Source organism: Brachypodium distachyon, chromosome 5 (genome assembly GCF_000005505.3).
Source record: "Brachypodium distachyon strain Bd21 chromosome 5, Brachypodium_distachyon_v3.0, whole genome shotgun sequence".
Classification (NCBI taxonomy): domain Eukaryota; kingdom Viridiplantae; phylum Streptophyta; class Magnoliopsida; order Poales; family Poaceae; genus Brachypodium; species Brachypodium distachyon.
In genome coordinates, this window is record NC_016135.3 from 14,329,380 (window position 1) to 14,401,174 (window position 71,795).

General features: G+C 48.9%; 2 protein-coding genes, 2 long non-coding RNA genes and 1 pseudogene across 4 annotated transcripts; 3 read left to right on the top strand and 2 right to left on the bottom strand.

Moving 5' to 3' along the window:
* Nucleotides 1–2,979: 2,979 nt before the first annotated feature.
* LOC104581371 lies at nt 2,980–21,441 on the top strand (the record flags this gene model as incomplete). Its single annotated transcript, XM_010228844.2, has 9 exons — nt 2,980–3,024; nt 3,112–3,285; nt 3,375–3,548; nt 3,624–3,701; nt 17,905–18,024; nt 18,121–18,691; nt 19,553–20,469; nt 20,764–20,984; nt 21,396–21,441. Coding segments are annotated over exons 1-9 (2,346 nt in total), but the record flags the coding sequence as incomplete, so codon positions are not given.
* A 3,730-nt stretch (nt 21,442–25,171) lies between these two features.
* On the bottom strand, nt 25,172–26,350 carry LOC112269448. Its single transcript, XR_002961294.1, has 2 exons — nt 26,093–26,350; nt 25,172–25,975 (listed from the first exon to the last, which is right to left on the bottom strand). It is a non-coding gene; the product is annotated as an uncharacterized LOC112269448 (long non-coding RNA).
* Nucleotides 26,351–28,858: 2,508 nt separating this feature from the next.
* LOC100845447 (dehydrin COR410) lies at nt 28,859–30,123 on the top strand. Its single transcript, XM_003579762.4, has 2 exons — nt 28,859–29,241; nt 29,345–30,123. Exons 1-2 carry the CDS (start codon nt 28,987–28,989, stop codon nt 29,846–29,848), a joined length of 759 nt encoding a protein of 252 aa, XP_003579810.1. The 5' UTR covers nt 28,859–28,986; the 3' UTR covers nt 29,849–30,123.
* A 6,650-nt stretch (nt 30,124–36,773) lies between these two features.
* LOC104585340 lies at nt 36,774–39,068 on the top strand. The gene is made up of 2 exons (XR_733040.2): nt 36,774–37,377; nt 37,927–39,068. It is a non-coding gene; the product is annotated as an uncharacterized LOC104585340 (long non-coding RNA).
* Nucleotides 39,069–49,065: 9,997 nt separating this feature from the next.
* Nucleotides 49,066–50,477, bottom strand: LOC100824879 (annotated as a pseudogene).
* Between the last annotated feature and the right edge of the window lie 21,318 nt (nt 50,478–71,795).

Consider the following 71,795-nt stretch of genomic DNA (forward strand, 5'->3'; position numbering starts at 1 on the left):
GCCCGCGTGGCCCTCAACTCCCGGTTCTTCTGGTCCTTCTCCGAGAGAGGCTTCTTGGGAGCCCTCTCGCCTTTGTCGGCTGCAGAACTCTTGGAGCCTTTCCCTCTCTTGGGGGCTGTAGGCGCCATGGGGAATGTGGGCGGAGACTAGCAGGATTCAGGGGTGCAAGGAAGAATGGGGATGAGGAAGAAGGGCTGGGGGCTAAGTGTTTGCTCCTCAGCACATCGGTGGGGTTTTATAGTACCCCGGCGCTGAGCAACGGTCGCATCCGCACCCTACGGGTGCGCTGGGGATAACTACGCTTAAAGAGGGGGAATGCGGGACGTGGCCTTAACCACTCGCGATTAAGGGGAGGTTAGGGCGGAAATCTCGCCCCCACCACTCTGCCTGTAACGGCGGAGTCCTTGGAGTAATGCATAAACGGGAACCTGAAGCGACTCGGGACCCACGCGTCGGATAAGGGCGTAGCCGGGCAACCGACCACGAGTGATTTCGCCCGGGAACAGGCGTTGCCGGCCCACGCCCGGGGGTACTGTCGCACCCGTGGCACCCAGGGTACCACCGCTGCTTGACGCATGGGTCGCCTGACCTGCTCCCCGCAAGGATAGCACCCGGGGCAGCACCGCACAATCTACCCGGCGAGTCACCAGCCCCGCAGGGCTAGCCGGGCTGCAGGGCTTACCCAGGAAAGCGACGAGAGAATTCCCGCCTGGGCGCCCCTTGGGAAGGTCACTTGCCGGGGAGGGCGTTCCCGGGCGCAGGCACCTACAACAGGGACGGTACCCAGCAGACAGAGCATTGACGCCACGTGGCCGCCCGGCAGGCTCCCCGTATGCAGGGTTGGTCAGGGCGAGGAGTGTGGCACAAGCAAGCATTTAATGTTCTAACAGAAAGGTGATTCCCTGTCCAGTCTGCCCACAGCGACTGGCCCGTAGTGAATCTAGGGCACGTACCACCCTAGTTGCAGCGTTACGTACCGAGCATGCAAGCCAGCGCAACAAGGGCAAGCTGCCTAGGGTCTTTGCTCAACACTTGTCACCCGTGCACCAAATCACATGTGGCATCCCCTTGAGTATAAAAGGAGGACCATCGCCAACGGTCAAAGGGTTCGGTACTTACTAGCTTTAGCCCAGAAATAGCAAGTAGCACTTAGCAGGAAAGGAGAGAGCACCCAGGGACTCCCCCGGCAACTTGTAAATCCTAGTTAATTGGCTAATACAAGCTCAGAAGCAGGACGTCGGGTTTTACACCTCAGGGTGGCCCGAACCTGGGTAAAACGGTCTCGTGCATCTTCACGCTTGACATTGGCCTCGCCGGCAATCGCCGGAGCGATCCCCAACGCCCACTGCCGAACCAAAAAGGGGGTGCCTCACATCCCCGGTGTCTAAGCCCCAGGCTACGACATCGTGCTTGGCTGTCGGGGCAAGGATGTGGCCGACAACATATATAACAAATGCGATTTGGAATGCATCGACCTCGATAGTGGGTGACTCTTCGGTGAGAGGCCGTAACAAATAAACCTTAGCAGCTTTCAAGGTATGTATACCTTTCTGCCCATGGCTATTAGCGGCCTCCGTGTAGAATGCCATCAGTTCGGAGAATGCTGTTGAACCTTGGGACACGGGTTTGGCACCGATAGGCAGAGGAAAAATGTTCTTGACCGACGTCTCTGTCAAATCCAGCGTTAATGTATCCGGTACAACCAAGCGCATGGAATCAGCATCTAACTTCTGCATGAGCCAGGCGCTGAAACGGAGGCTAATTTTGGGGAGCATGTGAATTTGTTTCATACCCTGGAACCCCATCTGATCGACTAGACTCCGTTTATAATCATTGAACTGACCAACAACGGCACATACTTTTTGGATTGAGATTCTAGATGAAAATGTCAATCCCCCCATTGCACCAGTCTGAACAGCGGATTCCATGACATCACTCTCAGACCTGGGCATGCGATCCATCGTGTTTGTAGCTGATGTTGAACCTGGTCTAATTTGGAAAATAGAGTAACGTAAATAACTGAATACATTCAGGTGGGGGGTGTCGGACGGGGGTATCAGCTTTAATACAGAGAAAATACAGTAACGCGAACTGTGACAGTGCGGCACAGCGGAAAACAATATGGTTCATAGACAACATGGTTCCATTGAACAAAAATAACTTGGTAATCAGGAATGGGTATGAGCTTTCATACTGATAAAATGATACACTTGGGATTCAGTCACACAGGAGGGATTCTTCCATATATATAAACTGTAAGATCATGAATCCATCAAGTAGATATAGAAAGGAATCCTAAAATCTAAAAAACAGAAGACGAGGTAAGGTATTGGATCTATCTTCAGTAACGTACCTTTGGTTTGTGCGATGAGCTGTCTGCTGGTGAATTCAAAAACTCCCTGCCGGAAAAATATAAAGGCGACCCTGCTCGATTTTGCTGCTGGAACCTCATGTAAGATGGATGGATCAAGGGTTTTGTGAAGGTCTCGAGACTGTAGTGGAGATTATTCGGGTGGGGGAATTTGGGGTGGGGGGGGGGGGTGATGCGCCGACTGGGGAGAGAACCAGAGGGCATTGAAGTGCAGGATGTAGCGTCGGATGTGAAAAACCCCTGAGCAAGCAAATGGATGTAGTAACTCCTGGAGGTAAAGGAAATTCAAACTAATTGAGTAAACGTGGTACAATAAGAGTACGGACTGTGTCAGCTATGGCAAAAAAAGGAGAGACAACTTGGTTTGCGGTGTTCGTGTGTGTATGTGAACACGGTTCGGTTTTTTTTGGACCAGCGATGACTAGTCCAGGATAGGGGTCTGAAAAAAGGACAGGCCGTCCTCTTGGTACAGCATTAAATGGGCGCCATGAGTAAACGCGTGTGAACACAGCGAGTGAGCTTCCAGTTGTTGCGCGGCATCGAGTTAGGTTGAACTCGATCTACGCAATCCGATGACACCGCCGACAGATTTGAGAACGAGAGGCAAGATGGTGTCCTGGCCCAACAACTCAATCGACCCGGGCTCCATGCAGGTGAGTTCTACTCGTTAAAACTCGAATCGCGATAGCGGGAGTGAGATTGATATCGCAGGACATAAAATCCATGTTCATACTTCGCAGCTTGATGGGATTGAGCGACCACCGCCTAGACCAAAGGTGTTGGATGACCCCGAATTCAAGGGATTCGGTATAACAGAGGATGTTGGGTGCCACCATGGCCTGTTCGCCCGGCGAACGGTTTCTTACGAAGGAACTAACATAGGGAGGAGATTCTTCGCATGCGGTGCCCCTGAGGTGAGTTGTAATGTTAGTATTCGTATGTATGCGATGTTGGGTGCCACCGCCTGGCTGGATCTAATTAGCAAGTGGATGTTGCTTTTCAGGAACAAGGAGGGGATTGCGGATTCCGTGAATGGGTGGACCCTGAATGGCCTCCGATTATGAAAAGATCTTTGGCGCAGTTGTGGGGGGAGGTAGAAAGCCTGGAAGATTCATTCGAATCAAAGCAGATGAAGCTTTCTATAGATCTTGATAACCTGCATGCAGAGAATAGAGAAGTATAGGTTGATAAGGCTCTGGTCGAAGCGGAGAACTTGTGTCTGATGAAAGAAAGGAAACAACTGGCGGAATAGGAGAAGAAGATGATGCGGACTTTAGCTGAGAACACCGCTCTGAAGGAGAAAGCGATGGCGGAGAACGAGAGGAAGACGGTTGTTCTAGGTTTGGCATGTGCTGTTTCTGCTACCCTGGCGTGTGTGCTCGCTTTCGTTCTAAATCTCACTATCCAAAAATAGATGTTACGAAAGAAGTTGTCGTATTTTAGATTCAAGTTTTAGCAATTTGGTGACTGTGGTGTCTGTTCTATTATTCAAACCATGTGCGTGTGCATTTCTGAGTGTAATATCATCGCCACTTAATGTCATCAAATAGTTTTCAGGATTGGAGTTAATGAAACGGATTGAGCTTGCATGATGATAATGTAATCGTTGGCATGGTTGAATCCAGGTTTGTCGTACCAGCGGCCCACGGGGTCCCACTGATACGGGACGCGTGGGTCGCCAGTGACAGAGCCCCATCAGGAAGGCCTCCCGGGAAGCCATGAGTCCGGGAAGCCTGCTTCAAGGAAACGGCCCTTGGTGAAGGTGGAGCTAAGGGCCCGCATATAAGAAGCCCCGAGAACCCCGGTCCCGGGAAGCTGAAGAAACGCCTCCCGACAGGTAGCCGGGTGCGCTAGCAGGGAAGGGGCACCCCGGCAACCCACGCACGGGCATGCAGGCAGGGCCCGTGAAACAGTGAAGACAGGACAAGACGGCGGCACAGTGCATTTAATTCACCGACAGGAGTCTTATCAGCAGGCCTAGCCTTGCTTAGCAAGCCTAGGACGACTACCCTACGAACCATTTTTTCTACCGTGTATAGTGGACCGGGCGCTGCGTGGCATCCAACATGGATGAGCAGAATTGTATTTCATGTGGGTGTGACACGCGTCTAGGAAACATGTCACACTGCATGCAATGGCACTTGTGGTATCCCCTTGTCCACACAAGAAGGACCGATGCCACTGGTCAAAGGGTTCCGATCAGTCTTAGTTTGAGCCCTGGTTAGAGCCATCGCCCAGTAGCTCCTCGAGAACTCCCGGGACACCTGGTAAGCAACATATACAACCTTCAATACAACAAAGAGAAGGATGTAGGGTGTTACACCTCCGGGTGGCCCGAACCTGGATAAATTCGCGTGTACACACTTCGTGTCTATCGTCACACCGGTGATCGCCGGAGCGATCACCTCGCCCTCCACCGAACCAAAAAGGGGTGCTTGGCATCCCCGGTGCCGGAGACCCGTGCTCCGACATCTGGCGCGCAGAGAACTTCGAGTGACCGTCTAGGCGGCAGGTAGGGGGGGCGTGCAGAGAACTTCGAGTGACCGTCGGCATTATCGTCTTTAATCTCGCTATGTCGCCCAAGAAGGCAGACGAGCCCCGGGTCGACTTGCGCGACACCCTCGCCATGGCACTCGATCCCATGATGCCGCGTGCGCGTCGCAAGCATAGGGGGACCAGAGGTCCCATCCACGGCAGCAGCAGCAGTCGCCGCTGCCCCCTCCGCCTCCTCGGCCGTCAGCGGACAACAGGCTGCGGGGCCCAGCGTCGCCTAGCGTCGGAGCCAGCCGCGCGAGCGACCACAACGTCGCGCGTGCCAGCGAGCGGGTCCACTCGCGGGCTGAAGACGCACAGTGACAGCTGCGCCATGACCACGGCTCGTCGCGTGCGACGCCAACGAAGTCTCGCCCTACAATCCGAGGGCACCAGGTGACAGGGTGTAGGGCAGCCGATCGGAGAACCGGCAGCCTCCCGCCCAGACCCCGGCGGAAGCTATCATTGCCGCGCGTGTCCTGGTGCGCTACGAGCCACCGCAACGCATGCCGGTGCATGACGCGTGGAGCGCAGAGCTGGACGCGCTCCTCGCGCTCGCTGCTCAGCAGCCGCAAGGCGAGGGCGGCCCGGCTGGTTCAGGCTGGGGACAGAACCCGGGATGTGGAGACGCGCTCCGCATCTCGGGGCCAGGAAAACACCCTCCCCCGCCAGGAGGGCAAGGAGGCGGGGATCCCGTGGGGTCCTCGGACTCGTCACCAACCATCACGCAGGGTGATGCGTGAGGCGTCCTGAATGCCCGCCAGCAGGAAGACCTCCGCCCGCGCTTGGAGCACCGGCGCCGGCGTGAAGCAGAACGCCCGCACCCAAAGGAGCAGGAAGATGCTCCCTTGGGCGCCGATGACGGCTGCGCCGCGTTCACTCGCGAGCTGCCCCGGGTGACATGGCCCCACAAGTTCCGAGCACCAGCGCTCGGGACGTACGACGGGACCGTGAATCCCAAGGACTGCCTCCTGACCTACACGTTGGGCATGCACGCTATCGGTGCCGACGACAAGGTCAGGGCCAACTGGTTTCCGATTGTCCTCAAAGGATCAGCGATGACTTGGTTGCTCAACCTGCCCGCCGGGTCCATAGCCTCCTGAGCTGACCTGCACGAGCAATTCGTGAACGCGTTCCATGGCGGCTACAAGCGCCCGGGAACCATGGCGGAGCTGCACACGGTAGTGCAGAAACCGGGGGAGACGTTGCGGGACTTCTCTAACAGGTTCTCCAACCTCTCCTACTCCATCCCTGAGGCGGAAGCGGCCGCCATCATCAACATTTCAGCATGCCTTGCGTGAGTGTCTGGGACCCCAGATAGGCCGAAATATCGAGGCCTACATGGACGATATCGTCGTCAAGTCACGGCGTAGGGACTCGCTCGTCGGCGACCTGCAGGAGACGTTCAACAACTTCCGCAGGATCAAGTTCAAGCTTAACCCCGAGAAGTGCATGTTTGGTGTGGACTCGAGGCACTTGCTGGGCTTCCTGGTCTCTCACAGGGGAATTGAAGCCACCCACATAAGATCGAAGTGATTGAAAAGATGGAGGCACCCCACAAGGTTAGAGACGTCGAGCGCCTCAACGGGTGTGTTGCGGCGCTCGGGCGTTTCATCTCAAGGCTAGGCGAGCGAGCCCTGCCTTTCTTCAAGGTGATGAAGAAGAAGGGTCCAATCAATTGGACTCCCGAGGCGGAAGCGGCGTTCCAGGACTTGAAGCGATACCTGAAATCGCCGCCGGTCCTCGTCGCCACCAAGCCGGGCGAGCCGTTGCTGCCATACCTGGCAGCGACGGACCAGGTAGTGAGCTCCGTGCTCATTGCCGAGAGGGAAGAGCAAGTCCCAGGGGCTGAGACGGAAGGGCCGGGGGCTCCCGACGAGCTGAAGGAACCCCCAGCTACCACCTCTGCCCCTGGATCCGAGGGACAGCCCATGCAGGCTGCCCCCCGCAAGCGGCTAGTGTAGCATCCCGTGTACTTCGTTAGCATGGTGCTGCGTGATGCCTGGGTACGCTACCCGCAAGTCCAGAAGCTTCTGCTTGGGATCGTCAAGGAAGCTGCGCCATTACTTTCAGGCGCACAGCATCACAGTGGTGTCGGGGTTCTGCCTAGAGCGAGCCCTCACCAACCATGAAGCCACCGGGAGGGTGGCCGAGTGGAGGATGGAGCTAGCGGAGTTCGGGCAGCGTTTCGCAAACACCAAGAGCATCAAGAGCACCGATCTTGCCGACTTCGTCGCAGATTGGATATCGACGGGCATAGAAGAAGAAGAGCCGGAAGCGAGCCTTCCGGGCAGATTAGATGAGGGGTACTGGGTCATGTACTTCGATGGCGCCTTTTGCTTGCAGGGCGCCGGTGCCGAAGTGGTGATCGAGTTGCCCACTGGAGATCAGCTCAAGTTCATAATACAGCTCGACTTCGCCAACTCCACCAACAACACAGCAGAGTACGAGGGACTGCTTGCCAGGCTGCGCGCAGCGATCGCCCTCGACATCAGCCGCTTGGTTGTTCACGGGGACTCCCAACTCGTGATCAACCAGGTGAATAAGGACTACGACTGCCCCCAGATGGCAGCGTACGTGAAGGAAGTGCGAAAATGGGAGTCCAAGTTCAAGGGACTTCGATTTGAGGACGTGAAGTGCAAGGACAACTTTGTTGCGGATGAACTGTCCAAATGGGCAGCAGAACGCAGCAAGGTGCCTCCTGGGGTGTTCGTGCAGAGGCAGTCAAAGCCCTCTGTCGACCCCAAGGCAGTCGCCGGGGAAGACCCTCCGGCAACTCGAGGTGACACTGCAGCTGCGGGGGACCATGCAGCCAAGTTGGTGGCATACACTAGCCGAGAGCCACCACCCTGGGGGACGGATATCAATCATTACCTCAGGGACGGGACCCTCCCGGAGGAAGACATTGCCGCGGAGCGAGTAGCCCGGCAAGCTAAGATGTGTGCCTTGGTGGACGGGGAACTCTACCGGAGGCGTTCTAATGGAGTCATGCTCCTCTGCGTGCCCCGGGAAGAAGGGTGCACGCTATTGGTGGATATACATCGAGGCACATGCTCGCACCATGTGGCCTCCAGGGCACTAGCTGGGAAAGCGTTCCGGCACAAATTTTCTGGCCGACAGCACTAGCCGATGCCGAACAATTAGTCAAAACCTATGAAGCGTGCAAGTTTCACGCCAAGAAGAGCAACCAGCCAACGCAAGCCCTACAAGTCATCCCGTCCTCGTGGCCATTCGCGGTCTGGGGGCTGGACATTGTTGGCAAGTTGCCGAGAGCAGTTGTCGGCTACGAGTACTTGCTCGTGGCCATCGACAAAAGTTCTCGAAGTGGATCAAGGTGGAGCCTGTCCGAGCCGTCATGGCGTAGGCAGCCATCAAGTTTTTCAAAGGCATTGTGTGCCGGTTTGGTGTGCCTGACGGCATCATCACCGACAACGGCACGCAATTCACTAGTGCGGTGTTCCAAGCTTACTGCGAGGACATGGGCACTGAGATTCACTTTGCCTCTGTTGCTCATCTGAGGAGCAATTGGCAAGTTCAGCGATCCAACGCATAAGTGTTGTGGGGGCTCAAGACGAGAACCTTTGACAAGCTCAAGGGCCACGGGAAACACTGGGTTGAAGAACTCCAGCCCGTGCTGTGGTCGCTGCGGACCACACCAAGTCGGGCGACGGGCCAAATTCCGTTTGCCCTCGTCCACGGGGCAGAAGCTGTGCTCCCCCTAGAGCTCAAGTATGGGTCACCTCGGGTACGTGCGTACGGCGACAAGAGCCAACACACGGAGACGATTGATGACCTTACCTTCATCGAGGAGATTCGATGCCTGGCTGCTGTGCGAGCTGCAGGCTACCAGCAGGGGCTCCGTCTTTATCACGACAGGAGAGTCCGTCCCCAGGGGCTTGAGGTTGGAGACCTCAGCCTGCGCTGAATACAAGGAATGAAGATGGAAACAAGTTGACTCCAATCTGGGAAGGCCCTTTCCGGGTAGTGCAGGTGACCAGACCGGGGGCTGTCCGGCTGGAAACTGAAGAAGGCTTGCCGCTGCCCAATAGTTGGAAGATTGAGCACCTGCGCAAGTTCTTCTCGTGAAATGGTGTTGCCTTACCCATGGGTGACGCTGCGGCAGCGTGCCACTTTAAGCTAGTGTAGCCGGACAAGGCCCGATTGTAATCCGCTAGCACAAAGTTGAATAACGATAAGTGTTGCTTCAATGAATGTTGTGATTTGATGTTTAATGAGTGCTTCTGTCTCCTGCCCTAGGTGCACAGAATTGTCTCCTCATCCTTGGCTGTGAGCAGGGGGCTCCCGGAACCCCGAAAACCAAGCTCGTTGCCGGGATGTCTCGGAACGAGGCCTAGCAGTTGCCGAACCTGTCCGCAACGTGCTAGCAGTGCACCGTGGGAATATAAAGATGCTCTCACCCAAGTCTGAGGTTGACTCTTCTGTGCCCGGGGGCTGGGAGGCAGGAAGTTACCCAGTTTGAACTATTTTTTGTGCATTTCGAAATTTTTTACTATGCACCTTGGGCACTGCAGGAATCTGACATGCAGGGTAAAGATGAGGCGAAGGCACACTGTGATGCTCATGGGATTGTCACGGGTGTCATCGTCTTGCAAGTAAGTTGCACATATATGGCAATTACTTCGAGGCTTGATGCAGGAAACTGAGACACGGCCAATCCCTCCACGCGGTGACTGGTGGCCCCGCGCGTGTGAAGGCAAGGGCAGCGCTTCGGCTATTTAAAGAGACCGGGGCAAGGGCAACACTAGCAACGGGCAAGAAAGCAAGAGATGTCGCTGAGGGTGTTCCCACCATCGCGGCCCTGACACATCTCTTATGGAAGGACACCAGAAATGGCGGTGAAGTGGGCGAGGGGCGTCGCGAAGATGCTGTGGTGGTGCATGCCTCCGCGCATGCCGCTAGAGGGTGCACTGCCATAGCGTCCTTGTTACAGCCCTCAACGAGGTGTTTTAAGACCAAAGAGAGCGAAAAGCTAAGTACTTTGTTTTGGGTCTTTAGCTCTTCCTTTAGTGACACTGGTTTGCTGAGGTAAGCTTGGTCCTCGTCTTGCCGGAGCGTAGGAAGGACGCTTGCGGGGTGATGATGCCCCCCACACGTGGCTCGCGGGTCCATCCCGGAGGCGTGGGTGCTGGGGTTGTTAACTCGCAGGCGGAGTGACTAGCCGCTGCTACCTGGTCCTAGGTCGGCATCGCGGGTCCGTCCCGGGTCCCTAGTCTAGCCAAGCACGTGGTTGGCGAGTCACCGGATACGCAAGGCTAAAGCACGAGAAGGACAGAGCCCCTCCCCGGCAAGCTAGTCTTAGACAAAGAAGCAAGTAAAAGTAGCATTCGATATATTGAAGCATGAGCAAACGAGTTAACAAGTAGCACTTGTGATGATAAGGGAAAGCTAACATAAAAAGTTCTAAGGCGCCATGCGCCACTTGCAGCAAATAAAAACAACTACAGGCAATTATGCAGGAGGTGCTCCTGGGGCGGCTGCGTCGGTGTAAGGTGCATCCTTGGCATCGGGGGCTTCTCCGGCAACCTCCTCAGCAGTGATTTCGTCTTCTTCGACCTTGCCCTGCATCCGTGCCACCATCCCATCCACAACGCCGTGCACCGCTTCCCGCTGGGTCTTGGCCTCCTCCTCGTCCGACCAGGCATCGAAGACCAAGTCGAACGGGAAGTCGGGGTGGGCGGAGTGGACCTGAGTGAGGATCTGCCCGGCGATGCTCGGCTGCAACGCCGACTTGCCGGTCCCCGAAGGCCGTAACACAGCTTTGCAGGCCGCTCAGCCGGCCGACGAAGTCTGCGAAGAAAGAAGTGAAGCTGCCAATGTCCGCCCCGTCGAAGGAAGCTACAGGGATGTCGAATCCCTGCAGCGCCTCCACCGCCGAGTCAGCCAGCTTCTTCAGCCTGGCCACCTCTCCTGTCCTGCGGGCCCGCAGCTCGGTGCACGCACCGTGGGCCTCCTAGGCCTGTTGTTTGTGCTCCCGGCACTCAGACATCAGCCTTCTGATCTCGTACGCCTTCTTGGTGTTGTTGTCGTCGACTAGCCGGAGTTCCTACCGCACCATGTCGATGTTGCCCTCAAGGGACGATCTGGCATCTTGGGCGGCCTTGAGCTGCCCCGCAAGCTCAAGTTCCTGGGAGCGAGCCTGGTCTGCAGCTCCTTCTCCCGGCACGCTGAGGCTTCAGCTGCTGTTGCAGCCGCTGTCTCCAGCTCTCCGACCTCGCGGCGGAGGCGCTAGATCTCCAGGGAGTAGTTGGACAGTAAGTCCGTCTTCTCCCGAAGACGCCCCTGGAACGAGTTCAGAGCCGCTTGGTGCTCCTCCTCACTCTTGGCGTGTGTGGCCTTCACCAGCTCGAGCTCCCACCGGTGCTCTTGCTGGAGAAACCACAGCTGCTGGAGGACCTGCGCATCCGGCACCCCTTGCACAGCAGGCGTTGCCCCGGCTTGCCGCGCTTGCTGGAGCTCCTCCCGGAGCCGCTGCAGAGCTGCTCCTCTGACTCCCGTCGCGCTGCGCCCAGTTCCGCCACTACGAGGGCGTGGTGCTGCTACGCGTCGTTGAAGAAATCGATGAACATCCGCTGCTGCTACTGGATGTTGTCGATCACTCTGTGTCCCTACTGGAACACGCTCGGGTCGAAAGTGATCCGACCCCATGTCCGCCCGACGACCTCCCCTGCACCCGGGCTGAAGGATGCTTCGGCGGAGGAGGAGGACCCTGCCACAACCGTCTGTGATCCTGAGGGCGCGTCGGGATTGGACGACGCGCCCCCGGCCTGGCCAAGCCTTGCTGCTCCTTGCCCGTCCAAAGAGGCGGGCTGGGGGCTTCTCCAGAGTGCCACCGCCTGCTCTGGCTGGCGGAGGCTGCTCCGCGTCACCTGCCACAGATGGTGCCCCCTGCGTGGCGTCACCTGCGCGCAGCAATCGTGGCCCCGGCAGGCGCCGTGGCTGATTGCTGAAGGGCTCCGACGGAGGTAATCTCCGTCGGAGCATCGTCGTCGACCTCGCCGGTGAGGTCGATTACCCGCCCCTCGGTGGGCGCGGGCGCTGCCGGAACACCCCTGGCAACTGCATGAAGAGCACCTACGTCAAGTATGGGAGATGGCACGCATGGGTAAAAGAAATGTTGGAACTCACACGTACCCTCGGGTCCCCAGCGGTTGCTGCCACCGTCACAATAGCCGCGACAGTGGCATCTCGGTCGCCACCGTCTGATGCCGGGCGAGGCTTTTTGGTCGGGGCTGCTGGCGACGTGCTGGTTTGCCCCCTCTTCCTCGACGAACTTGGAAGCGCAAAAACAAATTAGTCAGGTACTCGAAAAATTTACGAAATCGCAAGTGTTCTGGACAATGTTGTACTCACCCTGCCGGCTTGAGCTTGAGCACCCTGTCCGCTAGGATGCTCCTCGCCGGAGGGCCGCTCCGCGCAGGTAAGACTGGAGGAGCCGCCGGGGTAGTCGGGGTGGCTGTTGCAGCCGCGTCGCTGCCGCCGGAGGCCCCAGCCCCCATGTCGCCGTGAGGCTCCTGAGGCTGCGGGCTGGCCTCCTGCCTGCTCGCCCGCTCCGCCGCAGACCACCTCACCAGGGGAACATTGTCTTCCTTGTCCTCCTCCTCCGGCACGACCCCTCCAGCTGCCGGGGGAGCGTCGCCATCATCGTCGTCGTTGTCGCTGAGGTCTCCTCCGACGCCCACTGAGAAGTCGTCGAAATCTGAGCCCTCTGGCCTGGCGGAGGTCTGGCCTTGGCCCCCCTTCCCCGGGTCGGCGGCCGGCTCCTTGCCCCTGCGGAGCCTAGGCTGCGGGGGGGGGGGGGAGGGTTGCGCCGAGGGGTCCTCCATGATCCCCCACTCATCGCAGAGTGGGAGATCCCGGGCTCCCTGGTTCGGGATCCCGGCATGGAGCGGGTGCGCTCCAAGCGGGATCAGTCGGTAGGGTTTGTCCTCGCCAGTGATGCCCTTCACCCAGAACTGCACTTCCTCCGGGAGGAAGTCTGTGCGCTGCAGCCGGGTCCGGTCGCCGGACCCGGTGTACTCCACGCCGGATGTGAGCGCCGCTGCAGGGGAGCCACACGCCTCCCAATGAAGTGGCGTGCCACATCCGTGTCCGTGAGCCTAGCCTCACGGAGCTCCTTGATCTTGCCACAGATTGGGGCCAGCTCCTCGTCCTTCTGGTCACGGTGCGTCTAGTCGTCAGATCCCTTCGGAGGCCCGAGGGGCTCCTCGTGGAACTCCTGGAGCTCGTCGGTGCGCACCCAGCACCAGTCGCGGCGCCATTCGTGCTCGATCTTCTTCTTCCCCAGCTCGATGAACTCCGACTTGATCCGGTCGCGGAACCGGAATACCACTCCCGAGGACAGGGGAGCCTTCTTCTCCACCCTCGGGTAGTAGTAGTGGCGAAATAGAGCCACCGACGGCATCACCCCCACGAACGCTTCACAAAGGTGTTGGAAGACAGCCAATGTGAAGAACGACGTGGGGTGAAGTTGGACCATGATGAGCCCTAGGTCTCCATGATGGCTGAAAGGAAGTAAGAGTGCGGCGGCACGAACCCGGCTAGGATGAACCTCCCAAAGATCCGGAAGTACTATTGGTCGCGCTCCGCGACGACGGGGAGAATCCGCGTCGGCTCGTACTCGTTCTGCTAGGTGGCCAGCACCAAGACCAGCTTGTCTACCCCCTCGCCATTGTACCCGGGGCAGAAGAAGGCGAACTTAGCCCGCATCTACTCATCTTTTGGGCTCGGTCCGATAGCTCATTCTTGCTGGTCTTCTCGCGCTTTTCCCCTTTGCTCGTGCTCCCCTTGGGACGGTTCTGGCCCTTGGAAGACATCGACGGAGGTGGGGAGGTGATTTGGTTGGCGTTGGAGCATGGAGAGCTTGGGAGGACGCAATGGCAGGAGCAAGAGGCAGTGGGGAGTGCCCGCCGCCAGCCTTGGGTATTTATCGGGGCTGGCAGGCTGCAATGGACACCCCCACGATCGACAGTAAAGTGCCCTAAAGAATCGGAGATTAAGAGGGGGCTGCGTGACGTGGCCTTAACTCTCTAGTGATTAAGGGCGATAAGGCACGAAATTGTGCGCCCGACCGTGTCGCTCAGAAGAAGGGAACCGTAAATGCGGCCCGCGAGGCCGGGTGCTAGGGGGACTCCCCTTGGGACCCACGCGTCGGATAGGACGACTACCCTACGAACCATTTTTTCTACCATGTACAGTGGACCGAGCGCTGCATGGCGTCCAGCATGGATGAGCAGAATTGTATTTCATGTGGGTGTGACACGCGTCTAGGAAACGTGTCACACTGCATGCAATGTCACCTGTGGTATACCCTTGTCCATAAATGGAGGACCGATGCCACCGGTCAAAGGGTTTCAATCAGTCTTAGTTTGAGCCATGGTTAGAGCCATCGCCAAGTAGCTCCCCCGGAACTCCCGGGACACCTGGTAAGCAACATATACAACCTTGAATACAACAAAGAGCAGGACGTAGGGTGTTACACCTCCGGGTGGCCCGAACTTGGATAAATTCGCGTGTCCACACTTCGTGTCTATCGCCACGCCGGCGATGGCCAGAGCGATCACCTCGCCCTCCACCGAACCAAAAAGGGGTGCTCGGCATCCCCGGTGCCGGAGACCCTTGCTCCGACAAGGTTGTTTTCGGCTGCGATTTGGCTGTTTGCTTAACGCGCCTACCGCATATGTTTCGAGGACGCCGTTTCTCTATATTATGAGTTTTGGCCGCCGGTGGAAATGGGTGACGCAAGATCTAGAATTTACAACTTATGCGGCATGTAATCCGGGTAGCATTAAGCAAATGAAAAATTTCCGTTTGGAAGCATCAGGAGTGGAAATTGATTGAACTAAGTTTGGAAGCATAGACACGCAAGCACGCGCGCGCGCGCACACGCACACGCAAATATCCCTCGTACTTATCCTACTAGTTATACGCTCACGACCAACCTAAACACACAGAATACAATATGCTAGATCTGGAAATTATCTTCGTCGCTTGTCCAGTCAAAGGCTTCGTCGTCGTCTTCTTCATCTTCTTCGTCGGAGGAAATGACAATGATTTCAGTCTGGCGGCTGACATTTTGGTTCGAAGGGGGGACTTGAGGTGAGCTTTCGCCAACGTGGTTTGCTATGGCTCACCTACAGCCTTCCCCTCTCTGCCTGGACGAAGATCTTGGCGCTGCGAAATGGCAATGGACTCCTGCAAACCCGCATTGAACAGAACCATGTACGCAGCTCGTGCGGCCGGATCAGCTTCAAACAAGAGGATGGTCCTATTGGAAATATGCCCTAGAGGCAATAATAAATTTGTTATTATCATATTTCATTGTTCTTGATAAATGTTTATTGCCCATGCTATAATTGTATTGATTGGAAACTCAAATACATGTGTGGATAAATAAACAAATACCGTGTCCCTAATACGCCTCTACTAGATTAGCTCGTTGATTAAAGATGGTTAAGGTTTCCTAACCATAGACATGTGTTGTCATTTAATAACGAGATCATATCATTAGGAGAATGATGTGATGGACAGACCCAAACCTAAACATAGCTTTTGATCGTGTCACTTAAGTTTAAGTTGCTTATGTTTTATTATGTCAAGTATTATTTCTTTAGACCATGAGATCATGCCACTCCCTAGTACCGGAAGAATACTTTGTGGGCATCAACCGTCATCTCGTAACTGGGTGATCATAAAGGTGTTTTTCAGGTATCCCAGAAGGTGCTTGTTGGGTTGTATGGATCAAGACTGGGATTTGTCACTCCTTGTGACGGAGAGATATCTCTGGGCCCTCTCGGTAATATAACATCCTAATGAGCTTGCAAGCATGCGACTAATGTGTTTAGTTGCGGGGGTATTATATTACGGAACGAGTAAAGAGAACTTGCCGGTAACGAGATTAAACTAGGTATGGCGATACCGACGATCAAATCTCGGGCAAGTAATATATCGCGAGACAAAGAGAATTGGATACTGGATTAATTGAATCCTCGACATAGTGGTTCAACCGATGAGATCTTCGTGGAATATGTGGGAACTATTATGGACATCCAGGTCCCGCTATTGGTTATTGATATTTGATCATGTCCACATATTCTCGAACCCGTAGGGTCACACACTTAACGTTTCATGTTGCTTGGGTTAGATGAGATAAATGATGATGATATCGAATTATGATTCGGAGTCTTGGATGGGATCCTAACGCAACGAGGAGCTCCGGAATGTTCCGGAGATAAAGATTTATATATGGAAAGTTGTTTTCAGGGTTCTGGAAAGTTTGGAATATTTCCCGGTTTTGACCGGGAAGCTTCTAGAAGGTTCCGGAGGGATCCGGAGGGTTCCACCTTGAGGCCCACCTATCCCTGGGCTAAATGGGCCTGTGAGGGAGCACCCTGGCCTTAATGGGCCGAGGGGCTAGCCCACAGGGCCCATGCGGCCAGGAGGAGAGTCCTGGCCGCATGAGAGTCCTGGCCGCCGGAGAGTCCTGGCCACGGGATAGTCCTGGCCGGCCACGCCTCCTCTACCCCTATATAAATAGAAGGGGGGGCAAGGGAGAGAGACACCCCAAGATTTCAGTTGGATCTCTCTCCCCTGAGCCCTCCTCTCCTCCTCTTCTCACGCGCACGGCGTAGCCCTGCCCGTGAGAATATTCACCATAGTCACCACGCCGTCGTGCTGCCGGGATCTCGTCTACCTCTCCCTCTCGCTTGCTGGATCGAGGAAGGAGGAGACAACGTGAAGCTGAACGTGTGGATACCAAGGAGGTGCTGTCCGTTCGGCACTGAGATTGATCTCATTGAAAGTTTCACTACACCAACAACGATCTCGTGATCGTAACGCTTAGCGGTCTACGAGGGTATGGTGTTCATGATCCCTCTCGTTACATACATCTAGTATATATATTCTTGGGTTTTCTTCCGCACTTCTCGTAGGAAATTTTTTGTTTCCTATGCAACGAACCTAAGCAATTTGTATATCACCGTTGTGGCTTTTGCGTAAGTAAGAACGGTTCTTTTAGTGCAGCCCCTAAAGCCACGTAAAACATGCAACAACAAAGTAGAAGCGTCTAACTTGTTTTTGCAGGGGCATGTGATGTGGTATGGCCAAGATATGATATAATATATTTGATGTATGAGATGATCATGTTTTGTAATATTTCACGACTTGCATGTCGATGAGTTTGGCAACCGGCAGGAGCCGTATGGTTGTCTCATTAATTATTGTATGACCTTCGTGTCAATGATTTAATCGCCATGTAATTGCTTTACTTTATCGCTAGTAGTAGCAATAGTCGTAGTACCAATAGTTGGTGGAGGCAACTATACATGACGCCCGAGGACCTAGGCGCCATGCTGGTGATGATGGAGATCATGCCCGTGCTTTGGAGATGGAGATCAAAGGCACACGAAGAGAAGGCCATATCATGTCACATTATTTATGCATGTGATGTTTATCCCTTTTTATGCATCTTATTTTGCTTAGTTGACGGTAGCATTATAAGATGATCCCTCATTGTTAATATCAAGATAATAATGTGTTCTCCCTTAGTATGCACCGTTGCAAAAGTTCGTCGTTTTGAAGCACCACGTGATGATCGGGTGTTATAAACTCTACGTTCGCATACAACGGGTGTAAGCCAGTTTTACACATGCAGGAATACTTTGGTTAACTTGACGAGCTTAGCATGTACAGACATGGCCTCGGAACACAAGGAACCGAAAGGTTAAACATGAGTCATATGAATGATGTGATCAACATGCTGATGTTTACCATTGAAGCTACTCCATCTCACGTGATGATCGGACTTGGTGTAGTGGATTTGGATCATGTGTCACTAAGCAACCCGAGGGATGTTGATTTTAGTGGGAGTTCATTAGTAATTTGATTAGCTTGAACTTATTATCATGAACTTAGTATAATTGCCTTTGCAAATATGCTGTAGATCAATGGCTCGTACTACGTTCAATATGAATACTCTCCTAGAGAAAGATAAACTGAAGTCCAATGGAAGCAACTTTACGGACTGGTTCCGGAATGTGAGGATTATCCTCGAAGCTGCCAAAAAGGCTTATGTTTTTGATGCAGCGCTTGGTGCAGAACCCGCAGCAACTGAGTCTGCTGACGTTAGGAACGTTTGGCTGACTCAATCTGAGGACCACAATGTAGTTAGGTGCGTCCTCTTGCTTGGTATGGAACCTGAGCTCCAAAAGCGTTTTGAGCACCACTCGGCATATGCTATGATTGGGGAACTGAATACTTTATTTCAGACCCAAGCCCGTGCGGAGAGGTATGATGCCTCCGAAAGGTTCTTTAACTGCAAGATGGAGGAGAACAGCTCCGTTAGCGAGCACGTGCTCAGAATGTCTGGGTACGCCGACCGCCTGAGACAACTGGGAATTGAGATTCCTAATGAATTAGGCATTGACCGGGTTCTTCAGTCACTACCACCTAGCTATAAAAGTTTTGTGGTGAACTACAATATGCAAGGGATGGATAGGACACTTCCTCAGCTCCTCGCGATGTTAAAAACCGCGGAGGTGGAAATAAAAAAGGAGCATCAAGTGTTGATGGTCAATAAGACCACCAGTTTCAAGAAGGCAAAGGGTAAGAAGGGAAATTTCAAGAAGGGTGGCAAAACTGTTGCCACTCCCGCGAAGAAGCCCAAATCTGGACCTAAGCCGGATACTGAGTGCTTCTACTGCAAGGGGACTGGCCACTGGAAGCGTAACTGCCCCAAGTACTTGGCAGATAAGAAGGCTGGCAACGTCAAAGGTATATTTGATATACATGTTATTGATGTGTACCTTACTAGTACTCGTAGTAGCACCTGGGTATTTGATACTGGTTCAGTTGCTCACATTTGTAACTCGAAACAGGAGCTACAGAATAAACGAAGACTAGCAAGAGATGAGGTGACTATGCGCGTCGGGAATGGATCAAAAGTTGATGTGATCGCCGTCGGCACGCTCCCTCTACATTTATCTTCGGGATTAGTTTTAAACCTTAGTAATTGTTATTTGGTGCCTGCGTTAAGTATGAACATTATATCAGGATCTTGTTTAATGCAAGACGGTTATTCATTTAAATCAGAGAATAATGGTTGTTCGATTTATATGAGTAATATCTTTTATGGTCATGCACCACTTGTGAATGGTTTATTTCTATTAAGTCTCGATAGTAGTGACACACATATTCATAATGTTAATGCCAAAAGGTGCAAAGTGGATAATGATAGTTCAACATATTTGTGGCACTGCCGTCTAGGTCATATTGGTATAAAACGCATGAAGAAACTCCATTCTGATGGACTACTTGAATCACTTGATTTTGAATCATTTGATACATGTGAACCATGCCTCATGGGTAAGATGACTAGAACCCCGTTTTCAGGCATAATGGAACGGGCCAGTGACTTGTTGGAGATCATACATACTGATGTGTGCGGACCAATGAGTGTTACAACGTGCGGTGGATATCGTTACTTCCTAACCTTCACAGATGACTTGAGTAGATATGGGTATATTTACTTAATGAAAAACAAGTCTGAGACATTTGAAAAATTCAAGGAATTTCAGAATGAAGTGGAGAATCATCGTAACAAGAAAATTATATTTCTACGATCGGATCGTGGAGGTGAATATTTGAGTTACGAGTTTGGCACGCATTTAAGACAATGTGGAATTGTTTCACAACTTACGCCGCCTGGAACACCACAACGCAATGGTGTGTACGAACGTCGTAATCGTACTTTATTGGATATGGTACGGTCTATGATGTCTCTTACTGATTTGCCACTGTCGTTTTGGGGTTATGCATTAGAGACAGCCGCATTCACTTTAAATAGGGCACCATCTAAATCCGTTGAAACGACACCGTATGAATTATGGTTTGGCAAGAAACCTAAGCTGTCCTTTCTTAAAGTTTGGGGATGCGAAGCTTATGTAAAAAGGCTACAACCTGATAAGCTCGAACCCAAGTCGGAAAAATGCGTCTTCATAGGATACCCTAAAGAAACAATTGGGTACACCTTCTATCACAGATCCGAAGGAAAAGTGTTTGTCGCTAAGAACGGGTCCTTTCTAGAGAAGGAGTTTCTCTCGAAAGAAGTGAGTGGGAGGAAGGTAGAGCTCGATGAGGTTATTGAACCTTCTCTCGAATTTGAGTGTAGCGCAGCACCAGAAACTGTTCCCGTGCATCCTGCATCAGCTAGAGAGGAAGCTAATGATAATGATCATGAAGTTTTGAATGAGACAACTACTGAACTTCGCAGGTCGACGAGAACACGTAATACTCCTGAGTGGTACAATGTTCGTGTCATGAATGTCATGTTGTTGGACAACGATGAACCTGCGAATTATGAGGAAGCGATGATGAGCCCAGACTCCGAAAAATGGTTAGAAGCCATGAAATCCAAAATGGGATCCATGTATGAAAACCAAGTATGGACTTTGGTAGACTTACCGAATGACCGAAAGGCCGTTGAGAACAAATGGATTTTCAAGAAGAAAACAGATGCTGATGGAAATGTTACCGTCTATAAAGCTCGACTTGTCGCAAAAGGTTTTCGACAAATTCAAGGAGTTGACTACGCTGAGACTTTCTCACCCGTAGCGATGCTAAAGTCTGTTCGGATTATGTTAGCAATTGCTGCATTTTTCGATTACGAAATCTGGTAGATGGATGTCAAAACCGCGTTCCTTAATGGTCACATTGAGGAAGAGTTATACATGGTTCAGCCCAAAGGTTTTGTCAATTCTAAGGATGCTAATAAGGTATGCAAACTTCAGCGTTCCATTTATGGGCTGAAGCAAGCATCTCGGAGTTGGAATCTCCATTTTGATAAGGTGATCAAAGGGTTTGGATTTGTCCAAACTCACGGAGAAGCTTGTATTTACAAGAAAGTGAGTGGGAGCTCTGTAGCATTTCTAATACTGTATGTGGATGACATATTGCTGATTGGGAATGATATAGAACTTCTTAAAAGTGTTAAAGGCTATTTGAATAAAAGTTTTTCAATGAAAGACCTTGGTGAAGCAGCTTACATATTAGGCATCAAGATTTATAGAGATAGATCAAGACGCCTGATAGGACTTACACAAAGTACATACCTTGACAAAGTTTTGAAAAGGTTCAAAATGGATCAAGCAAAGAAAGGGTTCTTGCCCATGTTGCAAGGTAAGATATTGAGTAAGACTCAGTGTCCAGCTTCGGCAGAAGATAGAGAAAAGATGAATAGTATCCCCTATGCCTTAGCCATAGGCTCTATTATGTATGCCATGCTGTGTACTAGACCAGACGTGTGTCATGCTGTTAGTTTGACTAGCAGGTACCAAAGTGATCCAGGAGTGGAACACTGGACAGCAGTTAAGAATATCCTTAAGTACCTAAAAAGGACTAAAGAAATGTTTCTCGTTTATGGAGGTGACGAACAGCTCGTCGTAAAGGGTTACGTCGATGCTAGTTTTGACACTGATCCGGATGACTCTAAGTCTCAATCCGGATACGTATTTATTTTGAATGGTGGTGCAGTTAGCTGGAGGAGTTCCAAGCAGAGCGTTGTGGCAGCATCAACAACTGAAGCGGAATATGTGGCTGCTTCAGAAGCGGCACAGGAAGGAGTTTGGATGAAGGAGTTCATATCTGAACTTGGTGTGGTTCCGAGTGCGTTGGATCCCATGGACATCTATTGTGACAACACTGGTGCCATAGCCAACGCCAAGGAGCCGAGGTCTCACAAGAATTCCAAGCATATTAAACGCCGGTTTCACACTATTCGTGAATATGTCAAGGATGGTGACATAAAGATTTGCAAAGTACATACGGATCTGAATGTCGCAGACCCGTTGACTAAACCTCTTCCACGAGCAAAACATGATCAACACCAAGACTCCATGGGTGTTAGATTTATTACAATGTAAACTAGATTATTGACTCTAGTGCAAGTGGGAGACTCTTGGAAATATGCCCTAGAGGCAATAATAAATTTGTTATTATCATATTTCATTGTTCTTGATAAATGTTTATTGCCCATGCTATAATTGTATTGATTGGAAACTCAAATACATGTGTGGATAAATAAACAAATACCGTGTCCCTAATACGCCTCTACTAGATTAGCTCGTTGATTAAAGATGGTTAAGGTTTCCTAACCATAGACATGTGTTGTCATTTAATAACGAGATCATATCATTAGGAGAATGATGTGATGGACAGACCCAAACCTAAACATAGCTTTTGATCGTGTCACTTAAGTTTAAGTTGCTTATGTTTTATTATGTCAAGTATTATTTCTTTAGACCATGAGATCATGCCACTCCCTAGTACCGGAAGAATACTTTGTGGGCATCAACCGTCATCTCGTAACTGGGTGATCATAAAGGTGTTTTTCAGGTATCCCAGAAGGTGCTTGTTGGGTTGTATGGATCAAGACTGGGATTTGTCACTCCTTGTGACGGAGAGATATCTCTGGGCCCTCTCGGTAATATAACATCCTAATGAGCTTGCAAGCATGCGACTAATGTGTTTAGTTGCGGGGGTATTATATTACGGAACGAGTAAAGAGAACTTGCCGGTAACGAGATTAAACTAGGTATGGCGATACCGACGATCAAATCTCGGGCAAGTAATATATCGCGAGACAAAGAGAATTGGATACTGGATTAATTGAATCCTCGACATAGTGGTTCAACCGATGAGATCTTCGTGGAATATGTGGGAACTATTATGGACATCCAGGTCCCGCTATTGGTTATTGATATTTGATCATGTCCACATATTCTCGAACCCGTAGGGTCACACACTTAACGTTTCATGTTGCTTGGGTTAGATGAGATAAATGATGATGATATCGAATTATGATTCGGAGTCTTGGATGGGATCCTAACGCAACGAGGAGCTCCGGAATGTTCCGGAGATAAAGATTTATATATGGAAAGTTGTTTTCAGGGTTCTGGAAAGTTTGGAATATTTCCCGGTTTTGACCGGGAAGCTTCTAGAAGGTTCCGGAGGGATCCGGAGGGTTCCACCTTGAGGCCCACCTATCCCTGGGCTAAATGGGCCTGTGAGGGAGCACCCTGGCCTTAATGGGCCGAGGGGCTAGCCCACAGGGCCCATGCGGCCAGGAGGAGAGTCCTGGCCGCATGAGAGTCCTGGCCGCCGGAGAGTCCTGGCCACGGGATAGTCCTGGCCGGCCACGCCTCCTCTACCCCTATATAAATAGAAGGGGGGGCAAGGGAGAGAGACACCCCAAGCTTTCAGTTGGATCTCTCTCCCCTGAGCCCTCCTCTCCTCCTCTTCTCACGCGCACGGCGTAGCCCTGCCCGTGAGAATATTCACCATAGTCACCACGCCGTCGTGCTGCCGGGATCTCGTCTACCTCTCCCTCTCGCTTGCTGGATCGAGGAAGGAGGAGACAACGTGAAGCTGAACGTGTGGATACCAAGGAGGTGATGTCCGTTCGGCACTGAGATTGATCTCATTGAAAGTTCCACTACACCAACAACGATCTCGTGATTGTAACGCTTTGCGGTCTACGAGGGTATGGTGTTCATGATCCCTCTCGTTACATACATCTAGTATATATATTCTTGGGTTTTCTTCCGCACTTCTCGTAGGAAAATTTTTGTTTCCTATGCAACGAACCTAACAGGTCCGGCGAATTGTTTCTTCCTCCTCTGCTGCGGCATCAACGAGTTGGGCGAACGAATTCATCAGTGACGGCGCCTGAACGACGCGTGAGGGAGGCGTAGGTGAAGTAAGCTGTTGCGGCATGCGGGTGGCCGGAGTGAAAGGAAGCGGTGCTGGAGGTGGTGCTGCTTGAGCCGAGTTGGTGGTTGTTGCAGAGGCAGGCGTCGCCGATGTTGAACCAGTGGCGTATGAGCTGTCAGAACCACATGTCAGGAACCATGGATACCTAATGCTACGGCGGCGTTTCCTCGGTGGAGACATGGACGGATATGCTCAGATCTGCTTGGCCGGTAAGTCAAGGATGTCGACTATATATATATATCCATCCAATATTGCTTGACGGGAGAGCGCGACCGTGCCTTATTAAATGCGTTCCTTGGGCTCTAAGTCACATATTTCGACAAACTGTCACTGCTCATGTCTCGTCCAGGACGACGCGAACGACGAGTTCTCTTCGTCTTAATTTCAAACTGGTCCAGCTACTTGTTCGGTAACCATTGATGCCATTCATGCCAAGCCCCGGGGTGGGCGTAACGGTCCTCGAGGGGGGAACATGTTGGCCAATTTGGTTGATTGACCATTCGTCGATTAAAGCGGATGTGCCATTCTAGGGTGATCAGCGCTTGCTTGAGGACGACACGTCTTGATCCTTGCTGGGTCTGAGCGTACTGTTTCTCCTACGAGTTGTCATACCGCTACTGATGGCACGTGATTAATATACCGGTTTTTTTTTCTGAGGGGAATTAACATACCAGTTGATCACTAGTTCTCCTCTGATGGTCCGAGCCGCATGTTTGGTCCAGCTCACTGGCCCATCGTCCGCCATTGCCTTTGCCGGTCCAAATCTGGTACAGCATGTATGAACAAGGGCAGACGGACCAAAATCATGCACTCCATGGGCCGTCCTTGAATCTACCAGGCTGTACCACGAGATGGACCATGCGCTTCCACGATGGACGAAGAAAAAAACCGGTAAAAGAGAATACGGCCTGTATACACAATGGGCCGTGGAAGAATACACAAAGCGAACGCATCGCAGATTGCTCATCGCGATCCTGGACCGCGGTAGATACCGTGCGACGAGAAGCACGAGTGCCATTCGGAATTATCGAATATCTAACTGCTACTGCTATAGCATGTATATCCATATCATACTGAAGGAAACTGAAACAACAATATTAATAATTTTCAGAGAGCAGAGAAATGTGGTATAAAAATGGCCAAAATGAAACATCGGATGATAACATACAATCAATTTTCTATTCCGTTAGAATGTCAGGGTGAAATACAATTAGAGCTCGAACGAAGTCAGCAAAGTCAATGACCTCCCTTTTCTTGACATCACAAAGGTCAAATATCTGAATGCCTAACTAAAATTCAGCAAGTCTATAGGTCAAAGGATGCCGGCATCATTTCAAACAAGTATCATAGTTCAGAAGAATATTAAACTGCAGATGGATGGTAGAACAAAGAATACCGGATTAGCGAAAAGATTATCTGTCTTGCTCTTAGACAATGCAAGCTAGAACTCTTCATGCACAACAGAAAAGACAGTAGTTCTTCAGGTATGGACAACAAATTTTGATTACTGACAGTGCATACTTTTTTTATGAAAAATCAATCTCAGAACATTGGTAATCCACAGCTTTTCTCCAATCTCGGGAGACTGAACAACTCACCATCTCCATGGAAGCAATCGAGGCATGCCCCCAGGTTATTCGATGCTCCAGGACTAGGACTGGGCAGCGCGAATGAAAGAAGTCATCTTCTCAGTTCTCACCATATTATGCCAGTTAGGAGAAAAGCTGAATGACCACAGGAGCTGCAGGCAAAAAAGGATCATATAGAATCATAGAAAGATTAATGAAGAAAGCTGATTTCAGTTATCTGCCCATTATAGGACCTATATATGTAAATAAAAATTATCTCCATCAAACCTGCATTAGGACCTTTATTAAGAAAACAAAGTGACGGGCATTGTTTGCAGTAGGTCGGCAAAAGAACCAAAAAAAGAATATTCAACCTGCATACTTTGCTTATTTCAAAAGAGAATATTGTTAGCACTCGGTAGATATAGCAGTGAGTTCTTGAAATATTTTTCCAAGGTTTTCTTCTGATTTTTCTGATGATCTAACAAAGACTGCAGTTACTGAAACGAAAGCTATGATTAGCTGGCAGGCTTAACTTGCTGATAGGAAAATGCAAAAAGAAAAGGTAATTGAGCTCTTCTCTGGTACCCTGAAATCCATATGAAGTCATGTGCTGTGAAAAAATAGGTAAAGAAGAAAAGCCATTTGGAAGTACCCTCAAACAAAGACCGAAAACCATGGATGCGTTGTTGATCAAGTTACTCTCTAACAGCCTTGAACCCTGCAAATGGAAGAATAAAGTAATGTACACAAAAGACGACATCCAGTACAAGAAAAGGTATACATGGTATCATTATCACTGTTATGCAACACGAGTAATAGTTATCGACAAACAGACCTTATTTCCAGTATCATGTCTTCCCAAACTGGCAAACTGGAGAAGAGTTCCAGTACCATAGCCAAATGCAAAGAAATAGGTAGAATCAAAATTATTAGGAAGGCCACGTGTTCCTTCGTATCTGCAAAATTACAAAGACTAGCAGAGTGTCTGTGCGTTGCTACGGAATAATTTTTCTCGTGCGGGAGATTTGTTTCGTGTGGGGACTGAGGAGGACGGGAGCTTGCACTCGTGCCGTGCAGGAGATCGAGACGAGGGGGCTTGCGCTGAGGATGGACGAAGCTTCAGGACCTGGGGTATTAGGTGATATATTAGACGTAATTTCGGTGATGTGACGTACCGCGATGCCTGTACCATCACCACCAACTCCAATTTAATATATTGGTATAGATTTTAACTTTTCATTTGGTTCAGTTCAGCACACCGTTCTGGCGTTCTCCCTCCCGTATTCTTCCCGTTATCCAATTTCCCCATACCCGTGGCTTACCTGAAACTCCATGACTCCCGCTGGCTGCTGGTTTCTCCTCAAGTAGCCGCCTCCTCCTCCTCTAGCGGACTCCACCACCGCCACCTCCTTTCCCACAGACCCGCCGTCACCGCCTCCTGCTATGGCTCAGGATGTGCATTCGGTTTTTCGGTTCGGTTAATACGGTTTGTATACTTCAGTTAATACGGTTACGTATAAGAATACGGTTCAGTTTCGGTTATAACCATTTAATTTCGGTTCGGTTTCGGTTATAACCAAATTAACCAAAGTTGACGCGAAGTTTTGAGCAACAAATAAATTTTATAGGCATGTTTCAACAGAAAAGCACTTACAAACCACTGAGCTAGTGCATGACTTATGATTCATACTGCACCTACATATTTATATTGTTTCGATTTCGTTCGGTTTAACAGAAAACCGTTCGGCTTTAACCGAAAAAACCGAACTCCAAACAGTTCCGCATTTTGGAAACCAGAACCAAAACCGAAATTTCGGTTCGGTTTTGGTTTTTTTTTCGGTTTTCGGTTCGGTTTTGCACAGGGTGAGCTGTGGCCCATGGCGCCGCCGCCTTCTGCAGTGGTCGCTGCCGCAGATTGCTGCTCTTCCCATGGACGTCGTCGCCGCCGCTGACTCCTCTTCTAGTAACGTTTGGTTTTGAGACGCGTTGGTATTTTTTGGCAGGCTAGCTAGGAACGGCCTGCTCGTCGTGCTCGGGACGCGAGACGGGAGGAGGTGGTCTGGGGCGTAACGGGAGGTGCACCGGAAGGAGGGCCGCAGGAGGAAGCGCCGCCGTAGTGGGAAGGGGTGGGATGGGGATGTCGCGATGTAGAGAAGTCGCCGGCGTTGTGCCGCCGGGACCGGGAAGCTTGTCCGCACCGCCGCGTGGGGAGGGATCGACGGGCATGTCACGTTGCCGGAAACTGAGGAAAGTCGCCGGTGCTATGCCGCGGGGAGTTCGTCCGCGCCGCCGCGTGGGGAGAGATGGGCATGTCGCGTTGCAAGGAGCCAGGGACGTCGCCGGCGCGGTGCCACGGGGAGCTCGTTAGCGCGACCGGTTCGGATGCGGGAAGCCTTCTTTTTGCAGGGATTGACAACAGTTAAGCGAAACGTTTTTTTTCTCGTGCGGGAGTGGCATATCCCTCGTAATTTTGATGAAAAAACCTACAGCGACATCCGTACCATCAACCCCAATTCTAATTTAATGTATTGGTATAGAAATAGTACGAGAGTGTCATTATGGAAAGTGCAAGGTTGTCACGGCATCCTGTGCACCGGAAGTCAATAATGGCTCCGGCTAGTCTCGGATGGTCTGGCCCAAAACTTGGCCGGTCAGTTTTTAGGGTTGGACGGTGAAAAGAAACAAAAGGCAGACATGCCACCGACCATTTCCGTGCGAAAGCTACTAATCATCAAAGCGAGAAGAGAAGAATGGCTCTGATTAGAAGTAGTCCCCTGCACATCGGGGTGGCAGTTTTAATCAGTCCGATCTGATAACTTTATCCCGGCCGTCCGACCAAATCCACTCAAAGGAAGGGAAACGCCACCTGTTTTGCGAGGTTCCGCCCGACGGGCCGGTGGGCCCTTGGCCATTTCGGTCCCACATGTCAACGTCGAACTCTCTGGATGTCTCTCATCGTCCTAGTCATGCACCCCCCGGCTCAATCACTATCGCCAACTTGCAACCCTTGATTTGGTAACGAAGCCTATCACAACTCTTCTTTGCCCCTTCTTTGCTGCTGCTCAAGTGCTGAATTGCTGATAGAGAAAGATAAGCGCCCGATGGGAATCAATGTTAATGCCATCCAACCACACTTTACTGTTACAAATTGAATTGGCTTGGTTACTTAATCAATTGGTTAATTAATTCCGCTGAAGAACCGTCGGAGAGCGACCCCGGCCTGGTCCTTGGACAAGCGTCGCGTCGGCAGTGGATCCTCGGGAAGACGCCAGGAAGGAAGAGGAGGGAGCAGAGCAGGGGCACCGGCCCATGGCAACCGCCCCGATGAGAGCGATCTACAGCTGCCGACCACTCCACATGGCGACCGACCTCTCGAGATGCGTCCACAGCGCGGCGTTAGCCTCGACGCGACGCGCGTCGCGCCCCCGTTGGCTGCCCGCGCCTCCACGTCACGCCTTTATAGAAGTACCGTGCCTTGCTTCTTCCTTTTCTTTTCTTTTCTTTTCTTTTTTCGCGAATCACTTATGTCCGCACGTACAGATCGATCAGCCAGCTCTACGCCTCTTACATGTGTATCCTTGCAGACAGCTTATATAAGGACGCGTCTAGCCTGGACAACTTCATCATTCGGAGAGCCAAAGCAAAAGCCACAATACTTCCTCTGCTCATCTGTTGCGTTCTTCTTTAGTTTTGTCAACTGTTTAGCTGCAACCGGTTGTTGGATCGATCATGGAGGATGAGAGAAACACCCAGTCGCACCAGGCCGCCGATCAGGTGGAGGTAACAGATAGGGGCCTCTTCGACAAGTTCATCGGTAAGAAGAAGGAAGAGGAGGACAAGAAGCAGGAGGAGGTGCTGGTCACCGGCATGGAGAAGGTCTCCGTGGAAGAGCCCGAGGTGAAGGAGGAGGAAGTACACCAGGATGGAGAGAAGAAGGAGAGCCTCTTCACGAAGCTGCAGCGATCCAGCTCCAGCTCCAGCTCGGTAAGTGTAATTAAACATGCATGATGCATGATATAGCTCGGTAATTTACGACATGATTGTTACAAATTAAATATACTGACCTCTCATCTGTCATTCTTTACAGTCAAGTGACGAGGAAGAGGAGGTGATCGACGACAACGGTGAGGTGATCAAGAGGAAGAAGAAGAAAGGGCTCAAGGAGAAGATCAAGGAGAAGCTGCCCGGCCACAAGGACACCGAGGGCGAGCACAAGACTGCCGCACCCACACCGGGGCCGCCCGTGCCTAGCCACCATGATGATGACGGAGCCGTCGTCGTCGAGAAGATCGATGGTGAAGTCAAGACAGAGGCGCCACCGGCACCCGAGGAGGAAAAGAAAGGTTTCTTGGAGAAGATCAAGGAGAAGCTGCCTGGCGGCCACAAGAAGCCGGAAGACACTGCTGCGGTGCCAGTCACACATGGTGCCCCAGCACCGGTGCACACGCCGGGGCCGGCAGCCACCGAGGAGGTGAGCAGCCCGGAGAAGAAGGGCATACTAGGCAAGATCATGGACAAGCTGCCTGGTTACCACAAGACACCTGGGGAGGAGGACAAGGCCGCCGCCGGCGAGCACAAGACCACCGCTTAATCGGAGCCGTAGTCTGGATCGAGACTTGGGACCGGACCTTGGTTGAAGTGTTTCGCCGTGTTGTGTTCTGTTTTGCATTTTATGTTCGTGTCAGGGTTGAAAGGGTTGATCGTCTTGAACGTCTGGTCTGTAAAGCCCGTAAAAGGTGCAGTGATGGTTGTTTGTGTTTAGTTTGGGCACGAGCTTCAGTTTGGTCAAGATGCGTTTGTGTATTGGTTTATTGCTAGGCATTATGCATTGATATATATTAATGATTTCTGCCCAGTATATATTAAGTCATTTAATGTTTATAAGTTCACCGTGCAACGAAGTGCCATGTCATCAAATTGATTTCCACTAAAATTCATTTAATAGTGTTCGCAAACTCAACATGCAAGGTGTACACATCATTAAGTTGATCCCACTAAACGCTACATACAGAGTGTCCACGTCATCAAGTTGATTCACACTTAGATTCATTTGATGTTTGCAATCTCAACATGCAGATTTCCTCGATGTGTGGCAAAAACATAATTTATTTATTTATTGCAACGGACGCGTCTCATGATAAATGTGCAGACGTAATTCAAAAGATGAGGGATACGACCACCATTGGTGTGTCTAACGTTTAAAACCAGGTCTTCTTATGCTCACGTCTCAAACCAAACACCGAGTGATCATCTATTTGTCTACATTGATTATATGGAAAATTATATGCCACATCTCTGAGTATTCTTTTAAAACTCAGAGCAACAACATGTAGGTCAATCTAATATTTTTGTCCACGTAGCAACGCGCGGGGTATCCACTGTTTTACATGACTCTCAATCCCAAACTGGATCGTTTCTCGCTACCTCAATGATCCACACGATAGCGCGCCTGTTATCCGGCTGCTCCATCGTTCGTTCCCGCGCCTGGCCGGGCCTCGTTGTCGGTGACCGTTCGTGTATGTGGTTCGCTGTCAGAGGTAGTGCTTCGATCTTGAGTGGCCTGCGTCTGTGCCAGTTTCTCACCCGGGGCCCGGGTGAACTCACCCCGGTGGCATATCGAGGCACGGTGAGGCGCGACACAAAGGGTCACCCGGGCCCAGGAGAACTCACTCGAATGTAATGTCATGGCGCGACGCGAAGGCGTCACCTGGTGGCATGGCGAGGCACGACATGCCACGGCGTCCATATGACGACAGAGCCTGTCCGTACGTCGGAAACACTATGCGGGAAACCAAGAACGCTTAGTACGGAAAGACAAAATTACCTCAGGGCCCTGTGTGGCTCGCGGTGGCAAAACCGTAAATTTTCTAGGGGCAAAATTGTAACTCATCCGGATGCCATCCTTGGTCTATAAATGTGAGAGCCCCCCACTCATTTGAGGGGTTGAATTTTCAAGAAGAAAACACTGTTCATCACTTGTCCGGAGTCGGGTCTCTTTGTCAAACGTCCGTTCTCGACGTGACCTGGGTGACCAAGTACTCACCCGGGAGTGCCAAAATTTCACTGTCCGATCACGTATTCGCCGACAGTTGTCGCTGTCTGTCGACGGCTTTCTATGCTCTTCTTGTTCTTGCGTCATGGTCGACCTCTGGCGCTTTCTGGTCCTCTTGATCTCCTACGTGTCTCGGCTCTAGCTTCTTACTGTTCTTTCAGCCGTTTGCATGGGCTGTTGGCTTCCGCGTACTGGCTCCGGCCTGCCGTCTGGCTATATACGTGTGGTCGAGTGTTCGGTTTCTGCATCCCATCTGTTTTCACTACAACCCAAATTCGGCTCTGGTAGGGTGGTCTTGCTGGGCTTGTGGCGTTTCGCCCGGGGCATCCTCGTTTCTGGTCGGCGGTTCCTACTGCGGCCTGATTTGTTTGCAGCTTTGCAGGTTCTTCCTGCTTGCCCTCTTGCTTGTTTTGCAATCGGCACTCTCCGATGTTCGTCCCAGGTTTGTTTAATCGAGCCTCCTCCTCTCGCGCCCCTTCTCTCGTGCTGTCGGGGCATTTTTTGTTTTGTTCCCGAATCCCGAAGCGTTTTTATGCTTTTTATCCTCCTCTTACCCCGCCAGCCCGAGACTCTCTCCCTACCGTGGATTATAACTGGGCAAACCCCGGGCCGAGCTAGGTTTTGGGCCAGGCTTCATAAAGCCCGACAGAAAAACCTCAAGTCTGAGCCCGGCCCGGCCCGAAGCCCGACAAATGACCATTTTAGCATTAAAATAATTGTTTTTAATAAATAAATGATTATTTTTACCTATATTCCCTAAAAATACCAGTTTTTAGTCATTTCAGGGTTTTTTCGGGCTTTCGGGCCAGGCTTGGGACTGGAAAGTGAAGCCCGAGCCCGGCCCAGGTGGGCTTCGGGCCGGGCCACCCATGCCTAGGTATACCGCGGATGCGGCCTCCTCCTCCTGCCCTTTCCCTGCGGGCGCCGCCGCCTTCGCTATCTCTCCTTCCCCTGCGCGCGCCGCTCAATATCCATGGATTGCCCATAGCCGCCCCGCTCCTCCCGTCCTTGAAGATCGCCTCCACACGCCTCCATCTCTCCTGGCTCGCGCAGCCTCTTTTGGGGATGCCCTCTGGCGAGACACGCCAAGCAGCCCTTCAGCGACATGAACGCCGGACTGAAGGAGACAAAATCGACACGAGCTCGAGACACGAGTATTTGTGGCGACATATGCCTCGGCGACGAACGGCTTCTCTTTACTTAAAATAGGCACATACCCCACACCAACATACATGGGAGACTAACTCCGGCGGCTACTACTCTCCTCACGTGACTGCCTTTTCTGGCTCCTGGCCGCCCTGGCAGCCACTCGCCATCTCTTGGCACACCTTGCCTAAAAACTTGATACAAGGTCTTATATAGCCGTCCGGGCCTATTGCCACACACTCATGCACACATTAGCTAACAACATAAGGGCATGCACAAAGGCTAACTCTTGACCGACTCATATTTAAAATTTTCTTGTGTATGGAAAGAGAAATAAGAGAGAGAAGAAATCTGACTCTTCGTGAAGAATCAGACTCTTAAGGAAAAAATTGAACAAGAGTCATTTAAGAGTTATCTAAGAGTCGACCTTTTAGCCATTGCACAACATCGCATTTAATGCTAACAAATGATTTAAAGTCAATTTAAAGACACAAACCATTGCACGCGCGTTGAATCTAGATGACGTGTAAAGTCAATACAATATTGACTCTACCATAACGGATGCCTAACTATACCTGCATACACACATGAGGCTAAGCAGCCACATACTCTCGTCCAGCAAAAGATACCTTTCAAAAAAGTCGAAATTCACAGGGGACACCGTGTGGCCTTTGCCCAAACAACCGTGTGGATTTGACTAGTACCATTAGTATTTTTGGGCCATTCGGTGAAACACAACACAACGTCCGCCAAAAAACGGAAAGTTAACTTTTATGTGTGTTGAATTACAATCTTAGGCCTTCTCTGATTACCCCTCTCCCGTGTTGTTTCTCTGGCGCGACCTGTCCATTCCCCATGCTGACGGGCGACCAAATCCCTAGATGGCGTGGGGCCTGCCGCCGTCGACCTCTCCGCTGCCCGCCCTCCCGCCGTCGCCTGCCCCTGCCCGCCCTGCCGCTGCCTACCCCAATGGCGACCGACGTGGCAACGTGTGCTGCCCCATGAGTTAGTTACGTACGACCACGGCACGGTCAACATGATTTCTCTGTCTTCTCCTAGGATACATCATACATGTGGCCTGGAAACTGTCTTATTCACGGGTAGCATAGCCATGCATAGAGACTGAATGCAAACGATTAACCCGGTAGATAAGTCCATGCTAACAGTACTGAATTAATTAAGGCAGGTACGTAACTAAGAAACTTTTCGAGAACTTGAAAACAGAGCGATCATGTGCATACGTACGTACATATACACGAGCAACTGGCCGTGTTCACCATGGCGTGGCAAGTAGCTTTCCATTTTTGAACGGACGGTGTGTTGCACCAAATGGCCCGACAATTGTAATGTTATTGAGCAAATCCATATTCTGTTTGAACAAAGGCCACAAAATAATGGTGTCTCCTGACCAATTTTTCCTTTCCAAAAAGCTACTCCCTCCGATCCATATTAATTGTCTCAAATTTACTCAAATATACATGTATCTATGCCTAAAAAGCGTCTTGGTATATGTAATATTTCGACAAATAATATGGATTGGAGGGAGTAGTTATTACGAAGTTACATCATGTTTTTTTACTTGATAAAAGAGAATGCCGATCTTGATGTTGTTGCTATGTTGAACCAAATTAATATTCTGAACTTGAATCTATAAGATGTACTCCTTCCGTCTCATATTAAGTGACTCGAATTTGTCTAAATATGAACGTATCTATATACTAAAATACGTCTAGATACATTTAATATTTTGGCACTTAATATGGGATGGAGGGAGTATTATCTCTGTTTATTTTTGCCAACTACACGGTTATCAAATCTTCAAAAATACACTACTCTTCTTGGTATGTTGCACATGTACTTATAATTTAAGTCTTTATGGATAGATGTCAGCTTAAACATTCATTCCAATTTGCCTCTACTCCTTTTTTACAAGAGTGGAAAATTCTACGAGTTTATGTTCTCTGATCGAATGAGTGACATTTAGGTTTGATTGACATATTGGATTGTCATTCTTCCTGCTAAACGATCGGATGTTTATCTCATTGTAACGCACGGACACTTGAATAGTTCTTATATTAGGGTGAGGTTTATATTACCTGAAATTGGTATGGTTTCGTATCTTACAAGCCACATATTATTGCAATTTCTGATCAAAGCCTTGTCTTTTGTATTATGAAACAGAAGGAGTACTTATATGTCTCAGTTTTGAGAGATGTTAAATTTTGACAGTTAATCACAACTACAGCTCAGTTCTGAGACATGTCTGCTCGGCCGCTCCGATGGTGGGCAGCAACATGGTGGGGTGCCGAGCCAACATGTTCATGAGAAGAGAGGCTGTGAATATAGTAGGATAAGCTGTTGGATATGGAGAGGGAAGGAAAGCTCACGCTAAGGTGCTAGTAGACGGACGGCCACAGAGGTAGGAGGCAACATGAATAGTCGAAGTAACACGAACTAACAGATTCTGCATAAGGCACTCGATGGGTAAACGGCCTTACAACTCGAAATAACACGAGGAACACACTGAAGATGCAAAATGAGGATGAAATGCAGAATCACCACAAAAAGAAATTCTGCAGAGAGAACTCACACTTAAATCTAATGCTCGATGTGCAAGCGGCCTTGCAACTCGAAGTTTTGACCATTAGTATTACGTTTTTTTGCACTTTGATTATTAATTTACACACTTCTAAATATAATGCAAGTCAAATTATCTAAATGCACAAGGTGATGCGATGGGGAAATATAAAAAATATCTCCACTTCAGGTGTTCTTTTTATCAAAACAACCGCGCTCCTTTCCCATCCCATGTTCCTTTCGCCGCTCATGCTCCGCCCTCCTTCTTTCCCATCACCTCCTACTTTCGCTACTAATGCTCTATTCACCATATCATGATGCACCTCCAAATCATTCGCACATCCGATGAGTCCTACATTCGTACCGCTGCCCACCACTTGGTCTACACACCATGCGAGTTGAGGAGTAGACTCATGTTCTCAACATGCACGCTCCGGAGTTCCGTCATTTCACTGCACGAGGTGGCAACGGAAGAAGAGGAGATACTGATTAACGCGGAAGGTTGCGCACTGCTATTCAGCCATGTCCATTTATCAATTTTAGACCTCTACAACTAGATCCGCACAAACGAACCCGCGGCGACGTCAACCTCAGTTGTCTTTTCACATTTGTCCCTTATGCACCGCTCATATCTGTCAAATGATTTGGTTAATCCTCTTACTTCGCACACGCATTTTCTGTTGGGATTAATTTATTATATAATATATAATTCTTGGTAACATTTATCATTCGGTTGAGACTCATTATGGATCGGAGGTAATATTAAAATTCAATATAAAATTTACAGTAATATATGTAAAGAATTTCAGGGGGAGCTTAAGACCCACCACTGAGGACCTATGCACGCCTATACTATTTAGTAGATCATACTAATATGGAGGATTGCTGAACTATTTATTCATTTTCACAATTTTTATACAACACACGTTTTAATGGTTAGTAGCATAACTCTAAACTAGTGGTATCTCACTACTTTTTCTCGTGGTGGTACTTCGTGATGGTTGTATCCCTCGTGCGGTGAGTGAGCACCTCTATTTACACTACTATAAGACCATTGGATGCATGAGAAATGTCATCATTATAAACATCCTGCTACAAATATCTACTTCTTCCGTTCCATTTAAATTGGTTGTTCTGAATCCCTGCCAATTAATATGAAACTGAGAGTATTCTCTAGAACACTCCACCAAACTGCCCTAGTCTAGGTATTTCATACTTTACCATGAAGATTGCCCTAGCACCTTACTTTGTAAAGAACACATCATCCATCCTCATATATCTGTCACGGTGGACTTGTTTCAGGAGCTTTCATGACAAATATCTCAACTTCGTGCAAACTCTCATGTATTCTCGAATATTCTAGTTTTCTCATGACAAACATTCACTGGAATGCTTCATGTAAATATCTTAATCTTTTTAATTCTCAAAAGTATTCTAAAACATTCTCAAATATTCATTGCTATTTCTCAACATATATTGTCGACCTTTTTTTCTATGAACTCTGGAATATTGTTGAGCGATGTTGAGACGCAGAGGAAGTTTGACTAGATGAAACAAATGGCTAGTTTTGATGGGCGGTTGAGTTTTTGCGTGTGATTTTGGACATGTACTGCGTCCAAAGTTACGTATGGCGCTCAGCGTTGGTAGCGGAGCCAGGCGTTCCCTTAAGATCTTAATCTTTATTATTCTTTAATTTCCGTGTAGCTAGTAGGCTGGTACTTCCTCTGCCCTCACACGAAAAACCCCGATCCCCCGATCCAGTCCCACTCTTCACGACGAAAGCCCACGTACGAAAAAAGCCCGCATAGGAAAAAAAAAACCACCCCCATGCCTCTCGCCTGGAGCAGTCGAACCGCCTCCTCGCGCCGCCGCCGCAACGGGCCGCGAGCCGTCCGCAGGCGTGCCGCTTCTAGGATGGTGGCGGATCCAAATGGACGACGGCGGCAGCGGGATCCAACTTCACCTCGCACGCATCCCCGACCCCCAGCCGGCGGCCGGATCCGTTCACAGCCACCGTGCGGGTCGCGGCCACCAGGATCTTCGTCTAGCCACACGAGGCTTCCCTCGCCCGTGGCGCTAGGTCACGGCCTCGCCACCGCTGGCTCGCCATCCGGGCGCCCGTCCGTCGCTGACTCGGCATCTCCAACTTTCCCTGCCCAAAAGGCCTCCCCCGACTCCCAGTATGGGCACAGGCGGCAGCGGGCAGCCCCCAATCTGTAGGGCTTTTGTCCCAACTACACCCCAAATTTGTGTTGTTTGATGTTATTTCTCTTGCCTCTGTCGCCGTCTCACGAAGCCTCAGCAGCTGCCATCGCCGTGTGATTCGATCCGCAGATTTTCGAAAGGTACAATACTTCGGTCCCCTGATGCTCCCTTTTCTGAAATAGATTTTTGTATGATAAGCTTTCCACTGCACTGACTTATATTTATGCATTAGCATCCCTTTTCGAGGATCAGTCATGCTATGGGATGAGAGTGGAATGCATACTGATGATAGAGTTTGGACACGCAATCGTCATAAACCATATTACAATTTCTCAAAATACGTGGATGATTGGATGTTTAATTATTCCAACTTTGCGTGATTCTGTGTATGAGACAGAAACTAGCTGTAGAATGGCGCCATAAACTACATGCACATTCTCTGCTTTTCCTCAATATTTCCGTCTGAATAGTCTTGAATTATAAGCAAATATCTCCGCATCTGATTCTTTCCCTGAATTATCTATAACCATGTCTATTTTATCCAGAAAAATAATTTGCAGTTTTGCTAAATTTGATATATGTTTAGATGCTCGTATCTTCTTGTTCTCCAAGTGATTAGCCGCACATATTTGCTGATTTTGTTGAAGTTCTTTTAATACCCTGAGACTGTTCCTATTTTAATTTTTCAGGTGCATCAAAATAATTATATACATTTATGTGTGCATTGCTATGTAGAAGATATCCTTATTTAAATTACCCAGTTGCTTGAGTATACAATTTCTACCAGCTTCATTTGGAAAGGGTAATATCTTCCATACAATTGGCAAATGGATTTTAATATGTATCTTGCATATTTATGTGATTTCAATTAACTCTTGCATGTCAGGTCAATCTGAGAAATTGAACATTAAACCCGTGGTTGGATTCTTCTGTTTCTTTGGTACATGCAAGGCAATAAATATAGGTGAAAATAAGTAAGAGGGGCAATAAGCATCAAAACATACATCATATTGGACAAAATGGGAAGCAACATATTTATAGCTAAATCTGGATGCTGTGTCATTTCATTCTCGTGCACGGCTGAAACTTCTGTGAATTGAAAGCTCACATAGCCTAAATATCACTTTTAGCTATGGACAAAGATCTCACTATAGTTAGATTCAGTCGAAGAACTCTGGATACTTAGGTCAGCACTTCCAGTTAAAATATCCTTAGGTTCATCTTTCATGTGATTCTGGTCTGTAATTTTCCCTGTCATGCTGATTTAGTCTATAATCATGTGCGATTTTGAGTTGCTTGTTTTCCCTTTGGTACTATAAGGGCATCTTTCATGCTTTGTCTACAATTTGTAGAGATGAGGGTGGCAAATTATTGTATAGGTCTTGGCCCACGTTATTGGTAAGCTTTGTTTAAAGTTGGGTTGCCATGTTGAAAACTGCTTCCAGCCTTTTCATTTTCATGTCACTCTTTGTATTACTGTCGTAACTTAGGATCTTGAGGTAACTCATGAGTTGTAGGACATGACGAGCTGCACCATGATGGTCAATTTGCTGTATGAAATCACCGAAGGGATGACTTCAGATGAGTTAATAACTTCAAAGGTCGTAACAATGTTTGTATATGAAGGAAATGTCACATGCCTCATGATGACTTTATTTAATTTGTTTTTATGCTTATTATTATATTTGGCTATGGTGAGATATACGCTGTCAAAAATAGCATATGAGTTTAGCCTCAGTGCTTGTATTCTTATGCTGTGTATTTGTGTCTTTTAGGATTTTACTGATGTCTTGATAGTTTGATCAATTTATCTTGTGCATTATGTGTGGTACATGAATTTTCACCTGCGTTATGTACAGTAATCACGATATCTGGGAAGCAAGTGCAAAACGATATTTATTGCAACAAGTCATTAAGCCACAGCTATGTAGTCGTTGTGAATTGGAGTATAATGTTTTTTTGTCAGTGTTTCTATGCTTGATTTTGGTGTTCTGTTGACTTAATTGTGTTGTTCCGTTGCAACGCACGGGCATTTTGCTAGTTTAGGAAATGTCTCAGTTTGCACAGGTACTCGTCCAAAATTGTTCACATGCACTCTATCCTCAACGAAATATCTCAGTTTGCATTAGTAGTGATCGAGAAGGACAATATCCACCATGGGCAAGAAAATCAGGAGCCACATGCCTTTGTTGGAGAAGATGAAATATTTCAATCACGGTCACAGGTACTCTCTCTGTTCCTAAGTCCACGTTCTAACGGAACTTTTGCAAAAAAAAACCTATAATTTTTCGGAATCAACACGCATACGCAGTCCACGATCAATTGAAGATGTGCATTGCAGGTTGATTTCGTAAATTAATAGAGTTTTTTTTATAAAATGGCCGGCGCCAATTAATTGGGAACAGAGGGAGTACCAACCACAGATAAAAGTTACCAGGATCAGGCCACGATTGATATTAAGCAACAAACCAATGTGAGGATAAAATCAACCAAGACTAGTCATAGTTCAAATAATTTAGATAGTAACATGCATGTCAACTAAGCATTTTTGTGACAAGGCATGGTAATAATGAATAAAGAGAAGGAGATGGTAATAAGTTACATTACCATAGCATCACACAAATCAAGATAAAATGGGTCTACAACGTAATTAATGACAAAATGTAAGACATCACATATAAGTTACTACAAGTTTTACAATGGTTGGCGATTTTAGGAACCGTCCAACCTAGTTGATCCAACGGTGGAGAAATAGGAAGTACTGGAAAGTAATAAAAAATAACCAAAATTATTGATTTATTTTTTAACTAAAAATATTTAGTGAAATATTTGATCACGTAATAACTGCGTGCGGATGTTGCAACTGAGCCTCACCCCTCTTATTTCAACTGGGCCTCACCCCTTTCTTCTGGCCCATCTCCCTAATGAGCGCCCAATCCCCTAGTCTCCTTTTCCTCCTCTTGCACTTTGCTCCAGTACATCAAGCTCCACAGCCGTTGTTGGTTCATCTCCCCTTCAATGCCACGGTAGCTTAGGATTTATTTTCAATCACCCCATGAACCGATTCTGCTATTTTTCTCCCCGCGTTATCACCTTAATCATTTTCAATTTGTAACCTAAATCATCAAATTTTCCCAATTCTACGAAGGAAAAATCAGGCTGTCCTTCCATGCTATATCGGGTCCTCCCTGATCGCTAGGGCGCTGATATCTGGGTAACCCCCCACGGCCATCGTACGCCGCTGCAGGTGCTGGCCTGTCACCCGTATAGTAGAAGAACACAGCGACGGCGAACAGGAGCTGCAGCCACCCTGTCTTCACCCACCCCGCCCTCCACCTAGCTCAGCGGTTGCTGTGCACGCACGCCGCTACCGCTCTCTTTCCCAGGTGGTGGAGGGACGATGCGCCGGCGGTCGACGAGAAGGGCTCAGGCGGTGTAGGGGCCTAGCTCGGGCGGCAGGGACGAGGAAGAGGATCGATGGGCAGGCCTCCACGAGACAGAAACGGGCGTGACATCTGGCGGCCCAAGAAACAAAACAACCCATTTTTCAGTTGCGGCCCAGGGAAACAAACAAGACCTGAGTACAGATCAACAAACAGAATTAATTCCAAGAGAGTACTGAAAAGTATTGAGAAGTACTCGACAATCACCATAAAAGAGCTCGTTAGTACCCACTATGAAGGTAGTAACTGAAACTAACATATGCATGGTACTAATCTAAGTTACTCCCCACTATGATCTGTTGGAAATATGCCCTAGAGGCAATAATAAATTTGTTATTATCATATTTCTTTGTTCTTGATAAATGTTTATTATCCATGCTGTAATTGTATTGACATGAAACTAAATACATGTGTGGATGAATAAACAAATATCGTGTCCCTAATACGCCTCTACTAGATTAGCTCGTTGATTAAAAGATGGTTAAGGTTTCCTAACCATAGACATGTGTTGTCATTTAATAACGAGGTCATATCATTAGGAAAATGGTGTGATGGATAGACCCAAACATAAGCATAGCTTCTGATCGTGTCACTTAAGTTTTAATTTCTATTGCTTACATAATGTCAAGTATCATTTACTTGGACCATGAGATCATGCCACTCCCTAGTACTGGAAGAATACTTTGTGGACATCAACCGTCATCTTGTAACTGGGTGATCATAAATGTGTTCTTTCGGTATTTTGGAAGGTGCTTGTTGGGTTTTATGGATCAAGACTGGGATTTGTTACTCCATGTGACGGAGAGATATCTCTGGGCCCTATCGGTAATATAACATCCTAATGAGCTTGCAAGCATGTGACTAATGTGTTTAGTCACGGGGATATTATATTGCAGAACGAGTAAAGAGAACTTGCCGGTAACGAGATTGAACTAGGTATGGTGATACCAACGATTGAATCTCGGGCAAGTAATATATCATGAGACAAAGGGAATTGGATACGGGCCGGATGAATTGAATCCTTGACACAGTGGTTCAACCGATGAGATCTTCATGGAATATGTGGGAGTCATGATGTACATTCATGTCCCGCTATTGGTTATTGATGAGAGAGGTGTCTCGGTCATGTCCACATGTTCTCGAACCCGTGGGATCATACACTTAACGCTTAATGTCGCTAGGGTTTGATGAGATAAATAGATGGTGATATCGAATATTGATTCGGAGTCCAGAATGGGATTCAGGACATCACGAGGAGCTTCGGAATGGTCCGGGGATAAAGAATTATACATGGGAAAACTGTTTCGGAAAAGTTCGGAATATTTTCCGGTATTGACCAAGAATATTCTAGAAGGTTCCGGAAGTTCTCGAAAGGTTCTGAAATGTTCCGGATTATTCCTGTAAGCAACTTCAGTCCTGTCCATTATACCGATCCTTGTCCTAGTGGTCGGGTCACTGGACATCGCCTCACTGGTCACTGATGCAGTGAGGGGGAGCACGATTTCTTGTTGAACCGGGAGGTATCCCAAACGTGTCCCAGGTGTATCTACCAAATATCCATTGTTATACATAATTATTTATTTTATTTTATTTTTATTTTATACTTAGGGCACCAACAATGTGTACAAAAGTTGTCCAGCCTAAAAGTGGCAAGCCTTATGGTTAACCCTATACATTGTGAATATTTTGAATTGTTTTAAGCATACTTGTGAGTAGCCCATAAACAACAAAAACTATTTTTGTCTCTCATCTCTCTTTTGCATGGAGTCATTTCAACAACACATCTGGGTCCTACCTTGTGGAACAATGAGCTCATACATTTTGACAATTTCAACCAGCCATTTGGGTCTCAGCTTATAGCAAACATTGGCATTACGCTTCGTCTGGCTCCGGGAGACCAAGAGCATCCTCTCATCGGCTCCACGCGTGTGACTATTCTCGCTTGTCAGCGAAGCCACCCAAAACCTGGATTCCACGAAGGACGATGGTAATTCGCGCCGCAGCGGCCCCAACATAAATGGCCGAGGAGGCATGCGGAAGGAGGATAACACCACCGTCTAGCGCACTGGATTTGGGAATTGGGACGCAAACGCCTCACCTGAAACCGTTTGATTTTCGCAAGAATTGGGAATTTCCACGCTCCAAAAGGGATCTCTGCTGTGTAATTTACCTGCACAAAAGGGTCAATTTGACCTGGTGGCCCAGTCTCTTTTCTCAGAAGAAACAAGCCATGTCGTCGTGGTTTACTTGATGGCAAGCACTACACTACTTACCATGCCTAGTGTTTTCAGCTTCCTGCTTAACTTTGTTACTTAGTCCTTGTAATGCAGTATAGCAAGATTTAACCTATGTTTCAGGTGATGAAACTACATGCAGTGATGTTCATGTAATGTAACTACATGATCAAAATAAACATTTAAGACTACGTCTCCATAAACCAATGTGGCTTTTAGTACAAACCTATAACGCAATCCAGAATATTGGCGACGTTTAGTTGTTCAAACATTTGCCTTTACAAGGAGCTGCTCCACACAGTCATTTGAAGAACCACATAATGGTTGACAATATAGTAAGAGTACTAAGTAGTAAAGTGAGGCACTAACCAAATCCATATACACAAAATATTTTGTTCTCACAAAGGAGCAAAGTGTTAACATTCACTAGACATGTCCACCAGAAAACAGATGTGGTGCTTGTCATTACACGACAGAACAATGACATTGAACATGAAAATGTTCAAGATATTCTAATTAAGAGCACTGAGCAAGGAGCATTGCAAGAGAAGACGATCATGAACAAATCATCTAAATTAAGAGCACTGAGCAAGGAGTATCTGGTAGCCTCTTCCCAAGTACTCGTACCACAAAAGTTCAATAATTTGGTGATCTTGGTTGTCCTCGTACATGACTTCTATCAGCTTCAGCTTCTGACACGGGTAAGTCTTTTGATCATGACATTGCAGAGTGATGCTTTTACTCTGGTTATCCATATCAGGATCAAACTACTGGCAGTAAGACTAGATTCATTTAAGATGTGTAAACAACGAAAAATGACAAGATAAATAACAGCGACCATACAACACTGCAAAGTAAGCTTCTCCAGACAAGGAGTATTCAGAAGAAAGATCCCAAGGGCCTTCAATTTTTCGCTCAGTTCAGTTTCAAGAAGGAAACATTTTCTCAAGTGATAAGGCACGCCACTTAGGAAACATTGGAAATTTATCTGAATTTTCATTGAACATTGCCTGAAATAAATACGCCAATCAAAACAGTAGAGTTCAAGCATCGGTGATCCACACCAAATTACTAGAACCATACAACCATCCGAACCATCTGCCCATGTATAAGCTGACAATAACCATTCGATTTGGGATTGAAATCAGGATTCGTCGAATTTGTGAAATCATATGTGATGTGTAACATTGGCAAGTGTTTTAGATGAAACATTGATGTGGATACTTTGGATAATATGGATATTTAAGTGATGACATGTATCTTGTTTGGACTTAGTGCTTTGCTAGTGGTGTGCTGATCCATTAGTTTCTTATGTGAAAACATGGCGTGAGTTGTGTGAAACTTACCCTGAGTCAAGTCGTGGACTTGTGCTCGTACTGGTTATTTGTGTGTTCGCTTTCAGGTGTTGCCGGAGCTAGAAGAACGTGGTCGATGACGAGATCGAGAGACGAAGCTTGGGAAGCTGAGGTCGAGGATCAAGGTCATGCGGAACGTTCGTGCGAAGGAACAATGGATTAGGGTTTTGGAAGGCGAAGATGAAGGCATACATCATGGCACAAAATTACGCCATATGGGAGAAGATCGCCAAGCCCTATGAGCTTCCCGCGGACAATGCGATCACACCAATAAACTTGGTCCACGTGGAGAACAACTACAAGGCGAGGAACTACATCATCCAAGGTCCACAACGAAGTGACTTCGACCGTGTCGCTCACCTTGCATCCGCTCATGAGATATGGAACGCACTTTGTAGTTATCATGAAGGATCAAACTCTGTTAAGGAGGTGCGTCAAGACATGTACAAAACGGAGTACATGAGATTTGAGATGAATACAGGTGAATCTTTGGATGAATTCTTTGCACGCTTTAATAAAGATCTCAGCAACTTACGTGCATTAGGTGTTACTTATACTGATGCTGAGGCTTTTAGGCAACTTTTGAGTGCATTAGATATGTCCAGATGGGAGATGAAAGTTACATCTATTAGAGAATCTACTGTCATGAGCACACTTACACTTGATATTCTGTACTCAAAATTGAAAACTCATGAATTAGATATTCTTGCTAGGAGAACCGGTTCCAAATCAATTGCACTTGTTACTAACCCTGGCAGATCTAATGATGGTACTTCTACATATTGTTATGCTCTGTCTTCTTTGTCTCAACTAACTGATGAACAGCTAGAGCAATACCCAGAGGAAGAATTGGCACTCCTCACCTCTCGTTTTACACGTGCCCTGCAAAATGTTCGTTCAAGGAAGAGAGGTGGGAACAATGCTCCAAGGTGCTTTGAATGTGGTGATCCAAATCACTTTCGCCAAAATTGTCCTAAATTCTTATCCAAGATGGCGAAAGAAGAAAATGGGGAGGACAAGAAAAAGAAGCGCCCCTCCAACATCAAGAATAAAAAGAGGGGTGACTTTGCTCGAGCGGTGGCTCACAGTATTTTCTCTGTAATCAATGAATATGGTGAACCATGCTTGAGTGATGTGGATATCGAGTCTGATGAAGATGATGCATCCAAAGGAAAGCGCGACATTAATGGGATGTGTCTTATGGCTAGCAATAAGAGTGCTACCTCCCGTGACGACTACGACAGTGACAGCAACAATGAGGTAGAACTCTCTTATGATGAATTACTTAAAAGTGCTAGTAAATTGAGTTCTTTGCTTGATCATGCTACTAAAAGAATTAAGAAATATGACTTGAAAATTGCATCCTTGAATTCTGAAATTACTAAACTTAAGTCTATGATTCCTGATGATGATTCCTGCAAGTCTTGTGATTCTATATATTCTGAGCTTACCTCTTTGCGTTCTATTCATGATGATACTCTTGATAAGCTTAGAGTTGCATTAGAAAACAATGAGAAACCTATTTTGCATAAACGTAAACATATTAATGATGCTAGCATGGATACTTCTGATTTGACAGATTCAACTTCTTGTAATAATTGTCATATTCTTGAATTGAAGTTGAAAGATGCAAATGCTAGGGTTTCTCATGTTGAAAATGCTTTACATATCCAAGAGGTTTCTTTGTGCGCTAATTGTAAAAGTGGAAAACAAATCATTGATGGTGTTTGCGATAATTGTATTGCCTTGTCTCATCAAGTTAATTATTTACACGCATCTTTGCAGAAATTTTCTAGTGGGCACAAAAATCTGAATATGATTTTAGATAAGTCTAAAGTGAGTAAAAACAAGACCGGCCTTGGTTTTAATACACATGCTCATTTTAAGGCTAATCCATCCAGTATTGTTAAGTCACTTGGCAATGGAATTTTTGAAACATCTAACAAGCCAACCAATGTGATTTTTAAAACTGCCGGCATCATGTCTAATGATACTTCAACAATTGCAAATGTAGGTCATATATCACATGCTAAACCTGGAAGTAGGTACACTTGCACTTATTGTAATAAACCTGGACATGGTGTAGGTTCTTGTTTTAGACTAGCTAGAGTAATTAAAAAGGAAAGAAAACAAGCTAGATCTAATTCCTTCAAGGCACATTATGCTCATCATAAAACTACTACTCCCCGTTATGTGCCTAGGGTGAATGTTTCACCTTCCGTTTCAACTTGCACGAGACACATACAATCTGTCCCAATGTATAAGGATACTCGTGCTTTGCCTACTCGTCGTGTATCTCAGTACTGGATACCTAAAAGTTTTTTATCTAACCCCAGTACGGAGATCTCGGCATGTGTTTGTTGTTTGTAGGCACTTCACTTGAGGAAGGGGAACATATGGCTAGTGGATTCCAGTTGTTCTCGTCACATGACCGGTGATAAAAATTGGTTCTCCTCCCTCACACGTGCATCTCGGGCTGAAAGTATAATTTATGGAGATGCTTGTACCTCTACTGTTGTGGCGAAAGTCCTCTTATTCGTAATGTAGGAACATATGTTCAGGGGGAGGAAATATGTTTAGAGGTCACACCCTTATTGGTGCACGTTGGGTATTATGTTATTTTTCGCAACAAGGCTAGGTTTGAAGCTTCCCCCGCGCATCACATCTACAAGTTGTTAAAAGGATTTTCAGGTGTCTACATGGCACCTATGTTTTGGCATTAGGCTTCTACTTGCTCTAGTATTATATTGCGTGCATTTACGAATGCTGATTTGGAGATTGTAGAATTGATAGAAAGAGTACATCTGATACATGCTTACATTTGGTGATTCTTTAGTACTTTGGTCTTCTAAGAAATAAAGTTTTGTTGCACAGTCTACTGCTGAAAGTGAATATGTAGCTGCTGCTTGCTGTTGCTCACAGATTTTATGGATAACAGCTACAATGAAAGATTATGGGGTTATTTTAGAAAGTGTATCACTTTATTGTGATAACACTAGTGCTATATGTATTGCTAAAACCCAGTGCAACATTCTAGAACTAAGCACATAGATATAAGATATCATTTTCTTAGAGATCATGTTGAAAAAGAAAATGTTGTGCTCAACTTTATAGATACCGAACGTCAATTGGCAGACATTTTTACTAAACCATTGGATTCTTCTCGGTTTGCTTTTCTTCGAGGTGAACTTGGAGTAATCAAACCATACGGGATGGTTTGAGGGGGAGTTTGTTCTTCGTGTACGATATGTAAAATATCTTTTCACTTGCTTCTTTTTCGTTCTTTTATCTTTAATAAATAAAAAATCTGAAAAAGTAATGAGCATTGTATTCCATTCTGAAATGACATTTTTGCAACCACGTTTATGTTTTGAGGACATTGTCATTTTATATGTATGCTCGTATGAAATAGTCTATCACATGACTTCTAATACGAATGATAACTTGAACTAAATCTTGTCATGGTTAAACTTTGTTAGCTATTTTGGTCTTGGATACTTAATTACTAGCAATGATGAAAATATAATGGTATCAAGGTTCCAAATGTACAAAGACACGTGGTGTCAAGCAATTTTTACTAAATAAATATGCCAATGTCGCACTACATCTTCACGAGACTGCTTACCATTGCACTTTGGTATGAACTTGGAGGTTGCTGTGTTTATTGAAACCTTTGTCTTAAGCTTCTGATTGCTTATCATTGCCTTAAGCTTCTGATTGTTAATCATTGCACTCTGGACATAGGCTTGCATGGTGTTTTAAATATAGGCTTGGCAAGGTTGAATTGACTTGGCATATAAATTCAATGAAAATAAATATTATGCTTTTATAAAGTGCTTTGTTTAATGTAATGTGCTGCAAGTTATTTTGTATTCAAGTATTGATGTAGTTGACAGGGGGAGACCATGTCTTGCAATAAATCGTAAAAATACTTGAGTTTTCGTCATGTGTAGATTACATCATACTTATATACATGTCGAGTACAACTACTTTTTACATGACTTGGATGCACAATTATCATGTTCATGATGTTTCATAATGCTCATTACAACAAAGAAAAATGAAAATAAAATCGCTTTTAGTTTAAAGAAAAAAAAATTGAAGCGGGGGAAATATTTTTGTGTGGTTTTGATGAAATTCATTGTCAAAGGGGGAGAGATTTCAACACATATACATACCATATTTTACCTTTTATTGGTGTTTTTTTATTGGTGTTTCTCCAACTTTTTGATGTTTTTCATTTTCTTTTCAAAACCTTGAAAATCTGAGAGTTAAGTGAATGTGTATGCCAATCAATGTTCAATGTCTAGTGTTGTTAACATATGTGATGTGTAACATTGACAAGTGTTTTAGATGAAACATTGATGTGGATACTTTGGATAATATGGATATTTAAGTGATGACATGTATCTTGTTTGGATTTAGTGCTTTACCAGTGCTTTACATTAATTCATCTTTCTTGTTATTTCTCGAAATTGGTTTTAGATTAATCCTCGTAACTTTCTGTCAGCTGTTACTATTTTGATCATATCTTTTGATTGGTAAGTCCGATTGAGCTGATTCTTGTTGCGTTGGTTAGATAATTTTAATACCTTCTTTTCCATACTCATACGTATTTTTTGGTTCATCCAATCAAAAGTTACGGCTGTTTTACTATCACGGACAGAAAGGTGATTTAGGGTTTGAACTTTTGGAAAAAGTTTTAATTTGCTTCCGCGCAATCATTCACCCCTCTCTCTGATTGCCTATCTCGATCTCACAGAATTAACTTTGGGCAATAACCATTCGATTTGGGATTGAAATCAGGATTCCTCGAATTAACTTTGGCCAAGATTGATTACTTGCTCACTCATCACAAGAACTAATTCATCATATTAGTTAATTACCCAACAGAGGATTAACAACTTGGCCAGCAAAAACAATAACGCCCCTGTCGTCCTGCTCCTCCCTGATGAAGAAGAGGAACGGGTGATCGGCGACGAAGTCTACTAGCATCTCAGGATCAGGTGGCATGGCAAACCCACAAATCTCCATGTCGGTGGCTGCAGCGGCCACGGTACCTTTCTCGTCGACATGGACGGAGCACTGGTGGATGACGGACGACACGGCCATCGGCATCTCGGAAGAAGAATCGTCCAACGCCAGCATCTCCGAGAAGGTTTACACATCTTAAATGAATCTAGTCTTACTGCGGGACGGAACGGCAGGTCCAGCCCGAGGTCGCGGAGCAGCTGCGAGGCCTCCAGCCTCAGCGAAACCCCAAACTTGGGGATCCTCAGCGCGCCCGTGGGGACTAGTTTCGTGGGCACGTCGAGAAGCGCTGCCGGGTCAGAGCTGAGCACGCGCACCAGCTCCGGCAGCCCGTCGCGGTCGTCGGGAAGGTAGAAGCACATGGAGTAGCCCCGGCGGTTGTGGCCGCCGAGGTAGGGCATCCGCAGGACTTTGAAGCCGGGGTGGCAGGCGATGCACGTGTACTCGTGGAAGCTGCCGCCCACCATGAAGGGTGCGCGAACGGCGTGGGCGCCGGAGCCGGAGTCCACGAAGAAGTCGCCGTCCTCTGTGAGGGTGGCGTCGAAGGGGTCGTACCAGTAGCCTCTGAAGTAGAGCGCGTTGGCGAGGACGGCGACCGTGGCGGCGCTGACGGAGCCCTCGGGGAGGAGCTGCTTCCACAGACCGCCTGTCTTGCCCTCGAACCAGCCGTTGATATCGGCCCTGGCCTGCTCGGGGCTTGAGCCGAAGGAGACGGCACGCGCCTCCGCGTCGAAACTGGACGCCGCCATGGCCTCGAAGACAGGCTTGATGCGGAGCGACGAGTCGACCCACACGCCCGTGGCGCACCGGACAATGGAGCCTTGCTGCTCTTCTTCCTCGTCGTGCTCGCCCACGTGGTTCGGCGCTTGTTGGCCTGCTGCGACGACGTGGGAGGCGAGGGCGGTATGCGCGTCGGCGCCAGCGGGGCCGAGGAAGGAGACGATCTGATCGTGGACGGCGCCCGTGGCACCGGCCGCCAGGAGAGAGAGGATGGCGTGGAAGGACATCGGCGAGAAGGCGAGGTTTTGGTCGCCGGAGATCTGGCCCAGGCGATTGAGCAGTCGCATGGAGAGGGCGGCCTGGTCCCTTGCGGCATCCGCGAGCTGCTGCTTCGCCTGGTTCGCCATGGCTTGCTCCTCCCTTGACATGGAAGATTTGTTTTTGTTTGGTTTGGGCATCGCTGAGGATCGATTTGATGCATATGCACACCACACCAGGCCTACTTACTAGATATGCGCGTCGGTTGCGCGTTGCAGGAGATGATATCTATGAGATATTTGCACAATCAAAATATATTTAATTCAATAAGAACATGCCTACTGTACGAATCTATTTTAATAAATGCGTGATTATAGGTATGTATATCAAAATATATCCAAACCAGTAGGTGTGCCCACGCGTTGCTACGGGTTAACAAAATCACAAACTATTTATTTTCATTTTCTGTGTAGGCAACTCATGGCGTCGTCGAGATCGGCATGCGGGGGTGTTGGTGTCGGTTGTAAGACGAAGTATGATAAATCGTGAAAAAAACTGAAAAAAAAGAAAATAACAGGCAGTGGCATATTGGTTGTAATTTTAACGAAATTAATTTATGACGGCGACCGTACCATCACCACCAACTCCAATTTAATATATTGGTATAGATTAATGAGATCATGAAAGATTGCACAATAAAATATGTGCAATTACAACATGCCTACCATACAAATCTTTTTTAATAAATGTGTGATTTAGCTATTTATATCAAATTATATCCAATTCAATGAGATCATATGAGATATTTGCATAATCAAAATTGACCAATTACAATATGCCTACTGTACAAGTCTTTTTTAATAAATGTCTATGCGCACCTTAGCTACGGAGCCAACAATTTTTTTTTGTAAGGGTCGGGCATATCATTAATCAAAAGCCAGACCTAACCGGTCACGATCATACAAAGAATGAACGTCCTCTGGGACAGGCCACAGCTTGACGCCATCACCAACACCATCTCTACTACGACGGCCAGATCATGCGCAGTTTGCAAGTCTAGGTTCCTTTCTAAAAACCAATCGAGGAACCAACTGAGCGTGATCTTGGATATCCCCAAATGACCTGGGAGACTGGAGACCGGCTAAAGCTTCAGCAGTGGTGACATCCCTTCCCAAGCCGTGGCCACTCCCTATCCCGAGGTATCGGGGAAGCTGGCATCAATATTCAGTTTTTGTCAGTCGCAATCAAGTAGTTTCCAGACAACCTTCTCTAGCAGAACTCGGGGAGGACCATCTGGGACATTGGGAAACTGCATCTGCTTCCCTTCAAGACTCCTGTCCGAGCTTCACTGGCCAGCAAGCAAGTGCGATTCCCCAAAGGCAAGTAGTCCTTTCATTTCACAAAAAAATAACGACCACGTTTTTCGAGATTGAATTTTAATCTATTATACCAATATATGTAGGTTATATGTTACAAATTTTATATTGTTGGAAAGGTTTTTAAAATACGAATCCAATGATATAGTTTTTTTTAGCACAAAACCCTCAAATAATTAGTCTAATTGTTAGTCAAAATAAAATCTTAAAAGTGCGTGCGTGCCATTCTTTGTGAAAAGAAGGGAGTAGGAAAGAGACGAATTCTTTGACGGTGGCATCACCTTTCTTAAAAATGATGTCGTTGCGGAGTTGCCGAGCTCTCCACCAGATTAGCAGACATTTGTCCCGGTTTAACAATCATCCAGTCTCTCCCAATAGGCAAAATATCAGGTGAAAACGACCTCTACGATGCAAACTGTGAAAACTCCATCCAAAAATGTTCAAAAAATTCTCGAAAAATGTTAAAAAAGTGAAGTTTTATATATGTGCAAAATTTCAAGTCCAAACTCAATGGATTTGGTAGCAGCGAAAAAAAAAACAAATTCTGCATGAATAGTGATCTTTCAATGTCTGACACTATTCATCGTAAATTTCTCTTTTTAATTTCTTCCAAATGATTTTGACTTTGAACTTGAAATTTTGCAGGTTTGTAGAACATCACACTCCCAACATATGGTATTTTTGTAGAATTCTTTTGAAACTTTTAAACATGTTTTTTATGAAATTTGCACGGTTTGCACCGAATGAAGGTTTTCACCAGATACGCCGCCCTCCCAATATTAGCAAGATCTTCTTACTTAGGTAAGTGCCAGTGCTCCTTCATCTCCATCCTCAACGCTCTAGCTTTGGTGCAGCTCATAGTAGCATGGTACCCTGTCTCATCTTCAGTACCGCAGACACCGCAGGTAGGGAGAATTCGTTTGTCTCTCTTGTGCCTATTTGTTCTATGAATGAAGACTTGTTCTCCCCCATTCGCCCTTGCCCGCTGCTCTTCACGCGCATGGCACCCTCTGTTCCCGGAGCTTCTAGTTCGCCAGTCCCTGCTGTGTCTCCCACGGGTGCTCCACGTAGCTTTGGGATCACGTATTCCCGTCGCCGCATGGATCATATTCAGGATGATGCTTCTTCCCGCCTCCAGACTTCACCAACCGTGGGCCATCGTCCCCGAGCTATTCGGCCCACGCCGGTCTCGGCTTCTGAGGTGCGTCGTAGCCCTAGAATTCAGAAACTGTCCAAGGGCTTCAAAAGAGACTACAAGGCCATGGCACCTTCAACTCGCTCCACTGCCGCCGCCACCGCCCCTGGATCTCACCGCTTCTATTGCCAAGGACTTCTGCGGGCTGCCCCCTGAGGGGGTCAATGCTCTCAAGGATGCTGATCAGAAGATGGTTCCCAATGATAACTAGTTCATTGGAGGTTACGGGCATGCCGGGCGCCTCTCAAGACCCAGGCTGGTGGTACTACTGTTATCTAGTTGCCTTGTGGATCATTTATTTTGTCTGGAACTGTTTCTGCTTCTGTTGGCATGGTCTTTGTTCGTTGCTTTTGCTACTCCCAGTCAGAATTATGTTCTGTACTGCTTCATTCTCTGCTTGGTATTGTTGTAATGAATAGCTCGGCTTCTGTTAAATTTCGCTCTTGGAACATCCTGAGCTGGAACAGTAGGGGAGCTGGAACAGTAGGGGTATTAACGCGCTTGACAAGCGTGATGCGGTCAAGCCACATGCTTCCTCCTCGGCTTGTGCAATTCTGTGTCTTCAGGAAACTAAGCGTGCTAGCTTTGATCAGTTCTTCATTCGGTTGTTGGCTCCTCGCAATTTAGACTGCTTTGCGTACTCCCCGTCCCTGGGCCTAGTGGGCAATTCTGGCGGCCTGCTTATGGTCTGGGATGTGGCCTGCTTCAGTGGTTTGTCTGTACAGGCCCTTCCTTTTGGGCTGCATGTTAAACTCGTCTCCAGGCTTTCTTCGATTACCATTCATGTGGTTAATGTTTATGGACCTTGTGTGGAACCGGCCCGCTCCTAGTTCGTGGACTGGTTTCTGGGCCTGGACGTGGATGAAGATGATAATTGGATTTTTTTTTGGGGGACTTCAACTTTTATCGTTCCCTTGACAACCGCAACCATGCTGGAGGAAATGTGAATGACATTTTGCTTTTTAACAACATCATTGCCTCTCTTGGCCTCAATGAACTTCCCATCAGCGGCAGGTCCTTCACTTGGAGCAACATGCAAACTAATCCTCTCTTGGAGCAGGTGGATTGGTTCTTTACTTCCAACTCCTGGATGACTAATCTTCCGGGGACTAGGGTTCTCCCTATGACCAGATCCACCTCGGATCATGTGCCTTGTGTTGTGCTGATTTCCTCTACTATCCCTAAGGCTGCTGTCTTCCGTTTCGAAAATTATTGGGCTCTCCAACCTGGGTTCATGGAGGTGGTCAGCGCATATTGGAATCTCCCCGTTCATCGTGGTTCTTTTGCGGCAGTCATCAGCTCTAAACTTAAGAATGTTCGTCGTGGGCTCAAGATTTGGAGTCGTAAGATCTCTCGTTTTGATTTATGGATCTCTCACTGCGAGCTTATCATTTCTCTGATCGATCTCATTGAAGAAAGAAGACCCACTGCCGTCTCGGAATGGAATCTTCGGTTTTTGCTCAAATCTCACCTGGCCAGACTTCGAGAGATCAAGCTTCAGCACTGGCAGAAGCGTTGCACGATCCGTTGGACTAAATTTGGAGATGAAAATTTGAAGTTCTTTCATGCTCTTGCTACTAAAGCTATGCGCAGAAACATGGTTCCTCAACTTAGGTGTCCTGATGGTTCCTTTGCTAAGACTCACGCCGAGAAGGTTGTGGTGCTTTGGTCCTCCTTTCGAGATAGGCTTGGTGTTTCTGAAGATATCCAGATGCCTTTCAACCTTGACAGCAACCTTGTGCGGCATAACCTGGCTGGCCTCTCTGCTCCCTTCTCCGTTGATGAGATTACTGTTGTCATTAGGAGTTTACCCAATGTCGCACCAGTGGCACACAGGGTACCACCGCTGCGTGACGCGTGGGCCCCGTCCCCGAGTTCTCAAGGAGGTTCCATCCCGGGCAGCGGCTACGAGCAGCCCGGCAAGCTACCAACCCGAAAGGGCTAGCGGGGCTTCGGGGAATATTTCCGCCTGGGCACTTCCCGGGGAGTGACTTGCCGGGACGGGTGTTCCCGGGCACAGGCCCCCACCTCAAGGGTGGGGCCCAGTGAGCAGATCAACAGCGCCACGCGGGCGAGTGGCGGGCGTGGGGTGCGCGGCCCCACCGGGGCAAGGAGTAAGTCGCACGGCTCATTAAACGAGCCGACAGGAGGGGCGTTACCTCTCAAAATCATGCAAACAATGGCTGTCCAATACTACTCTAGGGTTTTAGACCCCTAGCGGCAGAGGTGGCGTCCATGCACGCTACCAGCTCATCGGGGGGGGGGGGGGGGCGGTTGTATGCCTCCTCGCTCGACACTTGTAGTCCATGCACCGTGACACCTGTGGCATCCTCTTGAGTATAAAAGGAGGACCCCCGCCAACGGTCAAAGGGGTTGGGGGGTTGGTTGGAATCCCAGTTGGTTCCAGTAGGCTGTTCTTTGGGTTCGGTTCGATCAGCCCCGCAGTTAGCCTCTAGCGTTAGCAGAGAATAGTAAGAAGTACTTAGCCAAAGGGAGAGGGTACCCGGGAACTCACCCGGGAACCTGTAAACACTTGATATGCAATCAATATCAGCTCAGACAGGCAGGACGTAGGGTTTTACACCTCCGGGTGGCCCGAACCTAGGTAAAAACGTGCGTGCATGTGTTCTCTGGTTAGCGCGCACCTCTAGTGCATCATTTTGCCGGCCCCGCAGGGCCCATCGGCCATGCCGGCGATCGCCGGGGCGAACCCCGACGCCCTTGTCGAACCTAAAAGGGGGCCGTGGCCACACGCCCCCGGTGTCGGAGCACCGTGCGACGACATCCGGCGCGCCAGGTAGGGGGCGCGGGAGTAGAGCTCGTCGGAGATCGCCGGCAGAAGCATTTGCATCGACGTCGGCCTCGCCTTCTTCGCCGACGAGACCGGTCACCATGCCCCCCAAGCGGGCTGGTGATCCTCGGATAGACTCGCGTGTGGCCCCAGTGGCGCACACGCGGTCGCACGACGTGCGACCCGAGTCGGGGGCTCAGGAGAACCCCGAGCCCTCAAGGGTGCAGCAAACACAGCTGCCTCCCCCGCCTCCTCGGCCGTCTGCCGACAATCGGCCGAGGGGACCGGCTGCCCCCAATGCCGGGGCCAGTCGTGCGAGCGCACATGGTGCCGCCCGTGCCGGCCAGCGAGTTGAGTCGCGGGCCGAGGACGCTCAGCGACAGCGGTACCAGGAACACACCGCGTCACGGGCGACCCCCGGGGGCTCGCACCCTGCGCGCCCAGAGGCGTCCGGGGCCAGAGCGGGGAGCAGCCGCTCGGGAAACCGGCTGCCCCCCGCACGAACCCCGGCGGAAGCCATCATCGCCGCGCGTGTCATGGTGTGGTACGAACCGCAGCAAGGCACGCCGGCACACGAGACGTGGGGCGAGGAGTTAGACGCGCTCCTCGCTCTGGCCGCCTAGCAGCCACAAGGCGAGGGCGCCCCGGTAAGCTCCGGCCACAGGCAGAATCCGGAGCACGGGGACGCGCCACCCGCCTCGTGACAGGGGGAGAATCCTCCCCGTCCGCAGGGAGGCCAAGGAGGCGGGGGCCCGGAGGGGTCCTCAAACTCGTCGCCCACCGTTCCGGGGGGCGACGCGCGCGGCATCTTGAATGCCCGCCAGCAAGAGGATTTGCGCCTTGCGCTTGGAGCGCCGGCGCAGGCGCGAGGTAGAGCGCCAGCGCCCACAGGAGCAGAAAGATGCTCTCGTGGGCCCCGAGGACGGTTGCACCGCATTCATGCCCGAGTTGCAGCGGGTGACGTGGCCTCGTAAGTTCCGAGCGCCCGCGCTCGGTACGTACGACGGGACCGCCAACCCCAAGGATTTCCTCCTGACCTACACGTTGGGTATGCATGCCATTGGCGCCGACGACAAGGTCAGAGCCAACAGGTTTCCGATGGTCCTGAAAGAATCAGCGCGAACCTGGTTGCTCCCTCCGAAATGGGAGGGCCCCTTCCGGGTAGTGCAGGTGGCCAGGCCGGGGGCTGTCCGCCTGGAAACCGAAGGTGGCTTGCCGATGCCCAATAGCTGGAATATTGAGCACTTGCGCAAGTTCTACCCGTGAAGCGGCGGAGCCCGACCCTCAGGTGATGCCTCCGATGCATACCTCTCGAACTAGTGTAACCGGGCAGCCCCCGTGTGTAAACCGCTAGTTAATCGTGAATAAAGATAAGTGTTTCGCCCCTGAGCTTTGGATTTGCCTTGTTTATTCGTGTGTGTTTTCTTCTGTTTCCTGCTTTAAGTGCACAAAGGTGTCTTTCCATACTTGGCTATGAGCGGGGGGCTGTTGCGGCCTCGAAACGTAAGCCCGTTGCCGGATCGTTCCGGCACGGGTCATGCCGTTGGTGGGCTTCCTGCAACATGCATCACTGGCCGAGCAGTTGCTAGCCCCCCACCCGCAGCTAGCACCGCACAGTCGCTGCGCCTGGGAAAGGAAATGCTCACATCCAAGTTTGTCATCGACCCCTTTGTGTCCAGGGGCTGGGAAGCAGCAGGGATTTATCTGATTTACCTGTGTTGCTTATTTTCGTAAGTTTCGAAAAAATTTGCAGCACCTCGGATCTGGTAAGAGTCTAACCTGCAGGAAAGGGTGGAATCTTGTACACTGTGGTGCTCGTGAGCTGCCCACGGGTCGCACCATACACCGGTGCCTTGTGGTGCGGGAGGACCGCAACACAAGGGGTTCATCGCACTCCGAGGCTTCTGAGTTGACAGGTTGCCGCCACGTGTGCCACGGTTGCCTGGTAAATATGGCGGCGGAAACTGCGCCGCGTTCGAGGGAAGGGCGCCACGGTGCTGCGCGGGTCCGTCGCGCACGGTGGCAAACCCCCCTCCCGCGCCTATAAAAGGCGCGCCCCAACCATGGAACGGCTCAGAGCGAAGCCGGGTTCGGGGCCGTTAGGGCGGGTGCTGCCACGGAGGTGCGGAGGTGGTGCTTCCCGCCCACGCCTAGTGCCGGCGGGTTCGCTGCCATTGCACCGCTGCTGCATCACCCCATCGAGCCAGCCCCGAGGGACGCTACAGAGGCACGATGGTAGGGCATGCCCTCCGCGTCCCGTGCCGACGGGTGCACTGCCGTTGTGCCCCTGCCGCGCTTCCTCAAGTGGGCGGCTCTTGGGCGAGGGTCGCCGTAGAGGCACTGTGGTGGTGCATCCCACCAGCGTCCGGCGCTGACAGGGTGCATTACCACAGTGCCCTTGTCGCCCCCCTCCATAGGACACCTCCGAGAGGAGCAGGGACTGCCGCGGAGACTCTATGTTAGTGCATGCCATCCGTGCCCTGTGCCGACGGGTGCACTCTCATAGATACCCGGCCGCATTCCCTTTGAGAGAGCCTTTTCGGGCGCGGGTCGTTGCGAGGACGCTGTGATGGCGCCGGTGCCGGCGGTCGTCGCCCGTTCCGGCCCATCACCGCGTCCCTACCACGGCCCTCGAGCAGTTTTGCTCCTGGGCAGCAAGGGCCGTCACATCCCTTGGGACGAGTTCCCCAGAAAAAACTAGGTCTCCCCGGTTGCGGGGGCTGTCGCTGGGAGGCTATAACTTCCTCGCCACCCGTGCCCGTCGTTCGGGGCCGGGCGCAGCTGGCGGCAAGGACGTTATAGCCGTCTTGCGGCTGTTCCCGGGGCGGAGTCCTCCTAAGCCAGGGTTCCTCCCTAAAACCAGGGCCAGTCCCTGAGGGAGAGGGTTGCCGCGTGAGCGTGGTGGTAGCATCGTCGGCGGCGGTTGCCGCGGGCGGCGATCTTGCCCCCGCGCTCCTGCCGCATCCCTCAGAGATCATCTCCCTTGAACAGATACCCAAGGTGGTTTCCGACCAAGGCAGTGCCCAGTCTGCACTCTACCGCCGAGCGTCACGAAGCATTGGACCGAACGGAAAAGCTAAGTGTCTGAACATGAACACTGAATTTGCTAAGAGCTGAACGAAACTGAGCGTTGTCCTGCTGGGCGCGTAGCCGGAGTGTTAAAAGGGACGCTTGCAGGGGGAGTGCGCTCCCCATGTGGCTTTTCGGGTCCGTCCCGAAGGGGCACGGCTTGGAGTAGTTACCCCGCAAGTGGAGTGGCTCCCCGCTACCGCTTGGCCCCAGGTCGGCACCACGGGTCCGTCCCGGGTCCATGGTCTGGTCAAGGGTGAGGCGTGCGCGAGTCCCCCGCAACACAAGGCAAAATATGCAAGGGTTAAAAGGGGCCACCCCGCTAGACAGCATCGGGAACAACGAACTTGTCAAAAAAGTTTGCTTAACTAAGAATTAACGCTGCTTTGCCGAGTGTGGTCCCGGAACCGGCGCGCGGCCGGGGTGTGAGGAGGACGCTTGCGGGGGGAGTGCGCTCCCCGTGTGGCTCCCGGGTCCGTCCCGGGAGGACACGGCTTGGAGTAGTTACCCCGCAAGCGGAGTGGCTCGCCGCCTACCGCTTGGCCCCAGATCGGCACCATGGGTCCGTCCCGGGTAACAAGTCCCCCGCAACACAAGGCGTATCACGCAAAGGCTAAGGGAACCATCCCGCGAGGCAGCCTCGGGAATAAGGGACAAAAATTGAGCAAGTTAACAAACTTGATTGACTAAGTACCGAATGATTACATGGACTAATCAAAAGGTGATTGTTCAAACGGCGCTAAGCGCCATACGTGGTCACCAAGGTGATTACGAGAGGCGCTTACTATCTCAAAGACATGAAGACTGGGGTCACATACAATAGGCCGTGGAACGTCGCACAACTGCGACGATTCTACGCTTAAAATCTTTCAGCATTTTCTCCCCTGCTTTTCCCCTACAACTTTTATTAGCATCCTTAGGTCACAATTGATTTTTGTTTCCCTAATGTACTCCGGTACTCAATAAAATTTTCAATAAATCTCTACACAGAGAACTCTCATTTACTTTTTTGGCTCGCTACCTACTTGGTAGCTCCGCCCAAGCTTGCGTAACATTTTACCGCAAGCCAAACAACGCTCGTTTCGCAGCTCTGATACATTCAAAAGGATGGGCCGGAGGAATACCTGTCTTGGACGCACCCGACACTTGGGGCTGCGTCCAATCGACTCTAATGCCTGTCTTGGACGCACCCGACACTCGGGGGCTGCGTCCAATCGACTCTAATGCCTGTCTTGGACGCACCCGACACTCGGGGGCTGCGTCCAATCGACTCTAATGCCTGTCTTGGACGCACCCGACACTCGGGGGCTGCGTCCAATCGACTCTAATACTTGCCTTGGATGCACATGACACTAGGAAGCTGCGAGCAGATAGCAAGTAAACAAAGTACTACCCGTGCGAATAAAGCTCACTTGGGTCCGCACCCGACTACTCATAGTCGACCACGGACCCGGGGGCTACTCCCACCGGGAGTGTTGGTCGTGCACCCGGTAAACGCCATTCGTGTTCCTGCACTCTTCAGACTCAAGGGGAGGATAAAGGATCTCAGCGTCACTCCCACCGGGAGTCTTCAAGGTGAAATTCACATTCAGAATCAATTATAATACAAAAGGCTCTTTCTACAAGAACGACCCCGGGTCAAGATACAGTCTTTGAGTACATAACTGTAACATCCCAATTTTTCTAATTTGGATGTTATCACCTTTTTCATGTCACATGCATATCATTTTGACCATATTAGAGTTTGGAGATGATCTTACAATTTAATTGGGAGTTTATTTGGACCTTAAGCGTGATTATATGCATTTGTTAGAATTTATTTGAGCTGCATATGCATTAAAAATAGTTTTATAAATTATATTTCATGAGAAAACTATTTTTCCTAGCTTCCAAACAGGTATTTGGAATTTCAGGAATTTTTTGGAATTTTTCCGATGCCGTTTGGTATTTTATTTGCCTTATTTGATTTTATGGCAATTTAGAGACCCAGAAAAAGCTATTTCTTTATTTGTTTTTCTTTTATTCCGCGGAGTACGTTTTCTCTACACGGAGGCGTATTTCCGTGAAACCCGTTTTCACTTAAGTGTACCGAAGGGGTATCTTTTAATCTCATCCATCCATTTCCCATCCAACGGCCATTCTTCCTTTTTTTTTTTCCTTTTTCCTTTTCCTTTTCTTTTTTTCTTTTCTCCTTTCCTCCTTTTTCTTCCTCACGCACACAGGCACACGTCCATGGCCAAGCCCAGCCCGGCCGCCGCCGCTGCTCGCGGGCCCAGCCCCGCCGCCCTGGCTCCGCCCCTCGCCGCCGCAGCGCCGCAGCCCCGCATCCCCGCCGCCCGCCCGCGCGGTCCCTGCCATGGCCGAGCCCGAGCTCGAGCTCGAGTCGCCGGCGTCCATGGCCGTCCAACTTGAACACCATCCTCCGAACCGTTTTTCTCCGTGATTTCTTCGCTAATTCGTGACCCACACAGCAAGGAATCTATCCCAACAAGATTGAAACCCTCCCGGACTCTATCTCGTCCGAATTTAAAGAGAAACCGAATCCCGTTCAAATCTCACCCGCCGCCGGCCTTATCCCGAGCGCCCCGAGCCCTATAAATATCCCAAGCTGACGCCCTCGAGAGGCCCGACCAATCCCTCGAAACCTAGCTCGAAGCCGCAGTCAATCTTGCCACCAATTTCAAGTTTCGTCGTCGTTTCCACGCAAACTCCGGCGAGCAATTCCTACCACCTCGCCCGAAATTAGCCCGAGCCACCACCACCTTTAGATCCCTATCGACGCCTAGAACACCATACCCCACAGCCTTGCCTCCGGAAACATCTGTTTCACCGACTCCCATCAAGTCCGGCGAACTTCATCTTCTCCGGTGAGCTTTCTTGCTCTGTTTTCGAGCTGCAGTCTGTTTTGATTAGCCTACTTCTATACTCCGTATCTTTTGTTCCGTAGATCCTATTTAGGAAATTCTTTTTGCATCTGGTAGCTTACATCTTTCTCTATAAATTAGACCTCATTAGAAGCCCTGTCTCTATCATCTTCAGCAGTGCATCATCGTTCCAAATCGGTATTCCCAGTAGTCTGTTTTAGATTAGATACCTTTCGACGTTCTTGTTGAGTAGATTGTAGACCCGTTTAGATTTTAAGCTTCTCTAGTTTGACGAGTAGGTCTTGTGTTACACCCTGTTAATTTTGTGCACCTTTTTTAGGTTTAGATAATGACCTAAAAGTTTGTCAAAACTAGCTACCTGTTAAAAAGAACTTAAGACACCGGTTTAGTCTAGCCAGCACTGTTATTGATTAGACATTTTGTAGTGCTTAATTTTTAAAACCTATAAATTTATTTTGGTTTATTCTTTCTGTAATGTAAACATTGGTTAAAACTCTACACCTCAGAACACTTTTCACGTAACACGTAATTAAATGACACTACTAGATTAATAATTGAAAACTGTATTCACTGAACCCTGTTTTTGATTAGCTACTTTTGTAGGCTTGTATCTTTTGTTTCGTAGCTCCGTTTCAGATGAAAATTTCTGTGTTCTAAGCCTTAAGTTACTTTATTAGTTTCAGTACCTTCCGTATTGTTAGTTCAGACGTGTTTCGACAATCCCCTTCCCGTTAGATTCGCTATCTGTTATCAGCTTGTAGGTTATCATTTGTCTCCACTTGGTTCCAAATCTTGTCCCTAGCCTTAGATCTGTGCTTGCCGTTGGATTAGTATTAGTTGTGCCTTGTTAACTGTTTTTCTAAATTTAAGTTTTTATAATTCTTATCCGGCTCTTATTGGAGTTATAATTTGGAGTTGTTGAACAAGTTATTCATTGTTGCTTTCGTTCTTCGCGATAGATTATCCCGAGTGTGAGTGCGAAGAGGGCCAGGGAAATTCTGATCGTTACAGCAACTCAGGCTCAGGCAAGTGGATACCTTTCATCATCTAGAATCTTATAATTTTTGCATATGCTACTTTGTTTATAAGTTGTAGGCATGCATGTGTAGGTTTATATTGTTATGAAGTATTTATAAAATGCGTTTGCAATTTATTAGCTATGTCCTAAGTAGTATGCCTATAGGTTATTGTCATGCCACCAATTACCCTAAGTTATTACTTGTATGATTTTTACAAAGTGCTTGCTACATTATTGTATCAGGAGGGACCCAAAACTATTTTCAAAGTATTAAGTGCTCAGAATTGAGTCGTATGTGTTTGGAAAAATGTTTTTGAAACAAAACCTCAAAATGTTTTCAACTGGGCGAAGTGGTAAGTTTGAGACCATTATTGGTTGTCGACAAGGGCAGCATCCAATTCGGCTCTGCAGATGCTCAGGATTTTCGGTGGGGACCGCCGTCCAGAATCTAAAAGTTCAATTCTTTTCCAATGGAACCCAAAAGCTTACCTATACAACCACCTGCTATTATGGCTCTGCCTTAGTCGAGTAACTAGCGGGAAATCCTTACTTGGGTATCGTCATCCGGAGAGGGGCCAATGTGCTCATATGGGGCGGGCGGTGCCAGGATTAAGTATAGGGGGCTTCTAGTGAAAGACTTCGTCACAATCTTTACCTGTTGCGCACGCTTGTCGTTAGGCAACACTTTGGACTGATTGTATTTGGTGGGTAAAGTGTACAAACCTCTCGATAGTGTCAATCTAATCGATTACCATGCCCTTGGTTACGGGCGACCTTTGAGCTACTAAGTCTGGTTAAGAGGAGATCTTCTAGTTTTGTTTTCAAAAACCAAAAACTGTTTTGACTCGATGGAAGCATCCACAGAATGAGTATCTACTCGATGGATCCAACAGAATGGGTCATGGAAATCAAGGGTTGCTATGTGAGTGTCAGTTTGACCCAGAATACATAGTTAGGTCGTGGAGATTCCATAGAAAGACCATATCTACTTTTCAATACTATTTTCTATGAAATTCTAGATTTAGAGTTTTGCAAAGAAAAGCTATTAAGAGTATTTCAAAATGAAACTTGCTGTTTTGGCAAAAGAACCATAGAAGCCACTTAGGAACTATCCAATAAGCATGTACTTGCATTTCTCCTAACCTCATAGGTATTTACTTGCAAGTACATTCAATGTACTTATCTGCACCTATCATGTGCAGAGAGTGATAATTAAAGGAAGGAGGTACGCACGGTCGCGAGTCTACATTCAACTTGCCTGTGGCGTGGATGGAAGCTCATTTATCTTCATTTGATATTTTAGACTTTCGTTGTGTAATAATACTCTGGATTGTTATCTTTTATACGTTGTAATAAAGATATGAATTATGATATTTCATCGTGAACTGTGTGTACAAGCATTGATCCAGGGACTAGTACTATAAACACAGTGATTCCAGGACCTTAATGGTCTGGGTCGCCACAATAACTCGGGTCCGGTCACCACTGCAAACAGTCGTCACCAGACTTGGGGGCTACTCCCACCGGGAGCGCTGGTCCCGCACACGGTAGAATCTATACTACTGCTATTTACTGAGGACTCGGCGGTCGACGCTGTCGCACTATGAGATCTTCTTCTTTCCAGTAACGCTGGCCGATGATTCTCGCCACCTGTTCGTAAACAGCATTGAAATGAGGTCGCAGATCGATTTCATCGCCCGGGTCACCAGGAAGCTCCGGTATTTGGCTAAGATCAAGTCGAGGGTACTGGACCTGCACAAATGCCAAGGCTATCTTCGCCCCCCGAACCAGCTGATGGTACATTAGCTCCCGAAAAATGCTGTCTTGCCCAAGCTTTCGGGTCAGCTTGCTCAGCTCTTGGGGCACCTCCTCCAAGGGCCAAAATGCCTGATGAATAGCCTTCAAAGTCTCTAAGTGGGAGTCGAAGAAGCTTGTTCTGATCTATGCGGTCTCGCAAAAGCATCAGGTCATGACCCCTCGCTCGATGATCGGTCGATCATCTGACGAGCGTTTTGGGCACTGTTTACCCGATCTTGCTCGGCTCGCGGGTTGGCCTGCACATCTGCAAACAACTCATGTTTGTAAAACAAAAGCCGAGAAGAAGAAGATCCAAGCAAAAAGGATGCAGCGGCTCACATTGAAACTGAGAACTCAACCTGCGAAGCTCACCGAAGATAAACTCTTCCCGGGCGGCTGCCGCTTTCAACTTGGTCTTGCCAATCTCCATCGTCGAGTTTTTGGCCTGGGTTTCGGCTGCTTGGAGGCGTCGACGAAGGAACTCTAGTTCGCCTCGAGTCTTGTCCAGGGAAGGAACCTCCTTTGGAGCCATTGACTCCGCGGTTTTCGGAGGGAGCATCTCAGCCGAGATCGCGGCTCTCGCGATATTCGGCTCAGGTGTCACAACCCTCTCTGTGTCTACCTCAACTGTCGAAGTTGTGGGCTCTTTCTGCCACTGCAGAAGAGAACTACCTCCTTTTTCAGTCCCGGAAAGGATTCAAAGACACGAGTCTTAACTAAAAGCAAGGAGTCCGACTCATATCAGTGCAAAGGAACAAGGATGTTTCTTTATTAATATTGCTAGCATTCGAGCAAGAACGATACAAAAAAAAAGAGAAAAATACAGGTGAAAGCCTAAAGAAGTCTAAGCCTCAAGCTGGGCCCACTTCCTGGCTCGGCGCAGGAGTCGACGATGGTGGAGCTGCTCCTCCCTCAGATGCCATGCTCCCCAGCTGAGCCGATGGCTGGGCCGCCAGTTCTTCCTCGAGCTGGAAGTAAGGCGTCAAAGCCACCTCCTCCCCGCTGGGTAACAAGGGAACGCCCGAAGCCACCTTCCGCAGCACGTCTTCGCCGACGCCGTGTGCTAGCACTAACACGAACGTCGACTCCGCACCGGAGTTGGTCTGAACCCGGCTAAACTCGTCTAGAGGATCCGGGTCAGCGCTGAAAAACTCTACGAGTTTCCCGAGCGACTCCGACACCGGCTCGTCAGGAAACATCTTCCCGAACAAACTGGTGAGCACCCGGGAGGCTCCTTGGACTCCAGCCACCGCCCCAGAATAGACCCTTGCCGCAGCGTCAATCACCCTATCGAGTGAACTTTCACTCGAAGGCAGAAGACCATACAAGGAAAGCAGGCCTGCAAAAGAGCCCAAGCGTTAACAATAAATCTAAATGAGTGGACTGTTGGGAATATGCCCTAGAGGCAATCATGTATGATGTAATTCCCAATGTATTCATAAATATTATTGAGTTGTCCTTGTTTGAACATCTGATATGTATCATTGAATATGTGATTTGATTGTGGAACTATGTATTCATGTTGTTCATACTAAATTGTCCTTAGTCATTGAGGTTGTGCTGGACACATAACCTAGACTAATGTGAAAGTTGGCTGATGACTCGGTTCCACTTGTCATGGGCATGGTGATGTCATTCCAGCTTACACGGACTCGGCTAAAGAGTTTAGCGAGTCGGACTGACCCATATTGAGATGCAACGAGTAGGTCGTCATTTGCATGTCTCAATCAATGTAATCCTTAGACCTGAGGTTATCGCACAATCCGAGTTGTGGATCACCAACTTAGGTTCTGTCAAACGTTGTTCCGTAACAGGGCAGTTATAAAGGCAGAGTTCGGGTTGACTGAGAATCAAGCTGTGTGATGTGGATAACCAAGATGGGATTTTGCCCCTCCGACTGGAGAGATATTCTCTGGGCCCTCTCGAGTGATATGATTCGGGAAGCATGGCCATGCGCGACTTGGTTAATTGTTAACCGGGTTGATCGACTAAGAGTTAGTCGGATGAATCGTATATCACAGATCGAGAAGAGAGTTGAACTATTAAAGGGATGACGATTAATCGCCTATAGTTCGACAAGGTATATCGTGAGGCAAAAAGGGACTAAGACGTATGTCACATTGGAAGGTACGTCGTCATGACTCGATGGTACTTGGGAGTCGGCACGTTCTGCTAGGAGCCGCTACCGATTGATCGATTGTGAGTCGGACTCCAATCGTGTCCAAGTCGCCATGAGCCTGTGGGGTCACACACTTAAGAGCGGGAGCAAGTATTTGGTCGGGTTGGACCCGAACTGGAATTGGGCTGACAATGCGAGTTGGACTCGCAGGGTGGATGGGCCACAAGGCTTGGAGCCCACTTCCACTCGATATATAAGCAGGGGTGTGGGATGCCTAAAGGGCACGGTTTTTTCCACTCTCATGCGTTGAGAACCCTAGCCCGATTCAGTTCAACCGTCGCACCGGATCTAGCAGTCCGCCGCCGGAGCTCCTCCTCGCACGTGTGGATACCGGCAGAGGTGCTGTACGTTCAGCACTTCGACGATCGCGGGATTGGATCGGCTGGATCGGATCGAGGGACTGCACTGCATCAAGGCGCCGCATCAATAATCCGCAACTGCGCGTCTAGTGGTAATCCTCGTGGCCTTCTACCTCGGCTAGATCTTGGGAGTTCGCGTAGGAAAAGTTTTTGTTTATCTCTACGCGCCCCTTCATGGACAACTACAATGTTCTTACCTGCGAGGGGACCAAGGACTCCTTGGAGTCGGACGGTTCTCGTCTTCTCCTTCTCGGCCTCCTTGGCGAGAAGGGCGCCCGAAGCTTCTTGGGCGAGGCGTTTTTCAGCCTCCAGCTTCTCTGACGACTCCCTAGCCAGATTAGCAAGCTTCTTCTCCAAGTTCTTGGATTGAAGCTCGACCGCGTCTTTTTGGGAGTTAGCCTGAGAAAGGAGATCTAGACGACAAAATAGTAAGACACGATAGTTTTTGAACTCAGAGAAAGACTAAACTGGAGGCATTACGTTGAGCAGACCTCAGCTCTTGCTGGCTTCGCTCCAACTCTTGGCGAAGCTGATCTCGCTCAACCATCACTGCATCATAGAGATCAACAAACTCCGTTATGGAGCGGATGATCGGCTGCGGCAGTGATTACGTTATCATCTGACTCATACTCCCAGCGGGAGCGTAAAATTCTTTAACAAAAGAAGTTTACTTGACAAAAAGGACTCAAGACTTACGTGACTAGCCGAAGTCGAGGGAGCCGCTTCGGCTCCATGCTTCTCCAAGTGAGTCGATGAGCAGGACAACCTTTGGGGTTGACGCTCACCACTCACTGAAGAAGGCGCCTCAGGCATCGATGCCTGAGGCTCGAACGTCTCGATGACAATCGAGGGACCCCAAGCTTTCGGGTCCGACCCAGTGGGCTCAACAGCCTGGGTCATTGGTTGGTCACCCGAGGCCATAGAGCTGGCAAAGGAAAACAGCTAGTTTAGTATTCATATTACACTATTTAGCTGATGTATGAAGAATCACCTACCTGGCCTGGGTGACTTGGCCAAGAAGGCCAAATCGGCGAACAGGCGCTGGGCCGCCTGTCTTGGTCTTTTTTGCTGCAGGAGGAGGAGACGAGGTCGCAGCAGGTGGACCCTTGATACCCGTGGACTAAGCATCAGACTTGGGGTTCGACTCCCTGTTGCGTTTCCTCCTTGTCTCCAGGGCAACCTCTTCAGTCTCAGAGTCGCCAGAGCAGGCTAGCGACTCCCCTGTAAGAGGAGGTTGAATCAAGGGTTGTTCGAGTCCCTACAACCAGCAAGCGGATCGGTAGCTTACAAATATAAGCTCACAACGGCAGAAATACAAGTTACCTTTTCCCTTGGCCTGTCAGGGCCATAAGGAACCACTGGCGAGTCGATCTTGCCTGGAGTCGCGTCGATCAGCGTCGTTAACCTTCGCACCCGTGACTCCAGCTCGCTCGGAGATAGTTCTTCCGCATTCACCCGAGTGGGATCCCCGGGTCCTTCGAAGGACTACATCAGGTGAACGCGAGTCTGTAGTGGCTGGATCCTCATCTTGAGGAACAGAGCTATGAGATGAACACCTGTCAACCCCTGTCCCATATGGGAGTGCATCCTACCCATCAGGGGAGTCGCCTCAGACTCCTCCACGGGCGTCAGTTCATGGCTCCATGTCGTCGTCGTCTTTACCTTCTTCTTGATTGAGAAGGCAGGAAGACTCGGATCGGCACCCGGGGTGTCAGAGCGGACGTAGAACCACTTCGACCTCCAGCCTTGCACAGATTCGCCCTGCTGGAGGGAGAAGTATTTGGCGTCGGGCCGTACCTGGAAGTTGACGCTCCCAACGGCGTCCGCCTTCTGGCCCTTGATCATAAAGATCTGCTTCCAGAGCTCCCAATGAGGGCTTACCCACAAGAAACACTCGCACAGCCCATAGGCTAGCTAGCATGTGGGCTCCCAATGAGGGCTCCCAATGAAGCACGCAACGTGCAAATAAGAATTGGGGGGCAGATCGTGAAGCTGCAGCCCATAGGCTAGCAACATAGCACGGAAAAAGGTATGAAGGGGAAAAGAGAGCCCTCGCAGCACATAATCGAGGAAGACAACCCGCTCACCCAGCAACGGTCGCGGGTATTCCTCCTTTGCCGGGAAGTGAACCCCGTCAGGGCCCCCCCGGAACATTCCTTCATCCTGGAGTTCCAGGATCTTGATGCGGTTGTCAGGCACCACGGCCCAGGGAACAACTCCCTTGTCGGCATCTCCTTTGCCGGCATCGGTCTTAGAACCCATGGTCTTGGCCTTGCCCATCTCTGGATGGTGTGAGATTCTCGGTCACCGAAGGAACTCGCGAGAGTTTCTGGGCTATGGAAGCAGGGAGGTCTAGCGCCTGGGCTGATTTCGCGAGGAAGAAGAATGGTAAAAGGCATTTCCCTTTCACCTTCCTCCTTTTATAGGTTGAATCCGGCCGAAGAATCCGGGTCGCAAGATCCTCATCTTGGCCACGTGTCCCACATCGATCGGGAAGTGAAGCGGAGAAAACAGAAACGTCCACCCATCTTTCGGGCGCAAGATTCCATGAAATCATTATGCCTTATTTACTGCACGAAGTGTGACCGTTTTTCCACTGACGCACGCCAACAGTACACCTAGCTGTCAGGCCATACTATGCACCCGGTCAAGTCCACTAACCCAATGGCTCTTCACCTTCAACAGGTACGTCATTAGTGACGGAGTCTGACTCTAATGTCATGACTCAAAAGATATCTCTCATATAAGGAGGTGGAGTTGTATCATAAGAATGGGACTCGTCTTGAGTCTTGATTATGAATACTAAAGACTCGCATTCGAGTCACAATTTAATCAGTTGTTACTTAATATTAAAGACTACATTCAGTCGTCTATTGTTTATTCTTTACTCACAACAGTAAAAACAGGGTAATGACCCCGGTACAAGGCAGTCGATTTCATATGATCGACTCAAATTGAGTCGCACCAACTGCGACACCTCAGTTGTTTATGCTCATTCGCATAACAGTAAGCTTCTTAGGTTTCATCCAAAGAGCTTGGAGCCGCAACAGCTGCGCTGCTCTGGTAAACCACATGCTCATTGCATGAAGATAAGCCTCATGGATCTCTCCATCGAGCCTGAAATCGTACCAGCTGCGTATTTCAGTAAATCCATGCTCATTGCATGAAGATACGACCCGAAAGTTCTCTTACGGGCCTGGATCGTACCAGCTACGTTATCTCCAGTCAAATCCATACTCATTGTATGAAGGTAAGTCCTAAAAATTAGGCCTGAATATGCATCAGCTGCATCCCTCCAGTAACAAGTTTCACTTAAGGGTCGCTCCCTGCAATCATGTTCATTACATGAAGATAAGACCCGTAGGCTTCCTATAGGGCCTGGAAACGTACCAGCTGCGTATTTCCAGTTCGAGCAATCTTGACAAACGAGTCGAGTACTGAATTTGACTTTATAAGACCCAAGCAGGCTAAGTCAAAATTCTCCAGTCGCCAGGTTCAAGCCAGGGGACTCTAAAGCGATTAACTGGACTCGATCTCTCGAGCATCTGGGCGCATTAAGCACATATCCCTATGACTCGTACTCACCGCATTGATTCACTATCAGCTCATATTGTGGAACTGTTACTTAACAGTCAAGCATTAAAGCATCGACTCAGACACTCTTTGAGTCGAAAATACTTCTCATTCTAAGTACAAGTCGATGAAATTCCAAGTCTGCATCATTATGCAATTGGCTCAACGGCAGAATAAGCTCATTCTTTACGGGAAAAGTCCCTAGTCAAGTCTTCGACTCAACCAGGCACTTGAGGGCTACTGACGTGGTTATGACTAATGACGTACTCGACTCGAGTATACCCGGTATAGCCCAGCTGGTGGCTCACAAGGAAGCCTACCTCGATTCCACAGGAGTTTACATGCCAAATCTTGCGACTCAAAACAAGAAAGGTTAATTAGAGTATATCTCCTCATTGTAACCGATTTGGACTCTACCTGAGACCTGAGTTCCTGCATATATAAAGGACCGGGAGGGGAAGCGAAGAGAACACTCCCAACTTCGATACAAGTCGCCTAGACGCACTCGACGACTTAGTGCATCTAAACTCTGCGGCACCCCATTGTAATCGACTCATCAATACAGATCCGTCAAGCAGGACGTAGGGGTATTACCTCATCGAAGGCTCTGAACCTGGGTAAATTGTGACCCCTGTGTCTTTGTTAGCAGACGAGTTCGCCAACATACACTCATCTCTCTTTGATACAAGTTCATCAATATGGACATTCTCGAAGTTACATCTTCGTCATCGAACCTGACACTTGGGGGCTGCGCCGTATAGACCACGTCGCCTCGGCCGCGCCGGACACTCGGGGGCTGCACCGTGCAGGCCACATCGCCTCGGCCGCGCCGACACTCAGGGGCTGCGCCCCGCAGTGAAAACGGCTTCAACCGCAAGGGGCACGCGGACTCAACCGTCTCGAGTCAAGATTCATAGCCACGTCAATCAGGCTTCGACTCAATCGCACCGATCAAGTCAATTCTCTGGTGACCAACGCATGAATCAACATGCGGAAGAAGACAGGCATTGTGAGCATGATGATTTCAACGCAAAGAAAAGTCCTACATGCATGCATGCACGTCTAGCCAGCATAAAGAGAAATCAATACACGTGAACGTACAAGTCCACGCCGTCCGTGGTCCGTCAACTCCATCTCATACACGGACTCCGTCCACGCACGTCCACTCCATCCATGTCGTGCGTGGACTACGTCCGTGCATCGTTGACTCCGTCTGCTACATGGACTCCGTCTGTCGCGTCGACTACCTCCGCGCGGCATCGACTGCGTCCGTCG

Excerpts from the sequence above, each read along its gene's own strand:
- LOC100845447 (XM_003579762.4), top strand. The coding sequence starts at position 28,987 with ATGGAGGATGAGAGAAACACCCAGTCGCACCAGGCCGCCGATCAGGTG. Across the intron at positions 29,242-29,344 it reads CCAGCTCCAGCTCCAGCTCG|TCAAGTGACGAGGAAGAGGA; the intron begins GTAAGTGTAATT and ends CATTCTTTACAG.